The following is a 60,948-nucleotide window of genomic DNA, read 5'->3' as shown; positions in this document are numbered from 1 at the left end:
GGGACAACCCATAACCTGTTACTCAAAGCTAATAGGTAATTCCAAGTTGACCATGCAAATGAACAATGAAGAACAATATGGACTGAATCCTCTTCCTCAAAGCACAAAGAACATAATCTTTCTTCAAAAGGAATTAAACCTCTCAAAACAAGAGACATTTTAGAAGAAATCCTGTCTCTACCCAATAACCAAGCAAAAAACTGAATGCGAGGAGGAAGTTTCAATTTCCAAATGACGCGAATAAAATTCAAATCCACAAAACCTTGCTGAACTGTTCCCTGCGTTTTCCAAGTCAGGCCTGCCATCGAAGCCGACGAATACACCTGCTGGTTCATCCAAAGGAATCGGTCTTGCTGCAGATTGTTCACTGGAGCTGCGTTAATCAACTGCTGAAGCTGATTTATGTCTTCCAACTCCCCCAACCGTAATGACCTTGACCAACCAAGAGCAGACCCAACGAACAACCCATCTTCAAATACCTGTTCCACCATGATATTAGGAGATCTGGAAATTTTGAACAGGCGAGGAAAGGAAGAAGAAAGATTAACATCCCCAATCCATTTGTCGTGCCAAAAACGCAGGCGATGACCATTACCCAGAGAAACTGATAAATTGGACTTAAAAATATCCCAAGAGTCCTTATGAGACAAACAGCAATTGATAATACCTTTCCATAAATGAGAAATTCTTGAAGAGTTACCATGATCAAGCTCAAACCAGAACTTAAAAGCACAGCTATTAAAAACAACCAGGAACCACAAAGAATCATAGTTAGCGTTCATCAATTTCCAAATCCACTTGAGAAGCAAACATCTATTCTTCAAGCGAAGCGGAATAATGTTAAGACCCCCACCGAGAAACGGAGTGCAAACATCTCGCCAGGCAACCTTACTGAAATACTTCCCATCAACAGTTCCATTCCATAAAAAATTTCGCATATATTTCTCAAGTAAATTAATCACAGAAACAGGGGCAGCTAAAGAACACATATAGTAAACCGGATAAGAACACAGGACCGATTTAATGAGAGTCAGCCGACCTGCAGGAGAAAGAAGACTGCCGCGCCAAGAAGATAGTTGAGAAGAGAAATTTTGAACCACCAGATCCCATTGTTTCGCAGTCGACTTCTTAAGAGACAAAGGCAAGCCCAAATACGTAATAGGAAACTGCTCAATCTTGCAGGATAAGACATCAGCAGCCAATCCCATAGAGAAATCATCCAAATTAATTCCAGTGATAGAAGATTTCTGGAAATTAATTTGTAACCCAGAAATCAATTCAAAGCAAATCAAAATCCGACGTAGATTCCTAATCTTTTCCAAGTCAAAAGGAATAAACACCAATGTGTCGTCAGCAAACTGTAATAACGAAACCGGTTTAGCATACCCGTCAATATGAATTCCATCCAACAAACCCATAGATATAGCCTCGTCAAAAATGGCACGCAAACCTTCAACGGCTAACACAAAAAGAAGAGGAGAGATAGGATCGCCTTGTCTGACACCTTTTTCCATAAAAAAATTATCCGAAGGAGAACCGTTAATCAACACAGATAACTGAGAAGATTTAAAGAGAGAGGAGATCCAATGAGTCCAAACATCATCAAAGTTCATACGTTTCAACATAGAGATGATAAAACTCCACGAAACAGAATCGAATGCTTTCTTAAAGTCCAGCTTCACCATAATAACTTTCTCTCTGCGAGAATGAACCAAATGAATAATTTCTGAAGCTATCATATGGCAATCGTGGATGTTTCTACCTTTAACAAAACCAAACTGACACTCAGACACGATCAAAGGAAGAAAAGAAGAAAGTCTCTCAGCCAACACCTTTGAGACCCATTTCCGAATACCATTAACCAAACTAATTGGTCGAAAGTCTGCTATATCAGAAGCTCCTTTAAATTTAGGCAAAAGAACCAAGAAAGCGGTATTTAAGCCAACCGGAAAATTGCCTGAACTGTAAAAGCTAGCAAATAACTCCATAATATCACCTTTAAGAATCTTCCAAGCCCTTTTGTAAAAGAAAAAATTGAATCCATCCGGTCCAGGTGATTTATTATCATCAAAGCTTGACAAAGCGTTGAAAATTTCTAACTCCGAAAAGGGAACAGATAGCGAGCAGGCCTGTTCATAAGAGAGACTATTAATCGGCAGATTTGAAAGGATATAGGGCGGGAACTGCTGTTGTTCCTTGAAGAGATTCTTATAATAATTATAAACCTGCTGTTTAATATCCATTGGATTCGAAAAATGGAGGTTTTCCACAGTAATCTGAGAAATAAGATTCGAACGAGAGCGAATAGAAGCTATCGAATGAAAATATTTAGTATTTCTTTCTCCAAATTGATTCCAGTTTAACCTTGATTTTTGAAGCCATAAAGAATCAAGTTGCTTTGAAAAATTATCAAATTCCATCTTGAGGTTTGAGAGCTGCAAAATTTCAGAATCAGCTAAAGGACGCAAATCTGCTACAGAATCCAGCTCAGAAATAGAATTTTGGACAGCAGACACCTTCGAGTTCAGGTCTCCAAAATGAGATTTATTCCAAACTCTTAAAGTAGCTCTAAGCTCTTTAAGTTTAAGAACCAATTTTCCAGAAGCTTGATTATCTGATAAGATTACCCAAGTGCTGTCAACAATAGAAAAAAAATCTGGATGACTCCACCACGCGTTTATAGACTTGAAAGGCTTTGGTCCCCAATCCGCAATAACTTCAGAACAAAAAAGGAGCGGAACATGATCCGAGTGAGATCTAGGCAACGCTTTGAGAGCAAGATTAGGCCAAACCGAAAGGAAGCGCGGCGAAACAAAGCATCTGTCTATTTTTGACCTCGAAAATTTATTGTACCAAGTGAAGAAGCGACCTTGAAGAGGAACATCTAGCAGAGACGAAGAATTATAAAATTCTGAAAACTCCTTCATAGAATTAGAGAAACTTGAGCAATTCAACCTTTCGGTAGGATCTAAAACGTCATTGAAATCTCCCAACAAAATACACAACTTATCCAGCGCCAATTCAGCAAGAATATCCTGCCAAAGTAAAACTCTCTCCTTTGGACAGTTACTGGCATAAACGAGAATCAAACGAATGTTATAAGACGACCAAGCAAAATCCAAACTGATAAACCTTGAAGAAGTAAACAGCCTAGTATGAGAAATCAAATGCTTATTCCAAATCAAAACAAGACCCCCCGATGCACCTTGGGATGAAGAAAAACCATAATCAAAATCCACATTAGGCCACAATCTCCTGATACTGAAATCATCAAAGCTTTCTTTTTTAGTTTCTATCAAACCAAGAATAGAAATATGATTTTTTAAAACCAAAGAACGAATGTATCTTTGTTTTCTAGTAAAAGTTAGACCCCCTCGACAATTCCAAGAAATAATATTAAAAGAGCTCGACATTAAAAAATATCAAAACCTGGTCAAAAAATATGCTCAAACAGACTTCGTAAAGTCCTGCTGAACTTTGCGTGAAAGCAAATCCAAAATCTCTGCTTCATTGTCTGCTGAAAACAAGCCCAGTTTTAATCCAATATTCCACGTATTCCTTGCTTCTGAGAGCCTATTTGAAGCTGCAAAGTTTAGTTTACTCCTATGCCGAATAATAGCATTTGAGAAGGAGGATTCTGAACTTCCTGGTAGAGTAAGACCTGAGCAGAAATTGCCCTTCGAATCAATACGTTTATGCTTACGTCTTGTCTCTATAAAACCCATAAAATTAGCCGGAGTGAAACCTGCTGAATGACTATGAACTGAAATATCTTTCTCATGAATGGACTCCACAGTATGATTATCTTCCTGAAGAGGACTTTTAGAATGCAACAAAAACGCCGGAGAGGAGATCGCAGATAACCCTTTAGTTTCCACAGATTCTAAGTTCTCATCAACCAAAGGTTTATCTAAATCTGAAAAAGAACCTTGACTAGAAGAATCATCAGATAAATTAGATTCCAAACCTTCCCATTCCTCTAGAACAATGGGTAAATCTGATTCCGAGACACGAACACAAAAATCCTTGCCATCAAACAACATAGTAATCGATTCCTGAATACAATTTTCTGTCGTACAAATCAGAACGGAACCCGTGTCTAGCCTCTCTTTTGAAATTACCATCGGATGAACCACTATAGCATCACCAAAATAATTTCCTATTTGCATGAAAAACTCTTCTTCCCATGCACCAAAAGGAATCCCAACGATATTCAGCCAAGTAAATCTCCCTTTTCCCAAGGCAAATTTGTCCAAAGGTTTAAAGCAAATAAAGAAATCCATCAATGAAGGAAACGTAACTGTTTCAAACTCCATCCTTACATCTTTTGAACAAAATCTTAAAATCAAATCTGCTCCTCCCAGAAAAGACATAGAGACAAACTCAACACCTTTGGACTGTAAAAACGAGGAGACTTGAAGCAAGGAACGAATATGTCTTACTGTGATGATTAGAGAATCCGAAAAATCTGAATTAGAATCTGCAGTAGGGTTAAACACAATAGGATCCTCCTTCAAAACTTGAACGAAAGACCTGCTATCACGAACTGAAGGCCTGAAGACATGGCTGACCTGCTGTTTCTGGGCGTCCTGTTGCAGAATTGGACGAGAATTGCCTTTCATCCCATTGTTTGTGGAAACCCTAGTCGGATATCTAGCATCAAAAGCCTTGATCCGATAATACCCAATGCTAACAGTATTTAATCGAGCCTTCACAGTTTGAATATCTTCCTCTAGATTAGGTCTAAAAAAACCAAAACGCTTGTTCCGGATGTTACGCTTCCTTGCCAATGAAACCCTACCTGCAATTCCAAATTTCAAAAAAGCCTGCTGAAGATTAATGTAATTCCAATTCTCCGGGTAGTTTTCAAAGTAGAAAACTGGGGTTTCACGATGACCAGCTTGTTGAACCGACGAAGGTTGAGAGGTGTTTGGGGAACGGTGGTGGAGGTGGTGGTGGTGTTGGTGGTGGAAGGATGAGGGGTAAGGGTTAGGGTTTAAGGGTTGGGGAGGCATCGTGGGAAACTTTTTTTGTAGTTTCCGTTTTTTGGGAATTTTTGACATGTATTTTTATCATATAGATTTTGTTGTTCTTAAAATCACACCAAAAGCATGCATTTCTTATTTTATAGTGTTCTCCAAACACATGTAACTATTTTTCTTTAAAAAGATTATACAATTATATATTTTATCACTATTGATTAAAAACGTTGCTATAAAAATGAGAGTTTGGAGCAAAACTAAATTCTATGGAAGACAATTAACTTATTACTATATTAAAATAAGTTGCTCCAAAGTTGATTTATGCTATTTTACCACTATAGAACTCCTCCTTAGATGTCTTTAAACTGATGTACTATTTCATCGGCCAAATTCATCAGCATGTCCCTCTATTTTTTGATTTTTATGTTGGAAGTCCCTCTACTTCATTTTGACATGAGGTCTTGCTACTCTCATTTTCCTAATCAAGCTGTCACATTAGAGCAGTCGGCACAGAGTAACCGAAATTATCATTCCGGTGTTTATGATCGCATAACTTCAAAATTTGAAGAACATGTGTGGATATTGATTGTCAAAAACGATAAGTGGCAGACGCGGAAGTTAGCTGAGGATTTGATAGAAAATGTAGAAAATATCATTTGTGAATTACTGGAATTGCATGACCTCCATTGATGAATTTAGAGCTCTCAACAGCAATCAAATTCTGACTATCTTATATTTATATTTAACTAGAATTTAATATTGACTTCCAATTTAAATCTCACAAATTTAATAGGCACACACATTTCTTTATTCCAGATGTCTCTAATTAATGAGAAATATTTTGTCAACACGGATTTAGTTTTTTTTTTCTTTCAAACATGAATTTAATTGCTCCGCTTGTCACTATTGCTTTCATGAATCACTATCTAGGATAGTTGATTTTTATTTTTAGGTTAGAAAGGGTTATAGAGTTTAAATTGAGAGTTTTATATTTTTTATTTTTTGAGAATAAAACGATTCCATTAAATCAAATCCAAAACAGTTATATTTGTGAGATACTCAGGAAAATGTATAAGATTTTAAGACGATTCTAATTATTATTTGTAAAATTTGACTATTTCTAATAAATGAGTCTATAATTTCATATACTCTCTTTGTCTCATTTTAATTGAAAAAATTCTCATTGCACTTTGTTTAAAAACAATTAGTAATTTTATTTTTATATCCTCATATTATATTAAATGCTTCATCACTTTTTAAAAATATGCTTTTAAAATGCATTAATTAAGGAAGAAAAAAGAAAAAAATAGTGTGAAAAATATTCTATAAATAAAAGTTCTCAAATAGAATAAAACACCCAAAATAAAAAATTTGTTCAATAAAAATAGGACGGAGGGAGTATAAAATATTCAGTACTCGTGGCTTTAATATATATGTATTCATAAAAAAGTAAGATTAAAAAAAAACATTTTGAGATTGGGTGGAGATTTTCGCACTCTACCCAATTATAAATGCACTCCAATATTTCTTACTTTAATTCTTAATGACTTCATTACCCCCGCTCATTATTATAGTTTTCAAATCTCTGTTTATATAGTTCTTTGGACAAATAATTAACTATATCCCATTTTCATACTTATTTCCACTGCAATTACAAAAATATGAAATTTTTGATACTATATTTACGGAGCTTAAATTTTTTATGATTAATTTACATTTTTCATAATTTGTTTAATTGTATTTAATTTTAAATTTTTGTTAGTTTATATGTATTTTAAATTGTTTGTTGGCTTGCATATAATTTTAAATGTTTGGAATTGTTTACAATATCATATAAAATTTATCCAAATTTATGCATGCAAAGAGAAATTTTTTAATTAGAAAATCAAAAAAATATGTGTTCTATGAAAAATTAATAAAATATACCATACAATTTTATGTATATAATCTAATGAAATTAACCTTCTTATAAAAAATACTATCTTTTAGTTGTCAATTTATTTTAAATAAAATCAGTGTTCATACTAAAAGAGTTAACATAATTAAAATATGAAAATGAATAAAAGATTAATAAAATTGTTTGAGGCTAAAAGTTAATCATTAAATAAAATTATGTAAAATCAAAGAGTTAAACAAATATTACAGATTATAATTGAAAAAATAATTATAGAATATTATAAACAAAGGATAGTAGTTTTATATAAAGGATAATAACGTCATTAGCTACTAGAAATAATAAAATTGGAGTGTAATTATTAATAGGTGGAGTGCAAAAATCCCCACCCTTGAGATTTATTTCTTCTAAATTGAGAAATAACGCATTTTCGCAAACGGAAATGAAAATACAATCTATATGTGCATGGAAGCTCATAAAAAAAATGAATTGAACCATGCATTCAATTATGTAGTCCAATTGAAAAACATTATGATCTCTGCTTAATTTCCAACTAAAAGAAGAAAAACACGTACACAAATTAATACAGCCTATACAACTTGGTAGACTTAACAAAGTCAAAAGTTCATACACAGATACAAAAAGTACTAACCTCTGGTTGGATTGGATTTGAGCAAGAGGGATGTAATATAATAGTGGTGTTTTTTCAAAACAATCATTAAATGTTTTAACAGTTATTGGATAGAGGATGACCAAAATCATTTAATTTCTCAACTATATTATACTTTTTTCATGTCTATATAAAGGCATTCTTGAACCCTAACTTCTTACACAAGTCATCTTTACTTCTCTAAAACCCTTATAGCTTATTCTATGGCAAATATGGCTTCTAAATTGTTTCTTGTGTTGCTTCTCGGTGCTTTTGTTTGCACTACTAATGCTGCTAGAAAGCTTGTGAATGAGAAGGGTTCTTTCGAGGATGAGAAGTTGTTTCATCGCCGCGGTGGTGGCCTTGGAGGTGGAGGTGGTGGTGGATTTGGAGGAGGAGGTGGTGCTGGTGGTGGTGCCGGAGGTGGAGCAGGATTTGGTGGAGGTGCTGGAGGTGGAGCTGGAGGTGGACTTGGTGGAGGTGCTGGTGGTGGTGGAGGATTTGGAGGTGGAGGTGGTGGAGGACTAGGCGGGGGTTCTGGTTTTGGTGGAGGAGCTGGTGGTGGCTTTGGAGGTGGTGCTGGTGCTGGTGGTGGCCTCGGTGGGGGTTCTGGAGGTGGAGGTGGTTTTGGAGGAGGTGGTGGAGGTGGACTTGGTGGTGGAGCTGGTGGCGGATTTGGGGGTGGTGCTGGCGGTGGACGTGGAGGTGGATTACCTTGAAGAAACAAAGTGAAATAGGGATTAAACTAGACATGAAGATTATCAGTTTATTTCTCTATCGAGTTATTTGAATTTGCCTTTACTTATAAATGAATGTTCTCTTGATCTTTTCATAATGTATTAATGAAACGAAATAAGCTTTTAATATGAAAATGTAATCGTTTACTTCTATAAGAATAACTATTTTCATTTTTTAAAGATTGTATCTCTACTCTGATTGATGATTGAAAAGCACAACACTATTAGTATAACTAGGGGTGTAGTACTGTGAAACTGGGTTGAAGTATATATTGTTAAACTCGAGCCTAACTCGACTCTATAACTTACAAATTTGTCGAACTAAATATCTTGATACCTAAACACAACTCGAAAAATTAATATAAATAGTTCAAACTATCAAACTCAACTCGATTAAAATTTACATCCCGATTGTATAATTCTCGAACACAATTATTTCTACTCAACGTTAAATAACTGCGCGCTAGATTGCATAGTTAGCAGTGTTTGAAATACTCCTATATATTAAGGATAGCTATTGATATTCTATCACTTTCATGTTGCTTTCTTTCTATTAAATATTGACTTTCAGTGTGTACGTAGACAAACTTGCAAATTAAATCTCACTAATTTAGTAGGGTACACGAATTTCTTATTCCGCATGTCTAATTAACTCTCATTTATTTTCAGCAAGGATTAGTTGCTCAGCTTATGACCATTTCTTTCAGAAATTATGGCTAGTATAATTTATTTTTTATAAATAAAAATTATATTAAAAACCAAAAAAATAGCAAAAGAACACCCTGACTCAAAAGTTTACGCATAAAAAATGGCACATAATATAATTTTATCCATCTCATAATTTTATTTTATCAATTTTTTTAAAATTATAATAAAATAAATATAATTTCATATTTAGTATTTTTGTCTTTATGAAAAAATTTAGATAAGTTATTATAGAGTTTTGAATTTGTGGCTATATATAGTTAATTTAGTAATTAATCAAAATGTAGCTTAATTTTTGTTATGAAAGCACTCTGTATTGAATACAAATGTCAGATTATGAATCTCAATTGATTTTGAAATTTTTATTTGAGTGACCTTTTTTTGATATTTTAATATTTGAGTGACTTATTTAATATATAAATGTTCGATATAAATCCAGTTTTTCTTTTTAGTGCGACGGATTTGGAATGAAAAACGGCCACCTCAGATTTTTTATTTAGTTGTTTGTGAGCAGTCCCAGTACTCTTCTCTTTGCGCAGAGGTTAAGTCCGTAATTCATCTAGTTTTTCATTGCGTTTTGCTTGGAGATTTTGGCCACTTATTCTTCTCAAGTGCGGAGTTAGTTGGGTTCCTCTTCTATCTTTAGAATTTTTTTTTATTCAATGGGTTTTTTTAACGGTCGGGAGACATCATAATCTTTAGAAACTTATTTGGTGTTTTGATATTTGAAATTTATGGAAAGCAAGGAACATGCGTGTTTTTCAAGATGAGTATCTATTCTTTTATTTTCTTGAATATTTGGAAAGCTGTGGAGTTTTATCGAGATCAGAATCATGATTTCCCTCATACATGGAATGACGTTTTTTGCTCTATTGATTTTTTCTGTAATAAATTTTAGCTGTTTGTTATATTTTTAACTCTTTTACCATCCACTTCTTTGTGGTTGTGCTAATACACTGATTATTTATTAAAAAGAACTTTTTCCATTCTTCAATTTAAATTAATTTTCGAATTTATAGTCCTCAATTTAAATATACATAATGTTAAAATATCCATCAAATATATGATTATGAAAGCACAAATTTAACTTTGTAAATTGAACCATATATTTAGTAAAGTAATTTAATAGTAAGGATAAATTTAGAAAATAATTATTAAAATCATCTAAAAATCTTTAAAAAAATATTTATAAATAAATATATGTCCAAATAGACAATTAAAAAGAAAAAACAGAAGAGGGGATATTCTTATAAAATAAAAATTGCACAAAAATCTGTTTCTAAAGATAGCTTTTGCAAAGTCAAATAATCATATAAAATGAACTTTTTTTTTTGAATAGCCCATTAAAAATCACCATTTTGATATTAATTTCTCCTAAATTGAGAAACAAATATTCAAAAACTGAAATGAAAACGCAATATATATGCATGCAATAAGTCAAATAGTCCAATTAAAACCCATATGGTCATCATCTCTGTCTTTCAACTAAAAGAAGGAAATGAGTACACAAATTAACTCAATGAGTGCAACTTGGTAGACTTAACAAAGTCAAAGCTCAATATTTATCACAAAAAAAAAAGTATTTAAGAACTTCTGGTTGGATGTGGGCAAGAGGGGCATAATTATAAGTGAATGCATTAATTGTTTTAACACGTTATTGGATAGAAAATGAACAAAATCATTTAACTTCTCAACTGTACTATTCCTTTTCATGTCTATATATAATCCCTTTGTTGAACCCTAACTTCTCACACAAGTCATCTTTTATTACCTCTCTAAAACCCTTTTATAGCGTATTATATGGCAAATATGGCTTCTAAGTTGTTTCTTGTGTTGCTTCTTGGAGCTTTTGTTTTTACTACTAATGCAGCTAGAAATGGTTCTTTTGAGGATGAGAAGCTGTTTCATCGCCGCGTCCCTGGAATTGGTGGTGGCTTAGGTGGTGGAGGCGGTGGTGGATTTGGAGGAGGAGGCGGTGCTGGTGGTGGTGCAGGAGGTGGAGCAGGATTTGGTGGTGGTGCTGGAGGTGGAGCTGGAGGTGGACTCGGTGGAGGTGCTGGTGGTGGAGGAGGAGGTGGAGGTGGTGGAGGATTAGGTGGTGGTTCTGGTTTTGGTGGAGGAGCCGGTGGTGGCTTTGGAGGTGGTGCTGGTGCTGGTGGTGGGCTTGGTGGTGGTGCTGGAGGTGGAGGTGGATTTGGAGGAGGAGGTGGAGGAGGACTTGGTGGCGGAGCTGGTGGCGGATTCGGTGGTGGTGCTGGTGGTGGACGTGGAGGCGGATTGCCTTGAAGAAACAAAGTGAATTGATTAAAGATTGTCATGGTTAGTACAAGAATTAGATTACTGTATCTTATATGAATTTAAGTTTACTTCTATATGAAATTCCTTTCATAATCATTATGTTGTTGATCTTCTTTTGAAGTTGTAGACTTGTAGTGAAATGAATAAGCTTTCACCACCAATATTAGCTTCTTTATAATGTCTAACTTTCTTGTAATAGTAGAGACACTGATAAGTGAAACACAACGGTGCCCCATTCAATTTATATAAAGTAATTTTGTGTTGCTTCAAAATTAACGTAAACATGCATTCTAAATAAGCAGATAATTAATGACTGGTCTAAAATTTCTAACAACTTCTTAAAGTTTTAATTTTACTTTCTTTTCTCATAGAATATTGAAGTCTTTGAACAGTACTGTCGGTAATTTATCCGATCAAATCTTATGATATGTGATTTCTATAAACTTTATCCAGGTTAATTTTTTTTCCAGTTATCGAACTATAACTTTGTACTAAAATGGTTATCAAATTATAAAAAGTCACAAAATGGTTATTGGAATATAATTTTATAACAAAATAGTTATAAAATGATAATCATCCAACCAGGGGCGCAGTCAGGATTGTGTTTTTTTTTTTTTGGGGGGGGGGGGGGAGCGGGGTTTGGGGGCAAATTATATGTAAATCTATATTTAGTATATATATTTTAAAACAAAAAAACAATTAATAGGGTTTTTTTGAATAAAATAAAAGCTGAAGGGGGCCAATATTCATATAAAATTCCAAAATTAATGGTTTAAACTTTGGTAGAAACAGAAATATTGAAACACTTTTTTATTGAAAATGAAAAGATGGGAAGGGCCAGGGCTATGGCCCCCTTTAGGCAAGGCCTGGCTCCACCCCTGCATCCAATTATAATTTTTTTATAAAAAATTACCGATTTCTATCTAACTGTACATTTTTACCTCGCCCACATCATTGAGTCAATACTGCTTTGTTAAAAATTATAGTTTAGTAATTATTTTAAAACTTTTTATATTTGAGTAAATGTTATATAAAAATACTATAGTTCGATATCCATTTAATGACTTTTATAATTCAGTAACCATTTTATTACAAAATTATATTTCGATAATCGTAAAAACATGTCACCTAACTTTTTCATATGCAGTTATTAAATAAATTAATATGATCAAATAAATAATAAAATGGCAAAACGTCTTATAAACTACAGACCTTTAACTTTTTTTCCAATAGTATTCCGACATTGTAAAATCGCCAATTTTATTTTATTTCGTATTTTCGACTTTTAATTGCAGTCTAAACTAAATATTTTGGATGATTTTATTACTCTAGAGGTGAAACCATTCAAAACAAATAAATAAAAGGATAATAATATATTCTTTTTCACTTGGAGAAATTCAAACGGGTTTACAAAAATGCAAACAAATTTTAAGTGAGAAATTTATTAAATATATAATTATTTTTTAGAATTTATTAAAAATTAAAAGCCGACATTCATCAATACATCCGACTCCGCCACCGGCGTCCTCCTACTCCATTGTTGCCCTCAAACGGGTCATGGTTCTTATTCCATAGAGAAAGTCATACCAAATCTATTTCGTCTTTTTTCACGGAGGTTGGATACAACAGAATTTTAGCTATTGTCGTGACTTTAGATTCTACGTATAAGTTGAGTTTTATTGAGTGGTATTCCAGCAAGATCTATGGTGATGAGGAGTTAATTGAGACTAAAAAAATTAGAGATGATTTATTTTATTCATATTTCGAGTATATAAATATTATGGATACATATCACATGAATTGTGACACGAGTGGTGGAACGTTTATGTACCACCAAAATCATACAAAGAATGAAGGACGATGCAAATTATTCATATGGAGCTAAAGATGTATTAAAGATTAATAAACTACTATTTTTTATAAATATTGCTCTTTTTCTATTAATTTTATTGAAGGTATAAGCAGTAATATTTTTTTTCAATTTAAATTTTTTATTTTAAACTATTATATATGGCAGCTTGCTGCTTTTATTCGTTATGTCCCAAATATTATAACTTTTGTCCATATTTGTGTGTGACGTGCGACTGCTTGTTCAATCAGTAAAATTCATATTAATAGTGTATATTTCCAATGATATAAATAATTTAAAAATTAACTAATAATATTTATATATGACTATTGTACTAATTAATTAGTTATGTCATAAATTTCAATTTTAGTCATTTAACTTTTCAGATTTTTTGAGATCACTTCATTTTTATGAAAATATATTTTATGTTATAGGAATTAAATTCTTTGAAATTTGATGAGATTACTACTAAAAAAATTAAATTGGAGGTTTATCTTGAGGAGTTAATAATGGATCGAAAAATCAAATTAGATATATTGGCATATATTGGAAAGGAAATCAATATTGATATCTTCATGTTGCAGCCATGGTTTGTGATGTTTTAACTATTCCAGTTACTACAGTGGCTTTTGAAAATGTATTTAGTAATAGCGGAAGGGTCTTTGATCAATATCGGAGTGCATTAAAATCTGAAGTTGTTAAAGATTTGGTGCGTAGTAGAGATCGCTACTTGAAAATCAAAGTATAACATGATTTTATAAATTTCGATAATAAAATTTTTATAAATTAATTTCTGTTTTAATTATTTTATTATTACAGATCCAATGTTGTTGGAAGTAGAAGAACTCACAAAAAATTATGGAGCTTAATTTGAAGTCCGACTTCAAAAAAAGATTCTATTTGCTCTACTCCATCAAGATCTAAAATCTAAGATAGATATGTTTTAGGAGATTTTAAAACTTAATTTACTTTGGCGAGACATATTTAATTTATGCTTAAATTTGGTTTTTAAGATGTTTGTTTAAAATTTGAGATATTTGAGTTTGGATTTTAATTTGAGTATGAATTGATAAATTTGAATGTAAAATTATGTTTTGTATATTTTTAATATTTTTACAGGTCAACGGGTCGTGTAAGTCGTGTCCTTTAATCGTATTAGTCGTGCAAAACCCCTTTATCATAACGTGTTAGGCGTGTCGTGTCATGTCACTTGTTTAAATTTCATGTCGTGTTAAGGTAGAATTTTAACACGGTTAGTTAAATGGGTCGTGTTCGTGTTGACACTTATTGTGTCATCAGAGTGGGTCGACATGACACGAACACGATCCACCAATCCATTTTGACACGCCTACCTTTAATTAACGAATTATTAAGAAACAATAATTACTATACGAGTTATAGTTCAAATAGTATAAGCGTTGTGCAATAAACTGTTATGTCGTGAATTTAAATCCTCCCACAAACACTCTCTCTCCCCAATCATTAAAAAAAAATTGAGCCAAAATTAAATAATAAAATTTGAAAATCTAATAATTAAGTTCCTTTTAATCATTTGTTTAGAAGACAAATACAGCACAATTAGAAAAATTTAAAATCTTAAAATTTGCTTTTTTTTTATTTTTGGAGTGATTCCATTTTAAGATATAAACTAGAAAAGGCAAAAAAATTAATTTGACTGAACCGAACTTTTCGATTCATATTTGGTGTAATCCAAAATTAAAATGCAGTTCGATTCGGTTTATAAATTTTAGGTTTAATGGCGTAAAAAATCACAAACTTTAGCGTGTTTTGCAAATTTAACATAAACTTTTAATTTTGGCAAATTAATACACCAACTTTTAATTTTTTGCAATTTTAGCACCGATCAATTTTCCTTCAGAAAAATAGAGAAAAATGATGATGTGTACACCGGAATGACTACTGTTCTGGCATGCACATCAACATTTCTAACGGAAAATTGATCGGTGCTAAAATTGCAAAAAATCAAAAGTTGATATATTAATTTGCCAAAATTGAAATTTTATGCTAAATTTGCAAAACACATTAAAGTTTGTGATTTTTTACGCCATTAGATTAAATTTTATAAACTTTGATTGACCGATTTTGACCGATTTCCAACTGAATCAACCGATGCGCGGCCTAGTTAATATAACAATGGATATCGACCATGGCGGAGTAAAGGGGACATGGCATGGACAAGGGTATGGGTAGACTTTTTCTGAAGTCTATTTTGGCTGATAACGCAAATAATATTTTGTGAATCGAGATGTTTGTAGAAGCCAATTATTGACCAATTATTAATTTTAGTTATGGTATAGATTTTGCTTTATAAAATTTAATTATGGCAGGGATTGTATTTGTGCAATCGGTTTAATTATAATTTGTACTATTATAATTATCAAGGTGATACCATTTTCAATTTTTCAGTACAAGAATAAATCAATTTTTCTTATTTTATGTACAAAAGTTGGAGTATATTTTAAGCAATCATCAAAATTTGTTACTCTTTCAAGCCAGCTAGTTAAAATTTTGAAAAACATTTTTTTTTGGTACAGGGTTCATGGGGTTTCCTGAACGGGTCTCAACTATGAGACGGCACCTTTAAACCTTCCACATTCAGACTAATCCCCACTCGACCCGTATAGCTCCCTTGCGGGAGGCAAATTCTGACCCCAAATTTTAAACGGCTGCATACATGAATAAGGTTCGAACCCGCGACCTCACTTAAGCTAGAAGAGCACCTTACCAACTCATCTACGCCTTGGGGTTATGAAAAACATTCTTTTACCATCTGCTTTAGTTAATGAATTATTAAGAAAAATAATTACCATGCGAGTTATAACTCAAATAGAATAAGGTTGGACAATAAACTGCTATGTCGTGAGTTTAAATCCTTCCAGAAGCGTTCTTTCTTTTCAATTATCAAAAAAAAGAAAATTTGATCTAAAATTAAATAATAAAATTCGAAAATTAAATTATTATGTTTCTTTTAATCATTTGTTTTGTAGACAAATACAGGACTATTAGAAAATTTTAAAATCTTAAAATTTGTTTATTATTTTTGGAGTGATTCCATTTTTTCCGAGTTACCCTATTTGAAAACATCAAAAAATCAATTAAAACGACGTCGGTGTCCTCGCCTCTCAAAACAAGCATTAGTAACGCCATCGGGTTTGGTAAAAGCAATAAGCTATGTTAATGTAGCACCAGCGTCAACTTTTCACTTTAGCCACACCCAATAAACGTCCGCCACGTAAGAGGAGATCGTAGAAGATTCTGTTACTACAGTAGAGTTTCCTGAAACGTGCTGTATAATCGTAAGCACTTGTCTTCTCCATTGTTTGGTCTCAAAGGGGAAATCAAATCAAACCCTACCTTTTCTTCAATCTTCTAGATTCACTCTTCCGGTCAAACCGCCCCCCTCAGGTCTGACCTAAACCGCTCATGTTTTACATTTGTGAATCGTTTTAGATTGCTCGGTTGATCTATTGATTTTGATTGATTGATTTTGTTATTAGTTACAGGAAATTATGTTAGGAGTTTTAAGGAGACGAGTTGCTTCTGGAGCCGCCTCTTCGGTTAGTGTTTTCTGTTTTTTATTTTAATTAATTTCGTTTTGTTTTTGAATGATTTTTGTTGATTAAAATTGGCTTGTTTGTTAATTATAATTTGTTTATTTTGAGGTTAGATCCTGAAGCAGACTGTTAAACCTGGTGCATCTACTTCTAGAGTTTCTTCTCTTCATGAGAAGGAGGTATATCTTTTATTTATTTATTTTATTATATGAAAGTTGAGAAATTTTGATTTTGTCATTTTGTTTTTATCTTAAACGATCCCTACACTGTTGTTATGTTAGTTTTTGGCCTGTTTAGCCTATTTGTTTGATGCTAATGCTAAACAAGAAACGAGCTTTTCGTTAATTATTTTTGAAAGAGAAATGTAGATATTATTCATAAGCTGTCGAAATTTTGTATGTCTTGGAGCAGATTTTACTTAATTCAAGAGGTCTTGGGAATGTCAGAAGCTTCAGCCACCTCATTTCATCTGGTAAGCCACCTCATTTTATTTACGGTGAATTTCTTAACTGTGATATTGAATTGTTGTTATCATGTTGCAGGTTCCTTGGTCAGTTCAAGGTCCATAAGGTTAGTTGCTGTTGTTATGTCTCTTTGATTGTGATTTAGGATGGTAGAATTGGGGCTTGAATGCAAGTATTTTATAGCTTAAATTAAAAACGTTATAGTTCTGTTTGTAAATTTGAGCAATTTTATTTACCTAGCTTCACTTTTATGCAGCGATGTGTCCAGCATTGAGCTCATGACTGCCAAGCAAATGTGGATTCGTCCATTTTCTTCAGATAGTGGTATGACATTGTTTTGGTTCAACTTTTCACATGCATGCTCTAATCTGTATAAAATATAATACTGTATCCAGATTCTGAAAAAAATAGGCATGTACTGTCCAAACAAGTAGAGGTGCCAGTCACAACAACATGGATATTTAAGAAGTTTTTAAAGAATTACAGTTATAGCTTATTTGAAAATTTGATTGTGTTTTAATATTGTCTATTTATGCAGAGGATTTGGTTGAAGCTGTTGTTCCTTTTATGGGAGAATCCATAACAGATGGAACTTTGGCTAAATTTTTGAAGAGTATGTTTCTGACAATTTAATCTTCTTTTTCTTTGGCTGTGTGTATGTTTGTTATTTTTGTGTTCGAAATTCTTAATTGCATGAGAAAATGATTTATTGGCTCTTGAGCGCAGGTCCTGGTGATAGGGTAGAGATCGATGAGCCAATTGCTCAAATTGAGACAGATAAGGTGTTGTCTTTTGTCCATCATCCCTTCTCTTCTTCCAGTGCACTGCAGTCAATTGTAAACATGTTAAATTTCTCTTTTTTTTTGTTGGATCAGGTGACAATTGATGTGGCCAGCCCTGAAGCAGGTGTCATAAAGGAGGTAATGCTCCTTGTTTTTTTTTATGTGTATTTGTTGAAAATATAGTTAGTTGGTAGTGTGCATGCTGGGGATTGAATGATTAGCTTATAAATGTTGATTCTAGGTTCTCTGTAATCATTGCAGTTTGTAGCCAAGGAAGGGGAAACTGTGGAACCGGGTACCAAGGTTGCTATTATTTCTAAGTCTGGAGAAGGAGTAGCTCATGTTGCTCCCTCTGAGAAAGTACCAGAGAAAGATTCTTCTAAGAATGAAGCTGCTCCTGAAAAGAAAGTAGAAGAGAAGCCAAAGCCTAAAGCTGAAACTCCTGTAACTCAGAAGCCTAAAACACCAGCATCGCCGCCTCCTAAACGTTCAGCATCAGAACCCCAACTCCCCCCTAAGGATAGGGAAAGACGAGTAAGTCATTTGTGGCTTATTGCAATAATTTAGATTTTTTCAGAGATATATGTTGACCTTTGCAAGAAAAGCAAATTGCTCAAACAGCATTGACAGTGTAGTCTTAAAATACAGGTTCCAATGACAAGGCTCCGAAAAAGAGTTGCAACCCGATTGAAGGACTCCCAAAATACGTTTGCTATGCTCACGACATTCAATGAAGTTGATATGTGAGTTCAATTTTTATTGTTATGTGATGACAAATGGTTGTTTCTTTCCATTTTGATCCATCTTTATGTTCTTCGCTAATTGTCCATTTGTATATAATGTTGCTACTCCCAAATTTTCTGTTAAACCGTTGTCGTTCCTTGAAGACAGACAACTCTTAGTTTGAAGTGTTTTGCTGCTTCGTCAACACACATTTTGTAAATTTAATTCAGCTTGATTTGTATAATGGAAAATTGTAAGTCGACTCCCAAGTGATTTGGTGACTAACAATTGTGCAGTTGCACACTTTTATCACTCTAACCTTAGATACATATAAAGTAACGGGCAGCATGATCATAAATTGTTAAATATACATTAAATGTTGTATGATTTGCTCTTGGGTTTGTTCTTTACCCTAGTCGGGTTTGATGGAACATATCCTCGGATAGAGAGCCTTTTATTTCCTCTCCCTTGAGGTTGGTACACATTTGCATGATGTCTCATGACTTGGCATGATATCTTCTCGCATCATCTGATTATTGATATGCTCCTTGGCAGGACAAACTTGATGAAGCTCCGAACTGATTATAAGGATGCTTTTCTTGAAAAGCATGGAGTTAAGCTTGGACTTATGTCAGGATTTATAAAGGTATGAAATGCCCTCTTAGCTGTAAAAAAGTAGTTTGCATCTAAAGTTTATCACTAACATGTGGTTTATTTATCCTTCCTGTTTATATATCTTAGGCTGCAGTTAGTGGACTCCAGAATCAGCCTATCATAAATGCAGTTATAGATGGGGATGATATTATTTATAGAGACTACATAGATATCAGTATTGCTGTTGGCACTCCAAAGGTTTGTGTCTCTTCGTTGACTATGATTGTTTACTAAATTTGCTTGTAGTTGCATGTTTGAAATTCTTAATGGGATGTGATTGGCGTTGAGCCTTTTGGGATATCTTCTGCGCTTCCAATACTTTATCAAAAACAGCTTCAAGTATAAAGTTTCCTCAACATGCGAGTAAAATGTGACATGATGATGTGTATATTCATTATACCCAAAGATCATCGAAAATTATTACGCAATAGACAATTTATTCCTATTATGCTTCATGGAAATCTTTTGATTAAATATAGGTACTGGTTTTGAGCTGTTTATGTGGGTTATTCAGATATTAGGCAATATGTCCTTTTTTTTGCTTTTCGTCTTAAATGTGAGCAGACAATTAGGTTTGGAGTGCTTACGACCACTTATACTGTTTATTGGTGAACTGATCTGTTATGAATACTGTGACCTTCATAACATCTTTTTTGTACTATCTATGTTATTTACATGTTCCTTTGGTAATCAGGATGAGGTAAGGCTTTCTTAATTGAATCTGTATTACTTTTGTAAGTACAAATTTTCATTTCAAACTTTTTTAATGATGTTGGGTACTGAATTAGTGAAGTTTCATATCTTTGTTTTTCTTAATTTGAGGTTTTAAATGTCTCTGTATTATTTATTTATTTCAAATTTTCTGTTCCTATGTAATTATAGAAGACAAGTACTTCTTAGATTTGATTTTTGTCCCAGCGATCATTTATTTTCATCTTTCTCCAATTCAGGGCCTTGTTGTTCCTGTTATTCGCAATGCTAATGACATGAACTTTGCTGATATCGAGAAGAGTATCAACACCCTTGCAAAAAAGGCAAATGATGGAACTATATCTATTGACGAAATGGCTGGAGGTTCATTTACAATATCTAATGGAGGAGTTTATGGAAGCCTTTTGAGTACACCCATCATCAACCCTCCTCAGGTTTGTAACTTTACTGCAGGTCATAATATGAGATTTTATATAAACCTAGACCTTCCATCAGCTTTGATTGTTTTTGCTTACACTTAATGTAACTCACCGAGTATTGCAACAGAACTGTGGTCACATATAACATGTGCCGATTTATTTTCTTGGACAAGCCACATGTTGCAATGTTTTACTGAACTGTTTAAGATTCATGTATTATCTATGATCAGATCAAAAATCTCATTGCCAATTTATCTTTTTGTTTCAGTCGGCTATACTGGGAATGCACTCTATAGTGTCCCGTCCAATGGTTGTTGGTGGAACCGTTGTCCCCAGACCAATGATGTATATCGCTCTAACATATGACCATAGGCTGATTGATGGGAGAGAGGCTGTTTTCTTTTTGCGTCGTATCAAAGACGTGGTGGAGGATCCACGCAGGTTACTTCTCGACATTTGAAGATGAAGTTATTACAGTCGGGTTGTCATTTTCGCAAAATTTCTGCTACACCTAGGATGGATATACTTTTGTCGGACAGGAATAATACTTTGGTGTCAAAGTTTTGTAGGGTTTTTTGTTCTGCTATAATGAGTTCAGTTACGGCTTGCACAACTTAAGTTAAACTGAAAATGAGAGATGGTACATACTCTTATTTAATACTTCACAAAATGCTCTTCTGTTTGCCTGTGGTTTAGTTTTTCCTCTTCTGATTAAGATATCTTACAGCATAATTTTGGGCATGTAATGATCTCTTGCTCATTGTTTAATAATATACAGCTATTTATGGTATTTTGTTTTTTATTTTCTGTTCGACCGGTGATGTTGATTTGATTAAGCAGCCTCGGATCTACTTCTTAGGCACTGGTGATCTTGTAGATAGATGTCTGTTGCATTCAGATCTTTGTTATTGATATTCTATCATTTCAAGCACTCATGTTGTAGCAGTATATAATCTTAAGAGTAACTTCAATAAAAGCAATATTGACAAATCACAGCATGACCAGTAATTAAAAAGCAATATTGACAAATCACAGCATGACCAGTAATTAAAAAGGCTGACGTTCAATTTAAATTAAACCGAATAAAACCAATTACATTAAACTGAGTTTGGTTGATTTTTAATTCAATTTAAACTAATGCATTGAAGTTTATTTGTCATCAAAATCAAAATAAATTATCAATTTGGTTCAATTAATTATTTTTGATACCAGGACGAAACATTTATTTGCTAAAGTAAACAAATCAATACCCACCATTGAACTGCTGTTATTATCAACTTTATAAGTATTTATTTATGCCCCATCTCAGCATAAGAACTCACGATAATAATGTTACAACCAAATTCAACCAAATTACAAGCTGGAAATCATGCGATGCTTGTGATAAACCTTTCAAATAATGTTACAAATTGAAAATGATACAAAGCCATGTCAAAATGACAAACAAATAATTTAAAAGATAGACTAGAGCTACAAGATAAAGTATAGTATATAAGAATAACTCTGATGGCTATCTGATAAATCCGCAGTAAAAGTTAATGGTATAAAGTTGCATTGTCATTAGCCTTTGGCTATTTAGATTCTGACTTCTATGCCTTCCTTCAATAAATGCTCTTTCACTGATTGAACAGGCACCTGCCATCCCCAAAACCAAATAATGAATCTAAATTATTTAACTTTATTTCATTGTTTCATATGCTGCGCTAGGGAAGTGCATTCAGTTCAGACTGAAACAAATTTTAACTGAAATTTTTAACCAAACTGAAGTAGTTGGTTTGATCAAGAATTTTGGTTGTGATTCGGTTTACATTAAAGTTAAGAGTTATTTCTTTGTGTACAACTAACCAAAAAACTGAATATTTTTTATAATATCAAATCGAACAAATTTTTCGGTTCAGTTTGGTTGGGTTTAGTTTTTGCACACACCTAGCTACCGCTCTCACACAAGTGAGAACAGTTTTTTTTTTACCTTTACAGCTTGGAATTTGTATTTACTTGGTACAATAATAACAACCGCCAATTCAATAAAATAACGGTTTAAAACTAAAACTATAACCGCATATCATACAAAAATAAAAATAATAGTAATGTGATAATCATATAGTGTTACCTCTTTTCTGTGGAAAATGCCAGCAGCAAGGGCTGCAGACGCATTTGTTTTGCTGAATACCTCAGTGAAGTGCTCAACAGCACCTGCACCGCTACTTGCAATTACAGGAATGCTTACAGCATCAGAGATCAACTTTATTAAATCTGTATCAAAACCTTTCCCTTGACCTGAAAAGAAGAAGGAAATGAAAAAAAAAATCTTTAAAGCTTTTTAAACTGGCCTCCGAAGTTTCTTAAAGCTGCATTCCAAAGTCAAATGTTGAAAAGACGGATAGTAGATTCAACGTAAAAAATAAAAGAGTGCTAACCATCACAATCAATACAGTTCAGTAATATCTCTCCAGCTCCTAACTCTTCGACTGCTTTTGCAAGTTCATAGGCTCCAATTGGACGACCTTCACGTCCACCGCTAACCTTCAGGAACAAGAAAGCAAATATAAAAAAAGAAACTAACATAACCCGGGATTGCAAATGTCAAAATAACCCGAATAACTATGAAAACTTAGCATCATCATTGAAGCTAAGGTTGTAGGCAGCAGTTGTGGAGAGTAAGATTTAATATATGTTGCAGACAGAAAAGAGAAATCGTCTTACCGTACACTGATACCAGGCGTATTTTTCACCATTTGGACCTGACAGCATTATTGAAAATTACAATTAGAAAAGAAAATTCTGAAGGGCATTTCTCTCTCACACACCCACACAAAACAAATGGATAGTTAAACTTATTGTGGAAATCAGGGAGAAGATAGAAATAGCTGATAAAATGAAAGAACAAGTACAATCCAGATTTACAGAAATCCATATCGAAAACTAGTTAGCTTTCGCACTTCTTAGTAATAGCATTTAGCACTATCATTACTTATACTTGATAACTTTCAAGCAAGTTCTTTCGGCTTTCATGCGAAAAGACAGAATAGAACAATAATGAAATGGAAAACGTAGTAGAAAATCCTAAAAGCATAGCAAAGAGTGGGAATAAAAAAATCATTTACCTGGATTAGTTACCCTAATAGCCTTCAACTCTATATCACTAGGAGATTTAACATAAACTCGGCGAGGATCAATACTCACAACAACTGCCTGCAATGAGAGTATTAACAAAGTTGTTACAGAGAACAAACAATTGATCTTTCTTAAGAGAGAAATGACAAACATTCTCCGAGCACATTTTTTAATGATGTGCAATGCAGCTAAGTTAATGCAAACTTCACATTGATTAATGGCCAACACACTATGATGCCATAGAGAGGAAATAAATGATGATGAAGGAAGAAACAAGCTAGGAAGTTATTGGATAATGATATTGCTCTGTGCTTAGAAAAGCAGCTAGGAAATATTTCAATCTAGTCTGTAGGTTACATTTGGTTATATCCATAAGCTTTTGATATGGGTTTAAAGTTTTGCATGTCTGCTTTCTTGAAAATGTTTTTCACGAGATTTAGTTCCCAATTTGGCCCCTATAATGGATGTACTTCCCTGCAGAGAAGTCTAACCCTAAAGAGGTAAGGAAGAAAGAAAGAAGTACAGTGCTTAAAGAAAGGTCAATTTGGTAGGATTTGCACTGGACATATAAATGCATCAACTTTCATCGTTCTGTTCCTATCATGAAGATAAGAGTGAGGATACACAAGTGCATAGATTTCGACAGGAAGTGCTTACCTGATTACCATATACTTTAGATATCTGTTCAATGCTGCTCTTTCCAGTCTTGACCTACAAGAGGGAATCCAAAAGAAGTTAGATTTATGTTTTGAGTGAAAAGATGAGCTAATATAGTTTACATACTCTAGTTTTTATGTATTCTTCTGCAGCATAGACAGCATCACTTCCGATTGATATTTTATCAGCCCCAGATCTAAAATATTCAGAAGCAACTTCCAAACTAGAATAGTACCTGAGCACAAAATCAATTGATGACAAGACATTAAGTCATCAGAGAAGCTAGAAGATTGATCAAACAATAAGGAATGATGGGGATTTCCAGAAAAGATAAGTTAGAGGTTGAAATTTGGAAAAGCAGCACCTGATCTAACACACCACTAATTATACCTGCCATTTGCATCCGTGAAGTCTCTAATTCCACCTCCAACAGTTAATGGTACAAATACATTTTCTGAAGCGTACCTCAACACCTTCAGAGCATTAGGAAAGGATTAGAAAACGCAAAATCTCACTATGTTCAGTACACATTTTTTTCTAATTTTAATTTGGCATTTGATTGCAAGTGCTACAAACCAACCTGCAACATTGGCAAATCGCCCAATGGGAAGTCTCGAAAAGCAGTAATATTCAGAAAACTGACCTGCATTTCAGTGTTAAAAAGTCGAAATTATATTGTTACTATATAGACACATATGACTATATGAATCATAAAACACAATGCTCACCTCATCTGCCCCATCTTTATAATATTGCTTTGCAAGCTCCACAGGTTTGCCAAGATTTCTAACCTGAAAAAGTTAACACCAATGGGAATTATTATTAGACGTAAATTCAAACTCGCTGAACCTATTGTTACTAGTATTTCGGAAAGCATTCAGACAACATGAGAAGCGATATCTCTAACCAGAGGATCAAACTAGAGTGCCTAACTCTTAACGTTTTTTTATTTATTTTAGCAAAATGCTTATGAATAATACATGACAAAGAATAAAATAATTCAAGAATTGTCCCGTTTACTTAAAGTGAAAATAACTCTCTCAAAGTCAAGATAATGCTACATTGCTACTAGCGAAATTAAGTCAATGCAAACTAAATCAAGTTGGGCTGCATGTCAAAGGAGGAAATTTCACAGAGAAGCATTGGAAAAGTAAAGAGGGTAACCAATGAGGCAAAAAGGTGTGTGTGATATACGACTCCTGATTAGAAATATCAAACCCTCCACCCCAATTTGTTCTTCTTTCTTATTATATGAATTTAAATAATGGCGACAAGAGGGAGAGAGAGACAAATTTATTGAAAACAAATACCCATTTTTCTTGAACCAACAAATGTGACCATTTGCCAAGATTAAACTGTAAGTTCAACAGCATAAACAAATCAAACTTTTTTTCCTCCATACCTCATTTTCTTTTGTGTGTTCTCTCACATCATACTGGTCTCCTTTGGTTACAACAAGATCTCCTTTATCATTTGTCCTCACATCAAGACAAGCTATTACCTGGCAGAATGCAATATTGCTAAAAATGTAGAACCTTTTAAAAAGTACAAACAATTCAATATGACCAAATTAACTGTTCTACTTAGAGACTTGTACATCAGGTCTACCTAAAATACATGGTCAAGAGTAAAATGGGGTTCAAAAGGAAAGCTTTTAGAAAATTAATGTGATAATAGGTTTAGCGAGTATTACCCTCTTTGCAAGTTTCGATGCCTTCCTTTCAGCAGGCTTCTGTCTTCAAATAAAGTTTTAATTTCATTAGATGGCCTAAGAAAAGAGTAAGGAGACAGAGAAGACACTAAGATTTCAATGTTACAAAGACTACCTTGGCCAAAGATGAATTTGGATTCAAAAATCTTTTCAGTACAGTAAGACCAACATCTGCAACAGCCGAAGTTCAAAAATGAAAAGAGAAAATATGTAATAACCATGTCAGAAACACATAATGCTATAAAAGAAAACATCTTAAACAAAAATGCAGGAATGAAATTGCATCACACATGGATTAATGTCCACCTAACCTCAGAAAAATAAAGGGGAAGATGGAAGACTACACAAACAAACAAAGATTGGATTTCTCCAGTAGCAATTATATGTTTCATATCAATAGAAATTCACAATTATAAGGGAAGTAATATCTGGCAGTGAGATTTCAGTTGAAATTCTGACCCTTTACTAGTCCAACAAAAAGTAAAATATGGAGGATGGATGCAAATTACGTAAAAATACAATGCAGAGCTGAATTTCAACTATCTATAGAAGGATTTACTTGCCTCCACTCTTCTCTGGATGGAACTGAACAGCATGCACATTTCCCTTTCTAATGGACGCTATGAAGTTATCACCATAATTGCAGGTCGAAGAAATCCAATCTTTATTTTCATTAGACTATATAAGAATATAAAAATCTTTAGATCAGCTAATCAGATGCAAATAGTGCACATATCCAATAGACCCATTCAATAGATTGGGAAGATGAAAATAAAAGATACCGGCATGGCACGATAAGAGTGAACAAAATAGACATGGCGGTTTCCAATATCATCCAAAATTTCTGAGTCATTAGCAATCCGCAAAGCATTCCAACCAATGTGTGGTACTCTGAAACCATTCGATGAGTCAAAACGCCCCACCACACCAGGAATCAAGCCAAGACCCTTCACTGAGACAAATATATGATTACACGTTCAGATGACAAAGCCCGCAAAAAAAAAAGTAGAGAGAAACGTAAATCTAATCCAAATATCATGTGACATACCTAAAGAGATAAAAGATTGGCTAAAGCACTTATATATTTGTATGTCTAGGAAAACTCATAAATTTGGTTATCATTAAGATGAGGCATTGTTCCTCAAAAAAAAAGAAAAGGTGACGCATTGCAGAAAGAAACTAATGAACAAAAATTGAGCCCGAACTTCACAAATTCTGTTACTTGCCAATTCAATTATCTACATAATTTAAAACAATAAAAAAATACCACCACCAAACTACCACCATCATCCTATATTGAAGCATCTTCAAATTCAGTAATGTTAACAATTAACTTCTAACAGAACTCAAAAAAGAATCAAGCATAGAAACACTTACCAGGACCATTCTCATCACTAGACTCAAAAAGAAGCTGAAGTCCAAGGCAAATCCCTAAAAAAGGACGGTCATTCTCAATGTAAGTACACAACGCCTCGGCCATTCTGCAAATTATCAAATCCCACACAAACACAAACTGAAATTTTGTTTTAACAAATAGCAATTTAATGTGCATATGATAATCAAATTTTTCGTCAATAAAATAAGTTACACAAAAACATAAAAAAGGAAATGCTGTCTCTAGTTTGATTGATTCTAGAACTAATTAAGATGTTTATAATGACATCCTCTGCAAGAATTGAAATTAATTGAGCGGAAAACTTGCAAAAACATGTCACTTATGGTTTGATTCCATTTCTTTTTAAAATGCATTTTTCTTTTAAGAATTAATTCTAACTAGTATAAACTTAGCAAACATGAAACTGAAGTAGAATTCAACCATTTTTTAGATATTTATAAAAAAACATGTTAAATAACATAATCTAATGCATAATAAGATCATTAAAAAAAATAAAGTAATAATACCCGGTTCTGTTAAGGACATCCATAGCAGGAGCAAAAGCACCTACACCGGGAAAAATAAGGCGATTTGCATTTAAAATATCCTCTGGAGTTTTCACCTGCAATTTAAAAAAATTAAAATATAAAAACAGTAAGAACAGAAAATGTATATTAATTAAAAGAAGAGTTAATTAAAATTATTTACGTCTTTAATTTGGAAACCGAGAACGCCAATCGCATTTCTAACACTACGCACATTTCCAGCTCCATAGTCTAACAATGTCACTACTGCTAAGCAAGAATTAAAAACAAATTAAAATAGGTAAAAAAGATAATTATAGATGATTAACATGTAATTATACAGCGATTGAAACTATAAAAAGAGTACCGGAATCGGAAGCAGAAGCGGCGCGAATTGAGAGGTTTCGTGGAGGTTTGAATTTAGATAATCTGCTGTGGATTTTATTACTGTATAAAGTTTTAGGAAGAATAGAATACGTTGATGATGATGATGAGATTTTGGAAGTAGAAAACGGCGCCGCTTTCTCCATTGCTATGCTATGCTGCAGCTCTTCCAAAAGCTTCAAATACTTTTTTGTTCGACTGGTGGACCAGACAGTTTCACTACTCTGTACTGAAAGAGACTCATCAAACGACGTCGTTTGGATGACTTTTTTTCCTTATTTAAAATGCTAATGGTGCCGATAAGTTCCTAAACTTGATGTATGTTACAATTTAATAATGTGTCAAGAGATATTGTTTTTTACTAGTAAGTGTGATAAAAAAAGTCATCCAGGTCCTTGAAGTTGTGACTTGGTATCAAATAACTCACTCTGAAGTCTGAACTATGTTGATCAATTAAGGACAATATTCTCTGTATTTAGATCAATTATTGTTAAATTGAATAATATGAACAAATTCAAACCAAAATGAACTAATTTTATCCTTAATATACCTTACCTACTAATATATTAGAGATTGTTGTCATTAATTTATCAATTTTGATTCCGAATTATACGTTCATAGACCTACTAAACTTGTGTACTTCATATTCAACCAACTTTAGGAATTTTAGTTATTCTGTTTAAAATTACATCTCATTGTAATTTTTCTTTCTTTACAGCTAAATGTTGGCTCGATAGGTTGAGCTTCATGCAAAAATTAACAAACAAGTGCTCAATTCATACCAAAATCTTACTTAATGCAAAATGTGAAGTTTCAGCTTTATGAGATTCAAACATTTTATCGACTGATATTAAAAATTGCAAAGTCAGGTTCAACTTTGCATTTGGTTTAACTTGTACCTGTTGATTTCCCATAATGAAGATATTCTCCAGTCTAGATATGATGCATACTCAATATATAAACCATGCAAATTAAGTATATATTCTTTTGTTTATTTTTGATTTCTAGAGTGCAAACGGGGACTTCCATTCAAAACTGATATTTTTTTTATCTATTTATTTTGATTCCAAGGGTGCAAAACAGACAGTTCCATCGAAAACTGATTGATTTTATCATGACTGAATTATTTTATTTTATTTTTAATCAAAGGGATCGGTTTAATTAAAATCAAGTAATTTTATTTTCTTAATTAAACTGAGGAATGAATTAAAGTCCTAAAAAATTAAAATTGAACCGATTTAATTAGTCGGTTAATTTGATAAAACCGAAAAAATTCTAAACATTAGTTGAGCCTCGAATCCGAAAATTCTAAATTCTCAAAAAATGAGAATATCGATTGAACATTATTAGTTGGGCAAAAGTAAGAGCTTATGCATATTCTTTAACTACATTGCAAGTCTTAAAAAAAAGGAGCAACACAAGATAACTTAAAGCTTCATCTTCTGTGCAAATTAATTTGAGATGAACAGAAACTCGTAGCCAAATTTGCAAACATGATTAGTGTTTTGTATTCACTTGTATTTGCTGAAATGGCTGTAATTGTAGCACTCTTGTTTAGGACACCTCTAAGAAGGTTAATGATCATAGGGATGGATCAAATGAAGCGAGGAAAAGGACCGTTGGTGGCCAAAACTGTGGCGGCAACGTTGCTTGTGGTGTTCGGTGGTGTTCTATACAGTGTGATGCAAATTCGGCGACGTTTGGTGGGATCTGGTATTGTTATTAATTCTACTGATGAAATTCTTATGGCTCAAAGACTTTTGGAGGCATCTCTCATGGGTAATTATTATCTCTATCTTATAAAATATGATTACACATGGTATATATAAGAATTAATATCTTAAAAATACTAACACTTCGCGGGTGAAATCAATTCTAACTAATATTTTTAAAATTGTCTTAGTCTGATCTCGTATTGTTGTGTCAATTATAACCATTTTTAAAAATAATTTCTAATTTTGCTACATGCGAATGATGACTTAACATATAATTTAATAACAAATGCTGATATGTGATCTAAAAATCGAACTAAACTACTGATCACCTAAAAATCAATTGGTCAGTTTTATTTCTCGATTAAGAGTCACACATGGCCCGGTTTACTTTAATATAAATTATATTTTGATACCAAATTAAAACGTCGTATGAAGGTTTGATATCAAACTTTAAAAGGCAAAAGTGAGCAATCTTGAGATAGATGAGATGACTATGCTCCCAGCAATAAAAAGCATGCAGATGAATCAATTTTGTATTTCCAGTACAACTTACAAGTGATCTCTCACTATGTTTGCAGGGTTTTGTCTGTTTCTTGCAATGATGACAGACAGGCTTCACTACTGTATCAAAGAGCTATATATTGCAAGGGAGCAGCTCAAAAGATCAAAACATGATGAAAAGCCAAAAGTTAAAGAGATAGAAACTGTTTCCAAAAGAAAGACAAAAGAAGCAAAGTTTCCAGTTTCTGCTTAAAATGTTCAACTACCAATACCATGTAATAATATTTCTTCACCTGACATTGGCAATGTAAATTGTACTATATAAGATTCCTATGATGATGTTATAGATATAGATATCATAATAGCATCAACAATAATTATCATTCAGTCTCCTGGCTCGTTTGTATATTTGATTACTATAGTGCATGAGTCTTAATCTTTTTGTTTTCTTCGGTCAATTATATATTATTTTCATGCAGTTTCAGTCATGATTATGGCTACACATTTCCCTCACTCCAGTTATCTTAATTTGACCAACCAATCAAAAAATAGTGCAGAAAATGAAGGGAGACAAGATAAGAGAAAACGTTTGATAATTAGGGGATCGATCAAGAACGTTCGATAGCTAGAAAAGGGAATGAAGACCGTTAAATGAAAAGATAAAATCCGAAAGGTAAAGATTAAAAAAAGATTGATGCAACTATGCAAGTACTATATTTACAATAAAATTTATAGTTTAATATTATTTTTAAAATTTAATTCAAGTTTGATAAAATCTATATTTAAAATTTAAAAATAATTTTTTGAAAGATAATATCTCGGTAAAATAAAATAAGATATAGTTAGAGCTAGCCATGGGCCGGGTCAGCCTGTGAACCAGCCCGAAACCGGTCAAACCCAGAACCGGACTAAAACTGGCCCGGAACCGTATAAAGGACGGTTCCGGACCGATTCTAAATTTGTTGAACCGGTCGGAACCGGCGGTTTAAGGATCGAACCCGTTTAAAATATATATTATATCTTTATCATATAATATATTTATTTTTGTAATAAAATATATGTTATATTTGTTTTAGTTAAATTTTTTGGTTAATATTTTTATTTTCAAAAAAAAATTGTTTATTTTTTTTTAATATTATCTCCGTGAGTTATTTTAGTAATTAAATTTTTTTTCTAAACCGTCCTAAACCGGAATCGGAAACAGAACCATCCGGTTCCGAACCGTTATGGAACCGTCTCTTAGGCGGTTCCGGGCCGGTTCCACTTTTTCTTGAACCGTGATCCAGAGGTTCCGAACCGAAACCGTCGGGTTTTGACCAGTGGCCACCTCTAGATATATTAATATGTATTTTGAAACTTAAAGAGTTTTGTGACCTATAATTTAATACTCCAAATAAACATTAAAAGATAATTACCAATAAACTATACCTCAAATGATATAAATATTGATAACAATCTGTTTTTTCCGTACCAATTATTTAAAAAACATTAAAAGATAATCACCAATAAACTATAGGCTTAATTATTTAAAAACCACTCATCTTGAACTTTTTTTCGTTTATACCCTTATCTAGGAAAAAATTCATTTATACCCTGACGTATGTATTTATGTTTCACCTCTATCCCGAGACACTAAATTAACCTATTTTCATTAAGAAAAAAGTTTAAAATAGTTCTTCATTTTTAACCTAAGTTAATTAGAGTTTAATTAGAAATGATTTTTTTTTTCTAAATAAAGGACTATTTTAAATTTTTTTCTAAATGAAAAGAGGTTAATTTAGTGTCTCGGGGTAGAGATGAAACATAAACACATACGTCAGGGTATAAATGAATTTTTTCCTAAATTATGATATAAACGAAAAAAAATTAAGGTGAGTGGTTTTTAAGTAATTTAGCCTAAACTATATCTCAAATGATGTAAATGTTGGATCACAATTTGCCTTTTCCGTCCCAATTATTAAAAAAACATTGAAAGATAATTGCCGGAAGGGCAGCCGTCCATCTTGAGCGGCTTGATTCCGCCACCATTCATGGGCAAATTTTTACAAGTTGTACGCATAGTTTTCGTGAATGAGCTGAAAAGGATCTAGTTCGTAGACCCACCAAACTAAACCTCAATTTGATGTCAGTGGCTGGAAGTGCCTTCACCAAACTATAATAGGTCTAGAACTCTAGGCGCAAATTCTGGGAGCACCATTCTTTCGGACAATTTATATCTGTCACATAAATAATTTCTAATTGTTTTTGATTACATGTAATACTAAATAATTTTTTATGAGGATAATTATTATTATTTGGCTTAATTACTTAAAAAACCTCCACCTTATAATATTTTTTCGTTTATACCATTACCTAGGAAAAAGTTCATTTGTACCCTTTTTTTGATTTTTTATTTTCAACTCTACCCTAAAGCACTAAATTGAACTTTTTTTATCTAGAAAAAGCTTAAAATAATCTTTTATTTTTTTTAATTTATTTGTATTTTTTCAAATAGAAAAAAGATGATATAACCCTTCTATTTAATTATTTTTAATATTTTCATCCTATAATTAATTAAATTGTCAAAAAATAAAATTTCGGGGTACAATTGAAAACGAAAAATTAAAAAAAGGGTACAAATGAACTTTTTCCTAGGTCAGGGTATAAACGAAAAATTGTTTCAAGGTGGGATTTTTTTTAAGTAATTATGGCCTTATTATTTTGGCCTAATCACTCAAAAACCCCTCACCTTTAAACTTTTTTCAATTCCACCCCGACGTTGAAAATTTGTCAATTTTACCCACTTTTAAATTTTCCGTTTTCAATTGTACCCCAATAATTTTTGTTAATTTTTTTACTTAAATGATGAAATCATTCAATTAATTAAGTCTAAACATGAAATTAAATTCTTTTTTATTCAAAAAAGTACAAATAAGTTCTTTATTTTTAAAAACTAATTAAAAACCATAATCAAATTAACACTAATATAAATTCTTAATTAATTTAACGAAATTTAAATAAATTTTAAAAATATACAATCAATATATGCGAGACATGGAGAATGTTTTAAACAAATTTCCAAACGCAAAAAACGTTAATTTAATTTTTCAGGGTACAATTGAAACACAAAAATGTAAAATAGGGTAAAATTGACAAATTTTCAACGTCAGGGAATGATTGAAAAGGGGCTAAAAGGTCGGGGTTTTTTAAGACATTAGGCCTATTATTTTTATGAGCTTTTCTCCAAAATACAGTTTTTTTTCTATGAATTTTAAAAGGTTCATCTGAAAAACCCCTCACCTTTTAACCCCAATTCATTTGTACCTTCACCTTATGAAATTGTCAATTTTTCCCAAATTTCCACCTTTCATAGTTCAATTGCACCCTTAAAATATTAAATTAACCTCTTTTCACCGTAAAAAGTTCAAATTAATACTCTATATTTTAATAAATATTCTAAATAGTACCCAATGTTAAAATTTAAACAAAAAAACTATCTTCCCTTAAAGTTTTAAAAGTTAAATTTTTTTACATTAAATAAAAATCAATTAAAAATATCATTAAATAATTACTCAACCAAAAACTGCCATCCATTTTTTTCGGTCACCGCCATCCATCCATCGGCACAAAAAATCCGTTCAAAAATTAAATAATAAAAATATTTTTTTTACATACTAAATAATTTTCTTTTTCAAAAAACAATATTTTAATTTTTTAACCGGAGAAGACGATCGTTCGGTCGTCTTCTCCGACGGACAGACCCACCACGGTGGGTCCATTCACAAATGAAGAAACACACCGCCACCACTTGAAAAAAAAATAAGTAATTGTTTATTTAATTATTTAAGATGTAAAAAAATTGTTTTAAATATTTATTTAATTTTAGGACGGGTTATTTTCCGGCGATGGATGGGCGTCGGTGGCGGTTTTTGATTGTGTAGCTTGATTTGAAATTTATTAATTTTTTAAACATATTTTTAGGAAAGATGGTTAAATTGTTTAAAGTTTAACATTAAGGACTATTTAAAATATGGATTAAAATATAAAGTATTAATTTGAACTTTTTTCAAGTGATAAGAGGTCAATTAAGTACATCGAGGGTAGGGGTGAGCAAAGTTTTGAAAAAACCGACCAAACCGACCGAACCGATGAATTTCGGTCGGTTTGGTTCGGTGATAAATTTTAATTCGGTCGGTTTGGTTAAAAAAATATAAATTTTCGGTTATCGGTTAACGGTTCGGTTAAAAATTTAAAATTTCCACTTTAACCGAACCGACCGAATACTTATAATTTTGAATGCTTATTATGAAAAGTAGGGTGACATCTTTTTTGAATTTAATTCTTGCTATGGTATATTGTTTGGATTTGTGAAAAAATGCTTGATTTCTTTCTAATTTTCATAGAATTCAATTATTTGAGTTTGTGAAAAAAATTAATTGATCTTTAAAGTATATGTAATTGAAAAAGCCCATAAAAACCCATAAATAGCCCATTTAACCGAACCGACCGAACCGACCGAAAATATATTCGGTCAAAACAGATTCGGTTAATGTTCTTTGTTCGGTCGGTTCGGTCAAAAATATTACAACATTCGGTTTGATCGGTTTGGCCATTTTCGGATCGGTTTTGACCGAACCGACCGAATGCTCACCCCTAATCGAGGGTGAAATTGAAAGACGGAAAGTGTAAATTTGGGCAAAATTGACGATTTTGCAAGGTGATGGTGCAAACGAATTGGAACTAAAAAATAAGAGATTTTTCAAAGGATAAGCTATTTTAAAAATGTATATTTTTTCCTTTCAGTTTTAAGTTTCAGCTAACTATAACTCTCTTATACCAATGAGCTATAACTCAAATGGTATAAGCGCTGAGCAGCAAACTGCTAGGTCGTGGGTTCGATTCCTCCCACAAACGCTCACCCCTCTCCAAATTATCAAAAAAAAAACTATAACTCTCTTATGAAATGGCGCTTTAGTTAAAAAAAACTCAAATATAACAGAAATAATAGCCAGTTTTTAAAATTCATGGGAAATGTTATATTTCAGACGAAATCTCATAGGGGTACTAGTAATTATCCCTTTTCCATATTTATATATTTAGAAAAATGAAATATATTTTTTTACAAATGTTATTGATAATTTGATCCGTTAGTTATACAATCTATAACAATTTTCTTTGACACTCAATTTAATTTATTTTCAGATACATAACCCTCAATTCAAACTTACTGTAATTTCACAACTCTTTCGAACATGAGTTAAAATATCAATCATGTAAAACAATTATTTATGGAATAAAAAATGAAATCATCAACAATCAAAATAAATTTTAAAAACAGGTTTAAATCAAAGGTGAAATATGATAGTCATAATTGTAATTGACAGATCAAATTTGCAAATTATTTTTAATAGATATATTTATTATATTAGTCAAAAATATGAACACATAAAATTATATTGCCTAAATTTTATTATTTTATTTAAAAATTAGTACTGCATTGGCCGATTTGAATATTTATTTTAAAATAAATTATAATTCTAGCAAATATATCATAATGTCAAAATATATGAATATGTCCAGTAAAAATTTCTAGACTTTGTCTCTCTTATAATATTAAAAAGATAGTCAAAGAAAATCGGTGTTCATTGAAACTGGCATGCCAAACTTTTATTTTAGTTAGAAATGTTGATATCTTTGAAGAAACTTGTTCAAGTGGCCAATAAATTAGAATCATAAATGTTAGATAGCCAAGCTCCTAAGCCCCTAGCAACTCCCAAAGGCACATGTATAAGTTGGGTATTTATTTTTAACATATTAAATTGGAAAAATGGTCCACTAATTGAATACTGTTTATCTAACAAAAATGATAATATATGGGAAAATAGTTAATTAGATGTTGCTAACCACATTATCTAATAATATTTTAACAATTTATAACAATATTAATATTATAATTCTTTCCATTAAATTTTCATACATAATAATATATAATAACTTATGATAATACTATTATTTTATTCATTAAAATTTCCATACATTTACTATGCGTTAGTCTAAAAATTTATTTATTATTTGAAGAATTTTTTATATAAAATACATCCACCATATTATTCATGAATAGAGTCAACATATAACTTTTCATTAAATATGTTATTAAAATGCAATTTTTATAATAATATATTATAATATTATTGGTCATGTTTATAAATAGTGTGGTAGACAAAATTCATAGTAATTATTTTTGAATTATTTGTATTTATTTTGAAGAGGATGGATTGCAGTTTTATGTTATAAATTTGCAGACAACATTCAATATTTTGCTCTGCTCACATAATTAATTGGCTTTCAGATTAAGTCAACAAGAGCACCCTTTCTGACCATGAAAGTCTATTGCCATGTAAATGTAATAATTATTCATCCCCCACTACCACAAACTAAAGGCAGCTGACTTTCCCACTTGTTTAAGTCTATACTTTTCACATTGGATGGTTTATTTATCATTTTAAAATTGATTGACTTTTAAAATATAATCATAGACTTTATTTAAAGTCAAACCCTAGTTTTCGAGAACATAATAGATTAATATATTTCATAGAAAAATATCATTATTGAATACTAAAGTTTGGAAATTTGAAATGTAAGTAATTCAAAGACATTGAGATTTCTTGAAGAAGAAAAAAAGAGAAGCGACTTTAATAGTATAAAAAAAATGAAAAAATGAATCCTCAGTGTAGAGATGAGATCTTAAACAAGAAAAATACACTTTTCCAAGTTCAATTCATAGTGAACCGTTATCAAATGAGTGAAATAGACAACTTATTTATATCAAATTTACGAAAAAAATCGAGCTAGCTACCAAATTTGTTATTAATATTGGAATTTTATAAAACCTCTTACAAAAAATTCACTATTTCTAAATTATAGAATTTATTAATATGAGAAAAACTACTTTAAACTTAGCTTAATGATATTATTTAATAATTTGAGTTTATATGACGAACAATCGTCCATTATACACTCTATATAGATCCGTTCATGAGTTGATAATCTCATATGATGATAGAGATGAACAAGTCGAAGTTTTATAAAATTAAGGTTCAAACTCAAACTTTAGCTCGAATGGGTTTACACTTTCGATCTCGAACTCAAATTCGAACGACATTCACACTACTCGAACTAGAATTTTTTAATAAGAGAATTTTTATGTTTAAAATTCAACCAACTAAGATGATATATGTAAGTTTAAAGATATAAAGTCACATTACATATAAAATACTCTTTTAGACTCATAACTCGCAAGCTTTACATGCTTTTTGCATTGATTCCCAAGTTAGGCTTGAAATGAAACTCGAGATCACTTAGAATTTTTCAAGTCGTTTACAAATTCACGGGCAGATCAATTTGTTTACACCCGTATAGGATCTGTCTTTTGGAGACCTACCAAGTACTAAGTTTCATATATAGTTTTGAGTGAGAATCCAAGTTCCCACATCTTCACTGGTAATAAAAAGTTGAAGTCCGAGCAGGTAGTATGGTGGAGCCAATGCAAAAGTTGAATTATGAGACACTAAATGAAGGTCCATACTGGGTGGTGGCTGAGAACCTGTGGAACCGACCAAGTCCCATAAAGGGCAACTTAGGTTGGACAATGAACCATGTTCTATGACTTCAACAACTAACCATCTTATTGACTTTGTCTCAAATCGCCCTTTAGAGGCCGACCTCGACTTTGTATACATCCAAACTAACTACATAATGTCTTCTCCTTTCACACTATGCTATAGTGTGACAAGGAAAATTCTTACATTCATAGTAACACACTAGGTTATAGTGTGAAAAGGGAAATTACCACTCTGATTAAGAATTTCAGTAATTTAAAATGGTTAATGTGAATTAATTTAATAATTAGATTTTAAGTTTTGTGATTTAAACCACTCTCGTTGCAAATTCAAATCGAGATCATTGGGTGTTATAATGACGCTTTTTTAATTTCTAAACTCAAATTCAGACCATTGTTTGTAATGACGCCCGTTTTGCTTTAAAATTCAAATTCATATCATGTTTTGATAAACTTTTATTTTAGTATCACAGGTCAATTTTGTGTTAAATACAAGATTAATATTAATATTAGTATCACAAGTCAATTTTGACAATCTACTACGACTAATTAAATTTTTATTAAATATAATAAGAGCAAATAGCTTTATATATTGAATGTTTGATTTAATAAATTATTTTTTATCATCAAATTATACTTGCGGAATAACAGAGGATTATTAAAAACAGAGGATCCTATTGTCAGTGTACTCTTTTTTTCCTAAAAAAAATGATCTAATGAAGACATCAGTTTTTTTTTGTTAAATAATGAAGACATCAGTTAGCTTATAGTGTTATTAAACAATTAATTGACAGAAAAATAATAAAAACGGTTAAAAAAGCAAATTAAAATTTAGAACAAAACAAGAATTTTCATTATCCATCTCAAAATTCACATTTTTTACATCAAATCTTTCACTACTACTGCTGCTAACATTGTCACTACCTCTAATAATACCTTCCACTTCATCAAAAATGAAATTTTCAAGCATTTGCTCATCAATAATTGAATCTGAAACCAAAAATTCATCTAAATCTAAATCTAAATCTTCATCCATCAAAATTAAATCTTTCTCCTCAATTTCATTGCTTATTCTAACTGTAATCCAATTCTCTTCCGAATCCCAACTGGGCCCATCAGAAATCAATGAACTCAACCTCTGATCACCCGGAGAATTACCCGAACTCGAACTCGAACTCGAAAAATCTTCAATCTGTACAGTCGAATCCTTATGATTTTCAAATGCGTCCATTGAATTCCAGAAATCTTGATCTAGTACACAACTCGGCGAACTCATACGAACCTTATGATCATCAAACTGATCAAGAAATGGATGACCAAGTAATTCTTTAGCAGTCCATCTTTTTTTAGAATCCTTAATGAAACATTTGTTCAAGAAATCTTTACAACTCTCCGACAATAATGTCGGAAACTCCGGAATCTCACCGGAATATCCAATCTTGTAAAGAATCGCTAATGGGTCGACGTCGTGATTATTTTCTTGAACCCATGGAATAGACCCGGTTGCCATTTCTATAACTGTACAACCTACCGCCCATATATCAGCCGGAAAACCTTGCTCTTCTCCTCTCGCCACCTCCGGCGACATAAACGCCGGTGTACCTGAAAATTCCGACGTATCATCATCAAATTTAGCACAGCCAAAGTCAGCAATTTTTGCTACGTCTTTACTGATCAGAATATTCTTGCTCTTGATGTCACAATGCACTAATTTAATATTCATATGCAAGTAATCTAACCCTTGCAAAATATTTCTTGTGTATGATTTGATCATATCTTCATTCAACCGACCACCGTGCCGGAGAATCTCGTCGTGAAGTGTGCCGCCGGGAATATACTCCATGCAGATATTATACATGGACCGACTATTTTCTGTAGTAATATCATAGCCTATGTAGTGAACAACATAAGGGCATGAGCTTAAAGAAGATAGAAGAAATTGTTCTCTTTGGAGTGATTTGGATTTTGATAGCTCACTTGACTTTAGTGCAAAGACCTCGCCGGAGAAGGTGGAGGTGGCTAGGGAGACGGTGGCCGTTGAGCCACGGCCGATGACCGGCCCTCTAGTCCATTCCATTTGAAAAAGAAGAGATTGTTGAATGGCTAGAGAGCAAAACAAATGAGGTATTGGGTTTAGTTTGGTTTAGTTAATTTAGTTAGGAGGTTTAAGTATTTATATATGTCTAGGAGTGTTTTAATTTGTTAATCTATTTGACTTATGAGTTGGTATTTTTGGAGTCTAATGTACTATACAATGTTGTTTGTCTATATTCAACTTTAATTTTTTGCCTATATATCTTATCAATGTTTTCCATTTTTCTTGTTTTGTTTACCTATAATAAAAGACAAGAGGGCCAAGATATTAGGATTATTTCTAAAATTTTAATTAATTGTTTTAATGTAATTGTCTAGTTGGTTAATTATATTGTATATTTGAAAAATTGCCCCCATACTCGCCCCAACCAACTCTAAAATTGTGGTATAAAACATGATGAAGGACGAACGTAAAATTAAATTATGTTAAAAATAAAACTATTACCGTATGAACTAACCAACTCTAAAATTGTGGTATAAAACATGGCGAAGGACGAGTTTAACATTAAATTATGTTAAAAGTAAAACTATTACTGATGGGTAATAAAATTGACAATTTTTTAAATTTTTTTAGAAATACATATGCTATGAGTCAAATATGATTTATATGTAACAAAAAAGTTATACTTTGATGTAATTTTGCTTATTGTGTTTTAAATTAATTTAGATGTTTTGAGTTTTGAGCATTATAATAGGTATCTATCATTAATCTTCTTACTGAATCATTTTTCTTAGTTTTTTACTTTAAATAATTTGTCAAATCATATAAAATCTTATGTTATTCTACTAATTTTGTTTTTTATTTGATTTCATTCTGTTTAATTTTAAATGATTTTAATTGATTGTTATTTAATTATATGATTTTAAAAAAAAAATACTATAGTTAGTTGAATAAGATATTTAAATTTGTGACCATACAATGTATTAATTCAAAGTAAATAGTTTCTTGGTATTTTTAATAAAAATTATAAAAAATTGAATCTTATTTTTTTTTTTTGTGAAAGGGGAATCCCGGTAGGGGTTGATCATCCCTTTGGGCGGAAATCCGACTACTTGGGTAAATTTTTAGGGAGGCTACCCCCTTTTCAAACGGAGCCTTTCACAATTTGTTCAAATGCTTCTTCCAAGTTGCAAGTTCGTAAAATGTGAGATTAAAACCCGTAGTAGCTCTTTGTCCCTTTTTACTATCTACACTTGAAAATAATTGAACCAATCTGTAGTGGGTGAATTTGAATTGTACACTACTATTATATTTATGTATAAAATAATTTTCATATAAAAAAGAATGAATTATTTTTTAATCGCGATCCATCGTAGTCAATGGTGGATCTAAAAATTGTTTATAAAATGGACAATATTATACTGAAAGTTTATAAAATAAGAAAAATTTATAAAATATAAATTTTAAGGTGGCCAGTATTTATTATTCTAAAGTAGAAAACTATAATATTAAATTATATATTTATATTTTTTAAAAAATAAAAAATATTAAAATAGTCAATTGCCTACCGTAAGATTTTTCTAAGTTCGCCTTTAATCGTAGTAGAATAGAAAAAGTAGAGAGGTAGTAGGGAATATCCAAGCAAGCAAATTTGTTGTTCACACAATGAGGAGGAGAAGCACGTGGCAAAAGTAGGGAGAGGAGCCGCTTTTGGACGGTGATTGGTTAATTAGGTGATTAGGGTTTTAGATAAAGCCAAAACACATGAAGACATGTGAAAATACATGTGGCAATTAGTGGCTCATTAAATTAGTTGGATCAAACAAAACAAAATTAATTAGAAGAATTAGACTTTGCGGCGGCAAAAGGTAAACTATGTGAACCCGCGTTTTCAATTTAACTTTCTTGCCAAGCTGTTAATTATTCGTCCAAACGTTTGTAATTAAATTTTTTTTTTATATAAACTCAGTCCATCATTTTTTTTAAGTAAAATTTTGGAGACGAGAAATCATAAACGCACCCGAGCATCTCAACTAGGTTGACACCCTCTTAGCGTATGAATCATTTTCCTCTCTACCAATCAATAGATAGAAAAATTAAAATACAAAATTCGGATACAATCACTTAAGTGATAAACTGAAAAAAATGAAAGGTCTGCTTAACACATGCAGCAAGAGTAAAGCTATCTAAACAAAATATCAAAAAGTTCCAAAGGAACAAGCAAAATATTATCATAAACTAAATCAATTATATCATAATATTTTTTTATAATAAAGATATTTTTATAATTTTATTTATTATTTACATACATTTTTGAATAATAATTTTATAAGAATATTTTTATTTTAATGAGGTGTTATAATATCATTGATTTAGTCCATAGATAACATAGTGAATTGAATTTATCTAAATTTTTTTTAGGTAATTATGCTTAACAAAAACACCAAAAGAAGTAGTAGTACATTATCCAACATTATCGTTCTTTTATTTCAAAAGAATATTTGGCATTACTTTCCTTTAATAGAAATAAACCTAATTTAACAATAGAGAATAAGTTATTCACTTAACTCCAATATAAAAATTATATACTTTTTATTTAAATAGATAAAATTTAATGGTAAAAAAAAAATTTAAACTCTTACGATTTATTTCAATTTAAACCAAACCTTTAAACTTTTACAATAATAGCCAAATTATATTTTTTTGTTGCAATAATATCTAAATTGGTGGTTAAACTTATTGTTTTCAATTAAAATATTAAGCTATTATTTTTGTTTAATGTATAATAATATACTAAAAGTCATAAGAGTGGTAAAAATTCAAAAAAATTCACATAAAAAGTGTAATTTGACTATTATTATAATAAAACAAAAACAATTTAGCTATTATTATAAAATTAAAAGGTTTAATTAAATCTCCTTTAAAAAAAAAGATTTGATTAAATTGCAATAAGTTGTAAAGTTTTGGATTTTTTTTGCTATTAAGTAAATAGATAAATATAATACTTTTTTTGTTTCATCCTAACTGAACACAATTTTTTTTCGAGCATTCCATTTTAATTGATAATTTTTGTTTATAGACTATCTTTTACATTATTTTTTTCATCTTCTTCAAATAATATATTTAAAATTAAAATTATTAATTAAAATGTAAAATGAAGATATTATTAATTAAATTACTCATTTTTTCAAGTGATATGCAATTTGTTTTATTTAAAGTGGGACCAAGAGTAATCACACTTATAATCTCAACAATTTTTACAGAATAAGAATATCAATAGGATCATTTTCTCATTGGCATTGTTACTTTGTTAGAGCGATGGATGCCAATCTGTATAGAATATATTTTGGATATTTTATTTAGTTTAGAGTTTTTAAGATATTACTTTTAAAGTATAATAAAAAGTTATCATTTATTATTTTTATTTACATTTTAAAAAAATCTAGAAATCTGCCACTTACTACTTACTAAACTATGGGAATTAGTGTTTACAACAACATAAAAATATTGAACCAATGAAATGAAGTATAATGTTATCCATAATGGTGATTTCGTTTCTACAATTCAAATATTATATATTACCAATTACTAACTCAATTAATTTGCCAGAAGTCTAAAAAAATTAAAAATCTTAGATTTTATCCATGATAAAAATAAAATATTGTAACATTGAAAAGTGTTATAGAAATTTATGGAGAAAGAGTTGAAGTTTGCCAGAGAAAACTACAATTGTGAGAATCGTTGGCTGTGGCATCGTACCATTATAATGACGAGATTTGTATGTGTAACCCAATAGCAACTAGAAGGGGGGTTGAATAGTTGTCACTAAAAACTTTTGCGGATTAAGGATTTGATTAAAACTAAACTAATGGAGGTTTGAGAAAGAAGAACACACAAGATTTATAGTGGTTCGGTGATAATTAACACACTCACCTACATCCACTTCCCTCAAACTAGAGATTCCCACTAAATTTGGAATTTTTACAAGTTCACTCCCAACTTAGGTTTTCAAAGGCTCAACCCAAACCAACAACTAACAACAACAACCTATAGTTTTTCTAGGAAAAACTACAAACCAAACAACAACAAGAGTTTCTAGGGCTCACTCTTAAACCAACAAATTACAAAGGGTTTTCATACAAGATTTGAAGATTGCTTGAGAGGTTTGAATGCTTTGGTTGTCAACCCTTTTCCATACACAATAATATGATATATATAGGCCTCCAAACAATTCTTCCTGTTACTCTTTTTGTGTGAACCAAAAGAGTAACAAATCAGTTTTTCAAGATAGCCTTGCCAGACATAGTTCGCGCCCGCCAACTAAGGTTCGCGCCCGCGAACGGCTCCTTGGGAAAAGTCCTCAACGGTCCTCTGGTGAGGTGTCAGCACCTTGTTGGGTGTGAAAGATGACCGTTGTAAATCAGCTTTTGGAACATATAAACTTCGCACCCGTGAATCATAGTTGGCGCCTGCGAACTTTAGTTCGCTCTCAATGCTTCAAAAACTTGGCACTCGCGGGTTTCAGCCTCTTCTATGACCGAGAAAGTTCGCACCCGCGAACTAAAGTTGGCGCCCGCCAACTTCCACTGGATAGCTTGGTGATCGAAAAATTCGATTGTCGCTAGAGATGTCCGATTTGCTTTCCGAGTGTTCTGGGGGGTTCCTACACACTTAATTAGAGTGTTAGAACCTTTGGTGTTAATTGTCATGGTCAAAATAGAAAAGATATTGAATCAATTAAGGTCCAACAGTATGTGATGTATTCAACGTGAATGGCGTAAAATTTATAAATATTTTGTACATATTTGTATACGTCAAATATTAGAATTGTAATAGTTTTTATCTTGTCTATTTTTGAAGAAAATTAAAATTTATATGTTAATTTTTATATGTGTTCAGTTTGATTAAAAATAAACTATCCACCGATATGCAAATTTAAAAATAGTTTAATTTTAAAATAAAGAGTATTATCCTTAATTAATTTTAAAAATAATTGTTTTAATTGATTTAAATGAGTAAATGTGAGTTTGACGTACAAGTTTAAGGGCATTGGATACCCTTTAATTCTTTCAAATTTATATGTGTTTAGTTTAATGGAAATTAAAATAGACTCCAACCATGAAATTTAAAAAAAAGTTTAATTAAATTATTACCCATTAATGATTGTATCAACTTTTTCCTGAAGTTTATGTAAAAACAATACTGAATTCTTGTTAAATTCAATGATTTTCATCAATTAAACTGATAATTAGCTGTGTGTATTCTGTAGACACCTAAAAACCATCTAAAATGAGTTGTAACTATAGTGGTGAGAAGACTGCGTTAATGTCTAAGAACCAAGGAGATATATTGTTGGAACCGAAATACAATTTTGAGTGGATGTTTCAATGGGTGGCTTCACTAAGCAAAATGCATATTTGAATACCTATACTATCATATTTGTTTGAATTGGATCCCGTCCTAAATTTTTAATTTTATAGACATCGATTTTCTGTCACACAAAGTATTAACAGTATCGAGTGAGTCTGAAAAGATTAATTAAAAAACTTGCTTTCAATATAAAAAAAGACTAATTCTAAAAAAACTAATTATTTTTTCATCCCATACACTAACGACAAATGTAATACAGACACTTCAATTCCGTAAAGAAAAAATAGAATCAACTGTAAATTAATATACAAACTTTAACCTAATTTACAATTACAACACTGACTTTAAAATTCGCAATTACATACCAGTTTTTATTATTTGGCAAATTGGTACAACAAACTAGAATAACTGTAACATAAATATTGTAATGTACAATGACGAGTTGTTGCATGATTGGTCGGTGTACCAATTTGTCAAAAAATAAAAATTGATGTGGTAATTGTCAATTCAAAGTTCGTATTGTAATCATAAATTAAAATAAAATTTGTATATTAATTTACGATTAATCAAAAATTTTAACATCTATAAAATTAAAAGTAAAGACTCAAAATGGAGGGGTCCAATTGAAAATAAAATGGATACCGCAAATATACAATTTACCCAACTAGTTTTTTTTTTGTCCCAACTACTTATCTAACCACTTTTACAGTTGATTTACTTTAATTTGTCCTCAACTTGCAAGCGATGCTCATCCATAATAGCTTGTGGCTGTTGCCGGCCAATTGCCAGGCATTTGATTTGGGAATCATTAACGAATCCAAGAAATGATTAGTATTAATTAGGGCCATAATCTAATCACAAAAAGCATAATTATGAGCGGGAAAACACTAACCCATGTTCCGAAACATTTCTTAAATTAGACTTACGACTTACGAGCGCAGGCAATAAGAATTGGATTTTGCAACTACATCCAAACACATAGTTAATCTGGCAATAGAATTCTAGTTTGCTAATTTAGTTCCTAGTTTCAATTTTTTGATCAATTTGGTCTATAATATGATTAATCCAATAAGGATAGCAATTTCAAAAACAGAATTATACACCAACTAAAGGAAAGAGATGGCCAAAAGAAAAAAAAGGGCATAATAACTAAAAAAATTCTAAATATTTACGACTTTTATTGAATCAATTGAATTTATTTTTACTTATATGACAATCATTTAACGTATTGATGATCGAATATGATGTAGAGTTATATTAAAAGCTTAATCATTCAAAAATTGTTTTACAATTTTGACTTTTTTGTATATAATCCAAATGTTTATAATTATCCATTTTAATTTTCAGTTTTAATTGTATCTATTTGTTTAAATTTAAATAGTAAAAAGTTCAAATTGTACCCTATATATTGTTTCATATTGTTCCAGCTTACCCTTTTACCATTAAGAATTTCAATGTGAAGTACATTTTAAAAAAAATTCATTACAATTTAAACAAATGGCTATAATTAAAAGTAAACGTTAAAAGAGAATGTGTTAGTAAACTAAATCCAACGTTTTACTTTTATAACGATTTAATCCCTGTGTTCAAAACGTTATAAAACAAATCCCAATATTTTTTATTTTTGCAAGTTGTAGCCCCAATCAGTTTTTCGACAATTTTATCTCTTTTTAGGCTACAAAGTGCAAAAACACGAGAGATTAGAATTTTATTTTATTTTTAAAACGTGGGATTTAATATGCAAATACATGCATTTAATATGATTGCCATGTATGCACAAAGTTGCCAGAAAACAGTTTGGGCTAAAAAAAATTCAAAAATAAGAAAGACTGAGATTTGTTTCGTAACGTTTTAAACATTGAGATTAAAACGCTATAAAAGTGAAACTTTATGATTTATTTTGTAAATACCTCTTAAAAAAATGCGTTAACATTGACGATTTTGAAAGTTTAGTTATAAATGTGAAAAGTTAAAAAATGTGGAATAGTTTTTAATAATCAAACCTATTTAATCCAAAAGAATTTGCTAGAGAAACCAATCTTTTTGTCCAACTAATTAACCGGTATTACATAAACTTTGTATTATATGAAATTACAAACGGGAGACATGACACTTGAGTGAAGTTGAAGTAATTCCTAATCTAAAAGGTGAGAGGCCAAGTGTTTTTGAGGTGGATTTTGTGTCGTTTAGAGTGGGGTCATTATTACCCATTCAAGCTTTGCAGCCAACGCATTCTTTAAATGTGGGATTCAAAGAGCTTCTGATCCCAACTCTTTCCAGCTATGCAATCACACCAAGCAAAACGTGCTTTCGGTTCTCTCTTTAATCTCCACTTTATACCTATTCTAAATGCTATATTTCGTTTTCACCCATTATACTCGATCTTAATAAATACAATTCCCAGTAATTTTGAAATAATTCATCAATATTGATTTGAATAAATAGTTCATTTTCTCAACATTCATTTGAACCGAATTGCATACAGTTTTGATTAAAATTCACTAAAGGAGTAATTGTAAAATTCAAAATTCCGAGCGATTTTTGATTGAAAAATGCTAATAAGAACACCAAAATAATAATGGAATGATAAATATCATTTTAATGTCTATATCAATATTTTTATCGAAACATTACATGAAGTTTCAAATTGTAAAAAATTGATATTTTGTATTTTAAATTATCAAAGTTATAATTTTATATTAAAATTACAAAACATGTTAACATTCATGATTTGTTTTATAATTAATTTATTATTGAAAATTACGTTTTTCAAATCACCTATATGGGGCACAATAAGAAAAAAGATAGAAAAATAACCGATAACTAAAAATTTATATCAAAAAATACGAAAAACAACCGGTGACTGACGGGAAAAGAGATCGTCGCTCATCTATCTTTCCTCAATTCCAGCCGCTCTTGCATAAAGACAAATTTCACATTTATTACTCAAGATGCTAACCAACTTATCAAGTGTAGTATGTCACAACTATTTCATGAAATAAAAGTTCCTAATTATGTTTTTTCGTCCCTTAGAAAGGGCATTAAAGAAGTGATGCTCCCTAAAATAAGGTTTCATGGCTGGAGAAAACATGAGGTAGACCAATCAACATTTTGCCGGTCCAACAGTTAGATGGACAAACAAATTCTCATGTCATGTCCCACCCTCTAGATTTATTGGATGATTTGGTCCCAAAATGTTCTCCAACTATCTCAGCCATAAGCTCAAATTTCTTTTTCATGTTACTCACTTCAAGATAGACTCTAACTTGCGTCTTTTCCTCAATCTTATGCATCAATTATAATTAAAAAATAAAAGAGTAAATATTGATAAGGATATATGATAACTTGATATGTTTGTTATTAGTATTTCATTCTTATCAGTATACTTGTATTTCATCCTTATCAGGATACTTTAGTTTGTTGTATCATGTATCTATAAATACTCCTATCAATGATAATACAAGAATTACTTTTGCCTCTAAACCTTTATGGTATCAGAGCACACTACGGTTTAAACACCAAAACTTTAATATTTTTTTTTTCACAATGGCTTCTTCCTCCTCCTCCACATCTGATTCTGTCAGCTCTTTCACTTCAACAATAGCTTCACCTTCTGCTGCTATTATTGCTTCATTACCTAATGTTGCCGCTCACCTACCTGTTAAACTCAACTCCACTAATTATTTGCTATGGAAAGCACAACTTTTACCCATACTAAACAGCTACGACCTAACAAAGCATATTGATGGTCGACTTATTCCTCCTCCAATCTCAATTAACGGTCTGCCTAATGCAGCGTACGACACCTGGTTCCGTCAAGATCAGCTCGTCCTCAGTTGGCTTATAGCCTCCATTACTGAGAGCTTTATTCCCCAAGTCGTGGGAGCTTTGACTGCCCGTGATGCTTGGGCTCGTCTTTCCAATTCCTATGCCTCTGGATCCAAAGCGCAGGTTAGAACTATCAAATCTGCATTTTATCAGTTGAAACGTCAAACTAATGAATCTATTGCCTTGTATATTCAAAGAGCTAAAGGAATGTTTGATAAACTAGCTGCTTTACAATCTCCCGTCCATGAAGAGGATCTAGTTCAGATCACTATCAATGGTCTTGGTCCTGAATACCGCCCATTTACACGATCTCTTGAAAATCGTCTTGATGCTGTATCGTTTGATGATCTTTACGGTTTATTACTGAGTGAGGAAGCTAATCTCTCCACAGACACTGCTAAGGATGATTTTCCACCTACTGCCTTCTATTCGCCTTATCAACAAGGTCGTAATTTCCATAGTCCAAGGGGGCGAGGAGGACGCCACAATCGTGGTCGTGGTAGATTTTCTAATTCTGCTTCATCTGGCAGGACCTCACCAGGTTCTACTCCTTACTCCAATCTACTTCAAGCTGATCCTGTTACTCTTACATGTCACAATTGCAACGGCCTTGGACACATCGCTCCATATTGTCCGTCTCCCAAGTTCAACCGATCCAATCCCAGGCAACAACATAACAAACCAATGACCAACCTAGCGGCTGCACATACACCACATTCTCAGCCATGGATTCTGGACACCGGTGCAACACATCACCTAACACCTGAAGTTAACAATTTAACTGATAAGACTGCTTATCAGGGTACCGATGACATTACTATCGGAAATGGTACAACACTTCCTATCTCTCATGTTGGCTCTTCTGTTTATTCTTTAAATAGTAATCGTCTTTTTCGCCTTAATGATATTTTACATGTTCCAGCTGCTTGCAATAATCTTCTTTCTGTTTCTGCCTTTGCTAAAGCTAACTCTGTGTCTCTTGAATTCTTTCCTTCTCATTTTGAGATCAAGGATATCCGCACGAAGGGTTTGCTGCATACAGGCCTGAATAACTTTGGACTGTATTCCATGGATCTTCACCATAGTTCAGCTTCACCAAAATCAGCGTTACTTTCATCTCTCTCAACTTGGCATGCTAGACTCGCTCATGCATCTCCAAAGATAGTTCGGAAAGCATTAGCGCAATCAAATATTGTTCCATCTGACAATAAAGTTTCTTCTCTTTGCTCTGCTTGTTGCACTAGCAAAAGTCACAAACTCCCATTTCCTTTGTCTAATTTTGTTTCTAAGCATCCTTTAGAATTAATTTGTTCGGATGTATGGGGACCATCTCCGGTTCCTTCATTCGATGGAAAACGATATTATGTCATATTTCATGATTATTTTAGCAAGTACAGTTGGATTTATTTTCTTTCTTATAAATCTGAAGTTTTAGATGCCTTTGTTAAATTTCGATGTTATGTTGAGAAATTTTTTGATCGTCATATAAAAATTTTCCAGTCTGATTGGGGTGGCGAATTTCAAGCCCTCTCCACCTATTTGGCTGCTAATGGCATTACTCATCGTCGTTCTTGCCCCTACACTCCTGAACAAAACGGTTCCGTTGAACGAAAACATCGGCATATTGTTGAAACTGGACTTGCTTTAATGACACATTCACATGTTCCACTTAAATTCTGGACATATGCTTTTGATGCTGCTGTTTTTATTATTAATCGTTTACCTACACCCACTCTTATTAATGATAACCCATTTCATGTTTTATTTCGTCTTAATCCTGATTATACAAATCTGAAAATATTCGGATGTTTATGCTATCCATGGACACGTCCTACTGCAAATCATAAATTATGTCCTCGAGCTACGTCTTCCGTGTTTCTCGGTTACAGTAAAGTTCATAAGGGTTTTATTTGCCTTAATCCTTTGACTCTTAAAATCATTGTCTCACGTCATGTGGTTTTTGATGAACAGGTGTTTCCCTATAAGCAAGGTGATGTGTCTGCATCCAATTCTCAGTCCAGAAATCCATCCTCAACTTCACCACTACAACTCCCGAATCCTCTCCTCTTTCAACCAATCTACTCTCCTGCTCCCCCAAATACCACTCCACCTACAACACCTAAGCCACCAGCTGGTGAACCTTATCCAGACACCTCACCTACTTGCCCAACACCACGTTCCACCTCATCTCAAACACCTAACACCAATGCTTCTCGATCTGACCTCATCCTTTCGTCTTCACCAGGTCTCTCTCAATTGGTTTCTCTTACCAACACTAATCCTGCCGAGACATGTAAGTCGCCTGTAATTCAGCGTTCACATCCTTACCGCACAAGAACCATCACTGGTAATCTTAAACCCAAAACTTTCTATCTTTCACCTTTGTCTATCATGCAAGAACCTACCACCTACAGCCAGGCAGTTAAACATTCACATTGGCGACAAGCTATGCAAGACGAGATTGGTGCTTTGAAAAAGAATGAAACTTGGGAATTAGTTCCTGCACATCAATCGCAGAATGTAATTGGATCAAAGTGGGTTTATCGAATCAAATTTTCTCCGGACGGATCAATTGATAGGTACAAGGCGCGCTTGGTTGCAAAGGGCTACCATCAAAGACCGGGAATTGATTACACGCATACTTATAGTCCAGTCATAAAGCCATCCTCTATTCGGCTTATATTATCACTTGCTGTTTCTGGAAAATGGCAGATTCGACAATTGGACGTCTCCAATGCCTTTTTACATGGTCATCTTGATGAGGAGGTTTTCATGGCACAACCACAGGGTTATATAAATCCTGCTTTTCCAGATCATGTTTGCAAGCTGAAACGATCATTATATGGCCTCAAACAAGCACCTCGACAATGGTACAAATGTTTAACTGCTGCTATCCAAAATATTGGCTTCAAAGGCTCTCAAACGGATAGTTCTTTGTTCTATTATCAAAAAGGGCCAATCACGGCATTTTGCCTCCTTTATGTCGATGACATTGTTCTAACCGGGTCACATCCACCTTTATTACAATCCATCATTGATTCTCTTCAATCCAAGTTTGCTTTAAAGGATCTCGGATCATTGCACTATTTTCTTGGAATTGAGGCACAATGGAACAGCTCGGGTCTTCTTCTAACTCAGAGTAAATACATCCGTGACTTGTTATCCAAAGCAAAAATGGAGGATGCGAATGGGCTATCTACACCTGCTTGTCCTTCAGTAAAGCTCTCTGCCACAATTGGTTCTCCAATGCATGATCATTCTCTTTATCGATCTATAGTTGGAGGATTGCAGTATTTGTCTCTAACTCGTCCTGACATATCATTTGCGGTGAACAAGGTAGCCCAGTTTATGCATAGTCCTCTTGATATCCATTGGCAGGCTGTCAAGAGAATCCTGCGGTATCTTAAAAATACATTACAACATGGCCTGCTCATACGTCCTTCTTCTTCGCTGCACATATCAGTTTATAGCGATGCTGATTGGGCAAGCTCCATTGATGATCGAAAATCTACTACTGGATATGCTATTTTTCTGGGCAGCAATCTAATTTCGTGGAGCTCCCGCAAACAGCGAAGTGTAGCTCGCTCGTCTACAGAATCTGAATATAGGGCATTGGCTGCCGCAGTTCAGGAACTTCATTGGCTTCGGTCTTTGCTAAAAGAATTACACAAGCTACCTTTGACTACTCCGACACTTTGGTGTGATAATGTCAGTGCCATATATTTGACAACAACGCCCATTTTCAATTCACGCTCCAAGCACATTGAGATTGATTTTCATTTTGTTCGAGATAAAGTTACTTCGAAAGAAGTTGAGGTGAAATATTTGTCCACTGAAGATCAAATTGCTGATCTGCTCACGAAGCCATTATCTAAAAATCGTTTCCTACTGTTGCGATCCAAGTTGAGCATCGTCGAACAAACCTCTGCTCCACTTGCGGGAGGATGATAAGGATATATGATAACTTGATATGTTTGTTATTAGTATTTCATTCTTATCAGTATACTTGTATTTCATCCTTATCAGGATACTTTAGTTTGTTGTATCATGTATCTATAAATACTCCTATCAATGATAATACAAGAATTACTTTTGCCTCTAAACCTTTAAATATATCACATCAATTATAATTAAAAAATAAAAGAGTAAATATATCACATCAATTATAATTAAAAAATAAAAGAGTAAATATATCACATCAATTTTTTTTAGTTATTTCGATTTTCAAAATGTCTAAAACCAAATGGATAACCGAACACCGAACACCTAGTATAAACCAAATCAAACCGTATTCATTATTTGATCAAGCTATAATTACAATTATGGTGCGGTTTGATTCAATTTTATGATCGGTTCAGTTTTAGCGCACCCTTACTAGTAATACAATTAACAACACCATTTAAACTATATTTGATTCATAAAATTAATAGAAAATAGAATAATTGCTCCCTATATTTACTTAAATTCTAAATAAGATAATAATGTGCTCTTCAAGTTTAAGTGAGGTCGCGGGTTCCAACTGTATTCATGTATGCAGCCGTTTAAATTGGGGTCAGAGTTTTGCCTTCCACAAGGGTTCTACCCGGCTCGAGTGGAGATTAGTCTGAATGTGAAAGACTTAAAGGTGTCATTTCATAGTTGGAACCCGTTCAGGACACCTCATGATCAGATAAAAAAAGATAATAATAGTTTCTTAGGATTATAGCTCTATAAATTTTATAAATATATTCCCAAAAAATTGAAGACTCACTATTTTAATATTTTGAAATTACTATTGTATTCTACGTATTCTATTAGACATACCAACGTGACCTTATATCTAGTAACAGAACCAATTTTTGTTTGTTTTTGAGGTCAAACTTAGCTTCTGTAATTAACTGATAGCCCGGATTTAATTTCCATCCAACCCTAAATTCACCACAAACATACCTCTATTTGTAAAAAAAATTACTTCTATTTTCTTTTTTAAAAGGAAACAACCCCAGCTAGTGCTAAAACCTACCCTAAGCTTAGGGTAGTTCCGCCACAGCTTATATCCCAAAAGGAACCAAAATGTTGGATGAAGCATCATACGCATCTTGAGTAAAATCTTAATTAAAGAGACTGAAGTTTCAAAATCTACTCTTGTCCAGCTCCATAATGTGAAAGTATTTTACTATTTATTACAAGATGCAACGTTACTGTTTAGATATTTACATCAAAGAGACAATTCCATCACTTACAAGTCAACCCCGAAACACCATAATCTAAAAACGTACAAATAAGCATGGAGTGCAACACTGAACTGAACCTTAAGTAGAACACTTTCAGTTACGCAGCTTCTGCAAATCCAACTCTCTTGTTGCCATAGTCAAACACTGTATGGAATGGACCCATGAAAACATCTCCCAGAATCCTGCATTCCGATGAATATTAGTATAACCATTTAGAGAGGTGCAAAAATCGAACAAAGCCGACAGACTCGGCTTAATTTGATTTTTCAATTCAGTTCGATTTTGGACAAAAAAATTAATTACGTTTTAGTACAAACTAAACCGAAATAACCAAACAGAACCACAAATATCAATCAAATTGACTAGTTCGATTCAGTTTGAATTTTTTTAATTCCTTACAGCCTCGGTTTGGTTTTGGAAATAAATAAATTTTGGTTTGATTCGGCTTGAACCAAATGCACTCTTAATTAGTGAAAGGTAAGATTGTTAAATCTATGAAAAAGTGAGATACCAGAGTGGTCCACGAGGAGGTGGCACATCCAACGCGGTAAATCCACTTATGCACTGAGCTGCTTCTCCTTCACCCACTTTCAAGACATACTAAAAGCCAGCACCGAGAAGATTCAAATTAATCAGCCTTAGGAGAAAGATTTGAACATAATACTGACATTCACACACTAAGAATAGTGGAAAATAAACACACCTGCTCAGGGCTGAGGTCGAAAACTGTTCCACCAATTGTAAATGAAACATTAGGCATAGTAGACAAACTGCCACAATCTACTGCTGATTCTCCCATTGGACTAGGCAACCGTTCACATATCTGCACTTAAAAAGAAATAAGGCACCGGCAGGCAAAGATAGCTCAACAATCGCACAGACATGTTATTGATAATTTGTTTACCTGGTTCACATAATCAAGTATGGAATCCTGTGTTTTATTCTGCTTGAGCTGATTCTGCATCCATACAACTGCCATCTCACAAGTAGAGCACCTTCCATCGTGCAAACCATCAGCCACTTCCTCAATGTTCTCATTCACAACACTCTCAATGCCCACACTGACCACATCAAAATCACACAGCAAATATTAGCATCAATCAGACATTCATAAAGATATCCCAAAATAACCAAAATTTATCGAGTCCAACCTTACACCTCGTGAACCATCAAAGGTACATAAACCAATCTGTGAGCAAATTTTTTGTGGTTGGTCCTGCAACGTATACCAATATTGGCATTTAGATAATCCAATGAGAGAAGCAATATAAGGAAATCCTTCATAACGTGAAGCACAGGCAATAACGGACAATTTGGAGTTGGACATCAGCAAGTTACAAATACCTTCGCTAAAAGCATTTTAATTATGGTTTCTCCATATTGAGCAACAACGGCCTTGCATTCTTGACTAACAACTCCGGTGGCTCCAATAGCAAGATTAACTTCAGCGATAATGCTCTGCAAATTCAGCACACTATGTTACTATTGGAAACAAGCAGCCACTAACAGTATTTGTCATACTCTTACAACCCACCAGCAACTACCATGTCTACAGTTTGAAAACAAGACCTAAAATATAAGCAAGCCCAAAAATGAGAATTTTACTTTCAAAATAGAGAAAAAAATTCCAGAAAACCTCAGATACAGTAAATGATTATCGGAACAAATCAAAATGTAATCAACATTATTATGTGCTACAATCAAGTGGAAGGATATATAGAACCACCCTCAGTATAACACACGCAAAAAGCAACCAGTTTTAACATATCCAACTGCTGACATTAAGCATGCAACTCTAGTGATCATCCATGGACCATGGAAGATAAAATACCATGAATGCTCATTAGCTACTTCACCAAATGACACGGCCTTTTCTGGAAGGAAGATAACATAAAAGTTCTGATGTGGAAATACATGAAACCATGGTTGGGCCTACCAAATCCCACCTCCCTGCCTTTTCCCATGAAGAACAAGAGAACAAGAAGTGCAAGTATATCAATAAATAAAAGAGATCCTCAACTATTTTGCCAGATAAACTACACCTCTAACAGCAAGATGATCTCCACATATCAAGCATTACTCAGAGAATAATGAGGGGGAAAAAAGGTTAACTACCCACCGTAGGACCAGCCAACAAGGAAGTTCCTGAATCAGCAATTGCTGCACAGCCACTGCTGCAAAATCCTGTAGTTTAAAAAAATAAAGGAGGTGAACTACTAAAAGAAATGAGGTGCATTTGCAGCCACCCCCTTCAACACAAAACCATAAACATAATTTGTATTTTGCTTACCGGTTGTTTTACCATCAACTAGAACATCACCCATATCAAACTGCAAGCAAGCAAGACATACTCAGAAGTCAGAATAATAGGTAAAGTGAATGCAGACACTACAGATGCTCAAGAACAAACCTGCCAATAACCTTTCTGTGTCACAGGGACATAAGTATGCTCCCCCTTATAATGTTTGGGGTCCATCCCACCAAAAACAATCTCACCCCCTTCATCTTCATCGGCATTGCGGTTAAACCAAAATGAGAAAACCGGTTCTTTAACAAGACCCTGATTAACCATGTTGTACCTGTCACGGTTACAAGAGGTGTAATTGATAAATCCCACAGTTCTAGCCTCAGATCAATACAACAAACACAAACAATTTAAAACAGTACATAACAATGTGAAACTACATACCAGACAGGGACGGAATTTCCAACAGATATCTCTTGGAATCCAAGTCCAAGTATACCATCAAACTTCGCAACCAAAAAGGTAATGCTGGGCTCCTTGGATGCCTCAATGAATTCCTAAATTCAACCCAATTAGTGAATGCAAATCGCCAACTAAAGCTACTGGACCAATCCCCTTACTTTACACCATAAACAGTTGTATCAATTTACCTGATTCTTGACAACAAGATCACCAACTTCTACATGGTCTTGACTAAAAAATCCAGAGATAGCACCAGTTCCATAATGGATCTCCGCTGATTTCCCTGTATAGACACAATCAACAAGTCAGATTTCCCAACATATGAGGAAGTTTCACCCGCCAGTGAACATCTAACTTTAACAACCAACAGTAAATAAATGCAAATATGATAATGCGTGCTCCATCATAACCATGACATTAGCATCTCATGTTTAGAAGCTATTGACTGCAGACACAAAGAATGCTAAACAACCTTTTGAGAAGTTCGACACAAAAAAAATAACCAAGGCAAGATAAGCACATTTATGCTGCCAAGGAAATCTACAAAGTGATCAACCTAAAAAAAAGACATTCTATAGATCCATCACCATGTGCGAGCAAGAGATCATTAAAATATTGAAATTGCATATAAGAATGAACAAGAAGACACATAAAAATCTATTTAACCAAATCCACATTAGTAGCCATGCTACAAAAGCTGGAATATCAGAAAGATAGCAACTTCATGAAGTAAAAACCAGTAAATAGATCATAGGGATGTTATGCTGCATATTTGCAGCATAATCTGCACAAACATAACCTGCAGACCATTTTAGTTTTTATTCTCCTATCCATAACAACAGCTTTAAAAACAGCAGAAACTCATTATTTGCATGCCAACCACAACATGACAATAGACAGACTATCATGGAATTATAACATGTGAAAACAATAACCTATTTATAAGGATAGATTAATGGATCGATTTAGCACAATCATGATTCACTAATGAACTTATAAACAGAAAAACCTCAAAAATTAGACCACAACACATAGATACATCTGCTGTGTCGAAATCTAGCAAAGCGCTAGACTAATAATTTCAATTTTTTAATTCACTTATCTGATATAAGACACTACTACATCCATATGTGTACACAACTGGAAATGCATACAAGAAGAAGATGAATGCAATATGAATAAGAATTAAGAATCCATTTTGATAAAATTAAAGTCAGCCAAGATCCATCCAAACAAAAATACTAAATTAGTGTGAAAATTTAATGCCCCCAATACAAGAATTTAATTATTCAATGAAAACTAAAGGAAACAAAGACATAGGAACAAACCATTCTTCTTGTAGGTGCTTGACTTGCTCGACTTGTACTTGGAATGGAAAAAGCAAGGGAGCTGTAAACAGACATGAAATCATAATGATATTCCACACCATAAAACACAGCAAAGCTTCTTTCTAAATAATTTCAAGCATTCATGAGAAACTCGAGACTGTCAGAACCCAGCTATATTCCTATAATATGTTAATAAGATCTTCTAATTGCTGTAAGAACATTTTTTTGTTAATACCAGTGTTAGTAGCAGAATGTATTTCTTGGAATAGGAATCCAAAGCATGTTTATATTCACAAAGAAACACAATTTTTCTAAAGTTCCAATGTTTAATTAACTTGTACTTCTACTAAAACAGCATCTATTTTTAGATTCTTTAAATTATCACTAAAATTAATTGTAATTTAGACATAACCTCGCAGTGAAATTGTTGTTATCAGTACACTGGTTTCAATTCCATTCCAGTTCAAAGAGTAACCATTTATGGATAAAATATAAATTACATCTTCATTAAACTTACCGAGAAATAGCACTTTGAAGAAGGAACCCACAGATTAGAACTACCAGTATCAAAAATAACCGTAAACTTCTGTGGAGGGGTACCAATACCAATCTCACCAAAATACTGAGCATCCATATAATTCTTTAATGATACGATATCTATATCTTGTGAATTGTTTAAATTACCACGAAGATGATATTTTTTGATAGAAGCTCGCAGTGCTTCTCCTTCTTTAGACTCATACTGAGCAGCCACACGATTGTTTTGGTCAAAACTCCTCTTTTTAAGTCCAATTCTAACCAATCCATCATTAGACGACGCAGCAAAAACCAAAGGAAGCATAATCAAGCAGAAGAGCAGAAAGGGTTTAAACATTGTTCCCATGTTGATTGATCACTGAAACTTCAAATATAAACAAAAGAAGACAAAATCAATACTTTTATCATCAAATTACTAACACACAAATAGAAAGTTCCAAAAAGAAAAAACCCGCAGAGATGGTTGTGTTATGAATTACGTAGCACGGACACGGATAGGGACACGGGGAAACAGACACTTGGACATGGACATGGACACGGTGAAACAGTGTTATTTTAAAGGTTTTCTATGTATAATAGAAGTTTCATTTACAAAACGTCAAGTGTCCGACATGTTTCCAAAACGGGACACAAAGTATCTGTGATACCTAGGTTATGAATTAATAATAAGCAAACAACAATTCCATTCCACAAAAAATATCAGAACTACGGAGTGTAAACAAATGACATAATTTGAATCTAAAATTGTATTTATATTTGTTTTCTAGCTAAGGTATCTCCAAATTGTACTTAAACTGGAAGAAAATTCCAAAATTATTCTGTAAAACACGATTTGATTCTCATTTTATAAAAAATAATGAACAATATCAACAATTATTGAGTTTAAATTTTAACTGTGTCTTTAAGCTAAATTAATAGCAAAGATTAGCTTTCCTAGGCTACAAACAGAAAAGAAAATGTAATTTTCTAGCAGATTCTAAGCAACCAAACAAAAACAAAAAAAGTCAAAACTCAGAAAACACACAAAACTTAAACAGTAACCGTCAAATCGGAAAGCAAAAAAATGAAATTACATACAAATGAAATCGGAGAATCAATAAAAATTATACATAAAGAGAGTAGTAATTGCGATTATAAAGATCATAAAGAATCACTTACAAAAACGAAGAAGATGATGACGATGATAAATTTTTGTACCTGATTCAGAAAACAGATATTTATATTCTTTCTTTAGCCTTCAGAACAGACTACAGAGATTAATATCTGTGACCGGTTTCTCCGGTTAAATTAATAGGATACTACTAGAAAAATATTGGAAAAATTGCAGTAATGGTATCTAGACTTTCTAAAATCTTTTGTTTGGTGTATGTACTTATTTTTTATTTATTTGAAAATCCAAACTTTGTGAATAACTAATTGATATATGCTTTATGATTATCTCAAAAAAATTCAAAATTTATTTTTAATATTTATTAATTCACTCTATCTATCTTTTTATAATTGTTAATAATAAAATTTTAAATGAAGATAATTACAATTTCAATTATAAAGTTTAGTTGTATTAGATTATAATAAACATAAATTCCAGTAGATATATAAGTAAATAAATAAAAATATACATATATTAATTAGTGTTAAAAATCAGACTGGGTGAGTTTATTAAATTGAAAATCAAAATCAAGTCTCATCTCGTTCGATCATTGGCCAAAAATTAAAAATTCAATTAGACTAATTGTCAATCGGTTTTTGACCAGTTCTTACCGGTGTTTTCAGTTTTTTCCGATTCTTTCTCCTGATCTAAACCTTTTTATTAAATAAATATATTTGAGACCGATATAACCGACTACTTGTAATTGTATAATATGATATTTTTATAATTATTTTGATTTATTTTTTATTTTTCAATTAAA

The 60,948-nt window shown here is 32.5% G+C and overlaps 6 protein-coding genes across 9 annotated transcripts; 3 read left to right on the top strand and 3 right to left on the bottom strand.

The window, feature by feature from the left end:
• Positions 1–7,692: 7,692 nt before the first annotated feature.
• Positions 7,693–11,426, top strand: LOC126668121 (glycine-rich protein 5-like). The gene is made up of 3 exons (XM_056104759.1): positions 7,693–8,017; positions 8,078–8,149; positions 10,973–11,426. Exons 1-3 carry the CDS (start codon positions 7,750–7,752, stop codon positions 11,251–11,253), a joined length of 621 nt encoding a protein of 206 aa, XP_055960734.1. The 5' UTR covers positions 7,693–7,749; the 3' UTR covers positions 11,254–11,426.
• Positions 11,427–16,315: 4,889 nt separating this feature from the next.
• Positions 16,316–21,232, top strand: LOC126669150 (dihydrolipoyllysine-residue succinyltransferase component of 2-oxoglutarate dehydrogenase complex 2, mitochondrial-like). 2 transcript variants are annotated; one of them, XM_050362525.2, is made up of 15 exons: positions 16,316–16,540; positions 16,639–16,692; positions 16,803–16,868; positions 17,101–17,161; positions 17,232–17,259; positions 17,410–17,477; positions 17,692–17,766; positions 17,880–17,935; positions 18,029–18,073; positions 18,197–18,469; positions 18,584–18,678; positions 19,214–19,304; positions 19,400–19,510; positions 20,263–20,457; positions 20,711–21,232. In XM_050362525.2, the coding sequence occupies exons 2-15, from the start codon at positions 16,645–16,647 to the stop codon at positions 20,900–20,902; spliced, it is 1,404 nt and encodes a 467-aa protein (XP_050218482.1). In that variant the 5' UTR covers positions 16,316–16,540; positions 16,639–16,644; the 3' UTR covers positions 20,903–21,232. The 2 variants fall into 2 exon arrangements, with proteins under 2 accessions (XP_050218482.1, XP_050218481.1); XM_050362524.2 differs by having other exon boundaries at positions 16,633–16,692.
• A 626-nt stretch (positions 21,233–21,858) lies between these two features.
• Positions 21,859–28,425, bottom strand: LOC126667647 (imidazole glycerol phosphate synthase hisHF, chloroplastic). Of its 2 annotated transcripts, none has more exons than XM_050360665.2 (19): positions 28,191–28,425; positions 28,008–28,093; positions 27,827–27,921; positions 27,302–27,405; positions 26,707–26,876; positions 26,488–26,602; positions 26,040–26,095; positions 25,907–25,945; positions 25,616–25,714; positions 24,942–25,004; positions 24,794–24,856; positions 24,604–24,686; positions 24,340–24,448; positions 24,214–24,267; positions 23,547–23,634; positions 23,146–23,183; positions 22,860–22,965; positions 22,553–22,719; positions 21,859–22,077 (listed from the first exon to the last, which is right to left on the bottom strand). In XM_050360665.2, exons 1-19 carry the CDS (start codon positions 28,351–28,353, stop codon positions 22,018–22,020), a joined length of 1,758 nt encoding a protein of 585 aa, XP_050216622.1. In that variant the 5' UTR covers positions 28,354–28,425; the 3' UTR covers positions 21,859–22,017. The 2 variants fall into 2 exon arrangements, with proteins under 2 accessions (XP_050216622.1, XP_050216623.1); XM_050360666.2 differs by having other exon boundaries at positions 28,008–28,090; positions 28,191–28,424.
• A 1,162-nt stretch (positions 28,426–29,587) lies between these two features.
• LOC126667650 (uncharacterized) lies at positions 29,588–30,884 on the top strand. Its single transcript, XM_050360671.2, has 2 exons — positions 29,588–29,986; positions 30,501–30,884. The coding sequence occupies exons 1-2, from the start codon at positions 29,701–29,703 to the stop codon at positions 30,674–30,676; spliced, it is 462 nt and encodes a 153-aa protein (XP_050216628.1). The 5' UTR covers positions 29,588–29,700; the 3' UTR covers positions 30,677–30,884.
• Positions 30,885–38,831: 7,947 nt separating this feature from the next.
• Positions 38,832–40,192, bottom strand: LOC126668120 (mitogen-activated protein kinase kinase kinase 18-like). Its single transcript, XM_050361336.2, has one exon. It carries the CDS (start codon positions 40,095–40,097, stop codon positions 38,832–38,834), a length of 1,266 nt encoding a protein of 421 aa, XP_050217293.1. The 5' UTR covers positions 40,098–40,192.
• A 14,170-nt stretch (positions 40,193–54,362) lies between these two features.
• LOC126667649 (aspartic proteinase-like) lies at positions 54,363–60,299 on the bottom strand. Of its 2 annotated transcripts, none has more exons than XM_050360670.2 (14): positions 60,197–60,299; positions 59,019–59,402; positions 58,502–58,562; positions 57,362–57,456; positions 57,156–57,268; positions 56,877–57,045; positions 56,757–56,796; positions 56,586–56,650; positions 55,811–55,924; positions 55,618–55,682; positions 55,371–55,527; positions 55,170–55,289; positions 54,978–55,066; positions 54,363–54,648 (listed from the first exon to the last, which is right to left on the bottom strand). In XM_050360670.2, exons 2-14 carry the CDS (start codon positions 59,382–59,384, stop codon positions 54,564–54,566), a joined length of 1,539 nt encoding a protein of 512 aa, XP_050216627.1. In that variant the 5' UTR covers positions 59,385–59,402; positions 60,197–60,299; the 3' UTR covers positions 54,363–54,563. The 2 variants fall into 2 exon arrangements, with proteins under 2 accessions (XP_050216627.1, XP_055960754.1); XM_056104779.1 differs by having other exon boundaries at positions 59,019–59,396; positions 60,197–60,213.
• Between the last annotated feature and the right edge of the window lie 649 nt (positions 60,300–60,948).

This window comes from Mercurialis annua, linkage group LG2, assembly GCF_937616625.2.
Source record: "Mercurialis annua linkage group LG2, ddMerAnnu1.2, whole genome shotgun sequence".
Classification (NCBI taxonomy): Eukaryota; Viridiplantae; Streptophyta; class Magnoliopsida; order Malpighiales; family Euphorbiaceae; genus Mercurialis; species Mercurialis annua.
The sequence above is the reverse complement of the archived record's forward strand: the minus strand, read 5'-3'. Positions and strand labels throughout refer to the sequence as shown.

Bases quoted from the DNA above. Each gene is read 5' to 3' on its own strand.
- LOC126668120 (XM_050361336.2), bottom strand. From the start codon at position 40,097: ATGGAATGGACTAGAGGGCCGGTCATCGGCCGTGGCTCAACGGCCACC.
- LOC126668121 (XM_056104759.1), top strand. From the start codon at position 7,750: ATGGCAAATATGGCTTCTAAATTGTTTCTTGTGTTGCTTCTCGGTGCT. The intron at 8,018-8,077 runs GTGGAGGATTTG...GTTTTGGTGGAG, and splicing joins TGGTGGAGGTGCTGGTGGTG to GAGCTGGTGGTGGCTTTGGA. The intron at 8,150-10,972 runs GTTTTGGAGGAG...GAGGTGGAGCAG, and splicing joins GGGTTCTGGAGGTGGAGGTG to GATTTGGTGGTGGTGCTGGA.
- LOC126669150 (XM_050362525.2), top strand. From the start codon at position 16,645: ATGTTAGGAGTTTTAAGGAGACGAGTTGCTTCTGGAGCCGCCTCTTCG. The intron at 17,260-17,409 runs GTTAGTTGCTGT...ACTTTTATGCAG, and splicing joins GTCAGTTCAAGGTCCATAAG to CGATGTGTCCAGCATTGAGC. The intron at 19,511-20,262 runs GTTTGTGTCTCT...TCTCCAATTCAG, and splicing joins TTGCTGTTGGCACTCCAAAG to GGCCTTGTTGTTCCTGTTAT.
- LOC126667647 (XM_050360665.2), bottom strand. From the start codon at position 28,353: ATGGAGAAAGCGGCGCCGTTTTCTACTTCCAAAATCTCATCATCATCA. The intron at 25,005-25,615 runs GTATGGAGGAAA...TAACTTTTTCAG, and splicing joins AACACACAAAAGAAAATGAG to GTTAGAAATCTTGGCAAACC. The intron at 22,966-23,145 runs GTAAGACGATTT...TTGTTCCTGAAG, and splicing joins ACGCCTGGTATCAGTGTACG to GTTAGCGGTGGACGTGAAGG.
- LOC126667649 (XM_050360670.2), bottom strand. From the start codon at position 59,384: ATGGGAACAATGTTTAAACCCTTTCTGCTCTTCTGCTTGATTATGCTT. The intron at 57,457-58,501 runs GTTTGTTCCTAT...GTGTCTATACAG, and splicing joins AAGCACCTACAAGAAGAATG to GGAAATCAGCGGAGATCCAT. The intron at 55,067-55,169 runs GTGTGTTTATTT...GCTGGCTTTTAG, and splicing joins TCGACCTCAGCCCTGAGCAG to TATGTCTTGAAAGTGGGTGA.
- LOC126667650 (XM_050360671.2), top strand. From the start codon at position 29,701: ATGATTAGTGTTTTGTATTCACTTGTATTTGCTGAAATGGCTGTAATT. The intron at 29,987-30,500 runs GTAATTATTATC...CTATGTTTGCAG, and splicing joins TTTGGAGGCATCTCTCATGG to GGTTTTGTCTGTTTCTTGCA.